At 41.5% G+C, this 72,089-nt stretch overlaps 1 non-coding gene across 1 annotated transcript; it reads left to right on the top strand.

Moving 5' to 3' along the window:
• The first annotated feature begins 26,854 nt into the window (after positions 1-26,854).
• TRNAQ-UUG (transfer RNA glutamine (anticodon UUG)) lies at positions 26,855-26,926 on the top strand. Its single transcript has one exon. It is a non-coding gene; the product is annotated as a tRNA-Gln (tRNA).
• The last annotated feature ends 45,163 nt before the right edge of the window (positions 26,927-72,089 follow it).

Raw genomic sequence — 72,089 nt, 5'->3', positions numbered from 1 at the left:
GAATGGGGTGTATGCATATGATTATGACTGTTTTTATACAAATAGGATTTATTGCAGGATTTAGTTTTAGATATTACAGAATATTCAACTTCTTATTGCTTGTATCTTTTTGTATTGTATTATATTATTTTGTAATATAATACAATACAATCCCTGAGTCCTTTGGGATTGGACGGCATAGAAGTCAAACCACCCACCCACCCACCCAGCCACCCAACCAACCAATATGAAAAATAGAGCACTCTGCATGTTTTTGAATGTTAAGGTATTTATAAGATGTCACTTTTGTTGACTGAGTATGCTTGACATACCTAGTCTAAGTACTGATTGTATTGGATGTCCATTAATTCAAATGCTACAGTGTAATCCCCCAAATGCCACAAATAGTATGAATTGATATTTTTAAATGTGATCTTTTGCTCTCACTAGCTTTCAGCTTTGTATTATTATGACAAACTCCGGGCTTGTGAGAAGCTGCCATAATGCTCCATGAACAACTCTGAATTGGATTGTAAGAAGGAGATGAATCTCTACCCTTGGAGTGTGTAGTGGTAGGATATAATCCTGATTTTGCTGTGGTAAACATAGGATGACAAAAGTTGGACAAATAACTCCTTGGCTCCTTAGCTTCTTAAGTATGAAAGGAGAAGAACTTTCTTTTCCCCCCTAAAATGTGTCCCATTCCAATGAACCTTCAACTGATTCGTGGATATAATTATTTTAACACAAGGAAATTTATGCTTGGTATGAATGTTCCACCATGCTACAAGGAAGAAGTTGGTGTGCTTTGTTACTAAGTTTCCAGGCATAAATATTTGATGTTGCGGAAGAGACCATGGTATGAATTATGGAAAAATTCTGTAAGGATCACAAGCCATTCCTGCTGATAGGCCACATTGTTACTGATCAGAAGAAAGGATAAAATACACATCCCTGGGCAGCCCTTTTAACTTCAGCAACATTGCAGAAGAGCAGTAGATCATATCTGAACCTGCTGTGTGGTTCTCACAGTGCTGACTTGGGAGGACCAGACTGCTTCATCCACATCCAAAATGAGTAGTGCAATCCTAAGCATATAGATCAGAAATAAATTTGGCAGAAACCAATGGGCCCAATCTCTTTAGGGCTGTTGCCTTAGAAGTGAAATTTGGCTTGTCTCATCGCCTTTCCACACAGTCAGCGCTTTGCACCATAGAAATTGTTTTCCTACAGATCGTATCTCTTTCCCAAAGTGACATTTCTGTTGCGAAGGCATTTCATTTCCCCAGCAATCAAGTTGCAACACTTCCTATCTGGGGAAAATATAGGAATTTCTAAGATAGCGTGTTTACTGGTGATGTTACTAGCAATGGCAAAATTCCCTTCCTGTGCATTTGACCTTGTTTTTGTAACGTTTGTAAAAAACAAAAACAAAACTGATCTAATGTTTTTCTGCATCTTCTCTTCTACCACGGAAAGTTAAATCCAAGAGTATCTTTTTAAAAAGTATAGTGAGGTTAATCCTTTAAAACAAAACAACAACAAATTTAATCTCTAGCTATTTATTTGTAACATTTCCTAATTGCCTTGGCTGTGCTTTGCATCAAAAGAGAACTTTCTCAGCCTTTAAGCTTACTCAATATAATGTTGCTAAAGATGATAGAACGTTTGTTAGTTGACAGAAAACAAGCATGTTGAAAATAATAATGCCAGGTTGGTTGGCTTAGCTATGATTTGCGGAATAAATTACAATTAGCAAGGTTTACAAAACTCAGACTGATCAAATCATATGATGGCTACATGTGATTCATGAGCTGGGCCAGTTACTGAAATTCTGTTTGAATTGGCGTTTGCAGATACAATTGCCTTTGACCTACTCCAGATCTCATGCTGCTTCTGTCATTGATAGCAAGTAGAGGACAAGAAAAACAACTACAATAGCTTCTGACCTTCATTGCTCTCTTTGAGGTGCTGTAGCATATGGAGGTGGTAAAAGAACATTCACCCTTACTTCAGGTCCCTTCTACTTTTTGATTGTGTTGCAGAGCTGTGGTGCCTCTTGGAGTGACCTCTCAGATAGGCTAAATGGCTATTCAGTTTCAATTTCTATCTCTGCCATTTGCATCTGAAAGATGTTTGAAAGAAAGTTTGGAAAACCAGCCCACCAAGATCCCCTGGGAGTCATGACTCATTGGGACTGACAGTTTTTGGTTTGAATAGATCAATGGTCTGTCTTAATCTAATGCATTTTCTTCGCTCCACAGAACCATATTGTGAAATTTATGGCTCCATTACAAAGCAGTTCCTGGGTTTCCAGAACAAGGATTAGCATAGCAGTAGCAGAGACTGTATAGAGCTACGGAATTTGAAGCATATTACAACGCGCATGATTTGCACAAAGAAGAGCCCAGGTTTAATCCCTTGCTGATGAGCTAAATGCATCAGCTGATGTAGAAGATCACTGTGCTGGAAAGCTTCAAGCAGAGTAAATAATATTGAGCTAAACAAACAAACAAACAGTATAGGAAATTTCTCCATGCTCCTAAATATAACAGCTTCCTATGATGCTTTTTTTTTGCTGTTCTATAAAGGCAAGGTAGCAGACATATGGCAAACACCTGAGTAGTTGTGTATACTTGAAAAGTTGCTTGATACTCTTCAAATATTTGCTTTGTTATTGTGTGTAATCAAAATAGATACTTGCAATCTGACCATGAGGCTTTAAGAATGAAACATCCTCGAAATTCCATTCTGATTATTTATTTATTTATTTATTTGTTTGTTTGTTTGTTTGTTTGTCTAGTACATAATGGAGGTATGTGAAGATATAATAGTGTTTATATACATGACATCAGTAAATAGATAAAAGATTAGAAAAACATTAGAAATAATAATATTCACATACATGATGCTAGGAAAAAAATATAAAGAAATAATAAGATGGGGACGGAAGGCACGCTGATGCACTTATGTACGCCCCTTACTGACCTCTTAGGAATCTGGAGAGGTCAAGAGTGGACAGTCTATTGGTAAAATTTTGGGGGTTAGGAGATGACACTACAGAGTCTGGTAGTGAGTTCCATGTATCAACTACTTGATTACTAAAGTCGTATTTCCTGCAGTTGAGATTGGAGTGGTTTACATTTAGTTTGAATCTGTAGTTCTAAGCTTTCTAAACCTAGGATTGTAAGTCTAGTTTCATAAGGTATTCTGTTGCGAGTGGAAGAGTGAAGGGCTCTTCTGGTAAAGTATCTTTGGACATTTTCTAGGGTGTGTATGTCCGAGATGCAGTGTGGATTCCAGACTGATGAGCTGTATTCGAGAATAGAATAGTATTATGATGAAGCTAGTATTATTTACATCTCACTTCTTTATAAGATGGGCGGTTATGTGAATTAGATAAATCAGTACGTATTTCACCAACCAGATCACTAGTCACTAACAGAGTCCACAGGCTTCAGTTAGTGACAGAGAGGCATTGCTAAGCCCAAATGTTTCCAGCAATCCTATATGCATGAGAGCAATTCCATAAATGGTCAAGTAACAGAAAAAAGCTGCTGGAGACCAGGGAAATGAGTTGTACCCACTCTGTCTTTTTTGTGCCAATGTGGTTTACAGCTGCGGAGAAAATAAGGTCAAGGTAATTTCAACATATTTTTTTTCACACATGTGTTGCCAGTTGGTAGGTAGATGATTCTAGTGGTCAAGGCCATTATAGAGAGATAAGTGAAAGTGATGGATCTTCAGGTAACAGTAGAAGAATTATACAGTTGCTTTGGAAACATTTAAGCTGTTAATTGCACTTCAGGATGGCAACAGGCCATTAGATGAGACAGGAGGGCATTAGAGGGAGGATCATAATGTTCCCTGTATCTAACCATAAATAATCTGTGAATGAAGAAGTGCAGTATGAAGAGTCCGAGGACCGACTCCACTATTTTTCAATGCTTGAAAAATACGAGATTTATAGTTAAAATACATGAAAACAAATAATAATAATAATAGAAGTATTAATTGCTTGTTAAGACCATGATACACTTTTTAGAGCTTTTTATTGAACAGGTTTAAATTTTGATCTTCAAATACCTACTCTAATGGCTCGTGTTCAAGTATATCACTGTGGTTTTTGATTCAATCTTTCAAGAGGTCCATATCACCTATTTTGTGTGATTGCATATGTGTGTGTATTTGTGTGTATGTACAATATGAGGATAGTGATGAAGAAAATCAGGATTAGAAAAGTTTAAACCAGTGATGGGCAACCTTTTGAGCTTGGTGTGTCAAAATTCGCCAAAAACCCGAGCATAATTCGGGTGGTGTGTCACCTTGAGAAAAAAACACTCTCACTCTCTCTCACTCTCTTCCTTCCCTTCTCCTCTCTCACTCTTTCTTTCTTGCTCTCTCTCACTCTCTCTCTTCCTTCCTATCTTCTCTCTCTCTTTCTCTCTCTCTCCCTTCCTTTCTTTCCTTCTCTCTTCCTTCCACTTTTTTCTCTTTCTCTCTCTCTTTTCCTTCCATCCCCTCTTCCCCTCCCTCTCCCTCTCTTTCTCCCTCTCTCCCTTTATATTTATCTCTTCCTTCCTTCCTCTCTTCCTCCCTTTTTCTCTCCCTCTCATTCACTTTTCTCTCCCTTCCTTCCCCCCCTCCCTCCTTCTTTCCTCTCCTCTTTCCCTCCCTCACTTTCCCTTCTTTCTCTCCATGTCTCCGGCAGGCAGCCGGCTTTGCTGACCAGCACAAGGCTCAAGCCAGCTGCCCGGGAAAGCCCTGTGCCGGCCAGGAAAGCCAGCTTTCCGGGAAAGCAGCGCGCTTTTCATATCCGCTGCTTTCCTGCTGCAACTCTTTCCTGGGGGGGGGCACCCCCCAAACTGGTCAGATTCAAGAAAAAGCTTATCAAGGGGGGCAGGGGGTTGTAAAAATCTAGTTACGAGCCGCCAAAGGAGGAAGCAAACAGCGCGACGTCCACACAGTTCTTTTTTCGGACTCTCTTTTTTGCGAGCCCGGCATGATTTTTTAAATTACAAATTAATAACCCCTCTTGCTCTCCCTCTCTTTTTCTCACTTTCCCTCTCTTGTTTTCTTTCTCTCTCTCTCTTGCTTTCTCTCTCACACTCTTTCTCTTGTTTTGTTTCTCTCACTCTTTCTCTCTCTCGTTCTCTCTCTCTTGCTATCTCTTTCTCTCCCCCTCTCTCTCTTTCTCACTTTCTCTCTATCTTGCTCTGTCGCTCTCACTCTCTTTCATTCTCCGGAGGCTGTCGAAAGTGATTTTCAGTGTCGGGCTTCTTGAATTCTCACAGCGGGTGCTGGCGAAGGCGATTTTCAGTGTTGGGTGCGCGGCCCGGTGCGCGCTCTCCCCATCGCCCTGCCAGCCCGCCAGGAACATTCAAAGTAAGAGCGAAAGTTTTTCTTACTTTGAATGTTCCTGGCGGGCTGGCAGGGCGATGGGGAGAGCGCGCGCCGGGCCGCGCGCCCGACACTGAAAATCACCTTCGCCAGCCCCCGCTGTGAGAATACCTGCCGCGCCTCTCTTGCAGCGGAGGAGAAAGAGAGGCGAAGCGGGCGGGCGGACGGGCAGGGGGAAGCGGCAAGTAGCCAGGGGCGCGAGGGGGCTAGAGGCGCGGGGGGGCGGGGTTGGTTCGTGCACGCCCTTGGAAAAGGGTGCGCAGGGCGGGTGGCGTTTTGGGGTGCGCTGGCGCAGGCGTGCGCAAGCTACAGCGAACGGTGCGGCACAATGACTGCTGCGGGCGCCAGGGGGCCGGCACATGGTGGCGGGCCAAAACCGGGGCAGGTGGCCCCCCCAATTTTACGTTTGGCAGGGCCCCTGACGCCAGTCCCGGTAGTACCGGCCTATCGGCTGCCCTGCTGTACAAGCTTGCAGTCGGTGGGAAATTGGAAAGCGGGGAGATTTGCATCTTGGCCACTCTCTAAAGCTCCCCTTTTCTCGGCGGCTGCGTGTCACTGAAAATGGCTACGCGTGTCAGTGCTGACACGTGTGTCATAGGTTCACCATCACTTGTTTAAACATTCCAAAAAAGAAGAAAAAAGAACTATTTGATAACTATCAAATTACACCAAAGTTTCCAAGCACTGATATAGATATTGGGGCCATCTCAAAGCCAGAATGAAAATTAATCAGGTCTCATGAAAGCCCAATTTCATAAGAAACATTGCTAATTAGTGCACAGTATTAATATCATATTTTGCCCATATTGAAAGTCCTGACTAGCTGCCAATTGCTTTTTATTTCCAAAGCAGAGCTTAATTTCGTTATCTGAATGTCCACCTGTTCTATTATAAATTTGCCAGGGTATTAAAACCCGTATGATAAACTTTATTTTGAAGGGGTTTGTTAGAAAGTTCTCTTAAATATTGGACTTATCCTTTTTCTTTCTACCTTTAGCAAAGAAGTCAACACCATCCTCCTCCACTAAAATCTTTTTCAGGTATATTTATTCCCAACTACTGTTTTTATATTGGGGTGTCTTTCTCTCTCTTGTCTATCATTTGCATCAATTCCCTTGAGCAAAGCTGGATGCATTGTATACAATTTGAAATTGAACTGTAAAGTATGATTTTGGGATGACCTGGTTTAGAAATTGGAATTATTGCTTTTAGCCACTCTGAATGTAACCTTCAGTGGGGAGAGGTCAGGTTGACTTTGGCTAAAAATTATGAGAAAGAGAGTCAGGGTCTTTGGTGGGAGAATGAGATTGTAAGAAAAGAAAAGAAAAGAAAAGAAAAGAAAAGAAAAGAAAAGAAAAGACAATGAACAGCTATACAATTGAGGCCATGCCTTTGCAATGCTTATTAAAAAAAACTTGTAGCCACCATTATTTCCTTAATTCCTCCGTCCATGCTGCTCAGAGTCACCTTGAACCAGGAAATGGGTGGCAAATAAATGTGATAAATAATAATAATAATAATAATAATAATAATAATAATAATATCCTTATAGAGAAACTGAGGCATTGGAACACAAGCTTCTAAGGACCAAGTTGGCATACTAATTCTATCAAATATACAAACAATTTCCTCTAACAAACATACCAGGAGTAAAGGAAACGTGAATATTAATTCTCACCATTTCTCTTCCAAGCATTTTTCCTGAAAGAGTTGAAAAATAGGAAGAACTTACTAATAACCTATGATTGGTGTAATAGAAATAGTCTATACATTTCAAAATGGAATACAATTCCTTTCCCTCCTCTTGTAGAAATCTTCATGTTTGGTATTATATAATACTATATCATATAATAATTAGTAGTATAATATAATACTAATAATACTAACACATGGATACCCGTGCTTCACTACAAAACTATGTGACTGGGCTTGAATATTAATGAGTAGTTACAGTTGGGCTTGATATATTGACACTTAAAGCTTGATAATTTATGTAAAATGTGTAAACCCTTAGCATTAGAGTGTTTTAATATAAGGCAATTGGCAGTTGGAACAGAGTTCTTTTCAGGTGGGGAGGGGGAGTAGAGTGTCTAAACTCCCAGCCCACAGGCCGGATGAGTCACTCACTGGCCATGCCCATGCCCTATTTAGTGAAGGGGTAGCATTAGAGTGTGTTAATATAAGGTAACTGACATTTGCAACATGATGGCCATTTTGAAAAATCCTTTCTTAGCAAGCACCTAGAAGCCAAGAGGAATATATGTGCCAAGTTTCATGTTTGTAGGCTTTACAGTTCTGGAGATTTTATGATGAGTGAGTGATATTTGGCTCTGCTCCACATGCGAGTATTCCAAGTTACGAGCCACGACGCGAGCGAAATTTCTGTTCGACACCTGAGCTCAAATTCGGGATACGAGCCGAGCTTCCACTAGGTGGCGCAAGAATCCTTGCTTCTGGTTATCTCGGCGCGAAAAACAATGTCTAAAGGCATTCGTTCGACATACGAGCTCGGGTCTGGAACGAATTAAACTCGTATGTTGAGGTACCACTGTATTTGGAAATATAGAAAGTATCAGTGGAACCATTGTACACGTATTCTTTAAGTTTCCCCTCCAGCTACATGTAGTATAGATGATGAGGCTGCAGCAAAAAGCACACACAAAAAGGGTATTTTCTGGTTATGTAATTTTCTCCTTTATACATAGACATATGGGCATTGAAAAATATATAAAGGACTTCAGAGCTTCATTTAGTCTAATTCAAAGGATCCACAAAGAAGTTTTATAATGTGGGATATAAATCATTCTCTGAACTCTATTTTACAGACCAGTTATTCCTTGATTCATCCCAAATTATACGAAATGCAAAGGAGTTGCAACAAGTTAATTTCAGGTCCCAGAGCCAGTGATTTTGTAAGCCTTCTCCTTGGAATAACTTAATTGCAGAGAATCAGTTGCAGGGCTGTAATATAATTAGAGTGTTTTAATATAACAGAGTTTTAATATACAATGTCGGCTGGTGGGACCTAGGGGAAGAGCCTTCTATGTGGCGGCCCTGGCCCTCTGGAATCAGCTCCCCCCAGAGATTCGCACTGCCCCCACCCTCCTTGCCTTCCGCAAGAGTTTAAAAACACATCTTTGCCGCCAGGCCTGGGGACATTAGATCTTCCCCTGTCCAGCAAATGTTGTTAGTGTGATTGTTGAATGAATGAAAATGAATGTTTTTAAAGTTAGAATTTTAAGAACTTTTTAGTATATTAATTGGATAACTGTACTGTTGTTTTTCGCTATATGTTGTGAGCCGCCCCGAGTCCACAGAGAGGGGTGGCATACAAGTCCAATAAATATACAATTAGGCCATCCTGGTTTGTGCAAACCTATTTGTGCAAACCTATCCTCCCTGCCCCTGAAATTCTATGCAGTGATTTTGTGTCTTTCATAACTGTGAATATAGAACTATAGCTGCGATTCAGTTTTGGTCTCCCTGTACTTACCATTCACACTTCAGAAGGATGTGATGGACTGTGATTGAAGAAGGACAAAAGAATAATGGCCAGGTTAGTTTGGAGTTACAGGAACTAAGGATGTGGACTTGTCCTCTATCATTCAGAGTCAAGCAAAGCTGGGTGTATCTTGCTGGCAAGTGTTCTTCTCCCTTTACTTGCTTGGGAACTAGTTGTTGCCTAATTTAAATAATGAAGCAAGAACTAAATGTTTTCTTTTGGTTGAGGGCTCTCAAAAGACTATTATTCTATAAACATACCATTTAATGACTTTCAGTTACTGTGGAGCAGTCGCTAACTATACCCTCCCACTGTAGAATAAAATTTCATCTTCCCAATATTATTATTTAACTTAATTGTCCATCCAGTTGAGATCTTTCTAAAAAAACAAAGCACTGAATACTTTATTATCTTCTAATAAGACATAAAATATTTTTTAAAAAAACCTTCGTTAATATCAAAAGGTCAGTAATGGTTCTCTGGATTTTCCCCAGCTCAAATGTGCAAATATTAAAACTATTAGTTTTCTTAAAAGCATTTCACAATACTTAAACTTTTCATTTTTTATCAGAACAGGCTCAATTAGTCTTCTTAAACCTGTTTATATTTTTCCTGGTAAAATCGTACATGATATGGTCAAGTGAGCCTCATTGCTGATTTGGAAATGGCACAAGATTCTAAGTCACTCAAAGGAATCAGCATGAAACTGGAAATATACTGGCCTCTTCCATTCTACAAATATTCTAAGTATGCTTTATACAGATAATTCACTTTGGCACAGAATTTGTCATGCACTGCACTGCATCAAGTCCTTCTTTCTATTTTTGTGCCGGAAGTGGCACACAGGTATAAAGTAAACAATTGCTTTTGCCTTAGTGTAATGAATTCAAATGTTCAGGCTGCCTGAAATTCAATAAATATCTTCTTCAACGGAGAAAATACGAATGCATAGACTTGAAATTATCACGACACAATACTCTGAAAGGCAAAAGTACTGGGAATAGAAAAGGAATCTGAAATAAAGAAATTTGTGCAAACCACGATGTATTAGGTAAACACAAACAATCTCTGAATGATGAATAGTCCTTGGTTAATGACCATTTGAAATTATGGTGATGCTGAATGAATGGTTCTTGAAGTTTCAGCCCCAGCATCTTTGCTGTTATGTGATCACAACCTGGGCGCTTGACGATTGGATCGTATTTACAATGGTTGGAGTGTTCTTCAGTCATTCAAGTGGTATTTGTGACTTTCCTTGTTTGTTATGAGGCAGGAGGCAGGCAGGCAAGCAAAGTCAATAGTGAAGCAGGCAGGAAAGTCGTTCCTGTAAGTTGTTCCCACTCCCATCACTTTTTCTCCCAAGGAGCCAGACTAGAGTATGAATCCTTGGGGATCTTGTACTCTATCGCATATGCCTGTCAGAGATGGGTTCTAAATTAGATCATCACTGGTTCATGCACACATGCACAATGCTTCTGTGCATGAACAGAAGCATCCTGGATAGGTGGGTGGAGCCTCCTGCCGCCGCCACTACTGGTTCTAAGAACCAGTCTGAAATGGGAACCACCCACCGCTGATACTCACCCACCCATCCTCAAACAGCACTCCGATAGCCATTTTTGTGCCGTTATGCCCCTAGTAGCGGCCACCTCTACCCATAGCATCAAATATTTAATAAGTGACAACTGATCACATAACCGTAATTGGTTATTAAAAATGATTTTTGCCCATCCTTTCTTTCATCTGAAGTTGTGCACTGGACTATTCATGTACTCCTCTATCTAAAAGGTCCTACTGTCCATTTGTCTGTTTGCATGTACACCATACTGTGCACAGGGGTGGGCATCAGGCAGGACGGGGTGGAACGCAGTTGCACTGGCAAAAATGAAGCTGTGTGCTTAGCTCTAGCTGACCATGCCTTCCTCCCACCCTCCTCCTCCTCGGAAAGCAGCAGGGAGACCAGCACCAACAGGTGTTGCAGGGGGCCCATTTCCTCCCCTCTTTTTTCTCAAAGCGGATTGACACCCGTTCGCTTAGCTACCGAGCCTGAGGCAGGGGCAACCCAGGAAGGAGACCGCGGGAAACATGAAGCAAATTGTCACCCCAGAGAGTGACACTGGTCATGTTGTAAGTCGAGGACTTAACAGTTCACCTGGTCACATGGCCGACAAGCCACTCCTACCCAGTAACATGACCATCAAGCCACACCCACAAAATAAGCCACACCCACAGTGTGGCAGCAAAAATTTTGGCTGCCCATTACTGGCTGTGCAGGAGCCTCTTTGAGAGAACAGCTTAACTGCTTTTGTAATTTTAGGAACCAGGAGGTCTCACAGATTATTTTAAAAATTAAGATCAAGAGAAATGCCCCAGGTGACAGCTGCAGCCATGTTCTAATTTGGGATTAAAGCAGATTTTGCTTTGTACAATATTTAGCCTATAACAAATGGCACCATTATTAATGACATTAATATGGCCAACGTTCTCTGCTTAGTAGGCAACTCTGTGAGTTGGGCAGTGTAAAGAATCTTTACAATGGAAGGATTCCTTCCAGAGCTTAATAAGCCTTTTACTGCCCTAATGTTACTGTAGCAACTTAGCTCTTTCAGCCTCAAGTACAAAAATGATTCCAAACTCAGCAATAAGTTGACACAAACAAGCTTATTTAATTTGCTTTACATTTGGTTCTGTGTGTGACCTCGGGCAAATCACTTACTTTCATTGGTTCTTCATTCATCTTTAAGATGGGATGATTATACTTCCTTGACCTGTCTTATATAGACTTTTTTTTAGTAAAGCTTTGAGGGTAAAGACTGCTTCTTAGAGGAGCTAACTAAGCATTCATAGCATGATTCATATCCATCAACATCAGCAGTTTATATCTGCGACTATCTTCTTCCATTTGAAAAACCTGTCAGCAAAGTTCTGTTGTTTAATGAACTAAAAGCAAGCTGAATAGAATTTTTTATTGGCTCAGTGTGATTGGACACACAAGGAATTTTTTATTTATTTATTTTTATTTATTTATTTAGTCCAATACATAATGCGCATTGAAGAGAATAGATATGTAGTAATATAAATAAAGAAAAGAATAGAAGAAAAGATATAAAAGTATAGGTGAACATATTTGAAAGGAAGAAAAGATACATGATATAAGGAGAGACAATTGGACAGGGGATGGAAGGCACACTGGTGCACTTATGCACGCCCCTTACTGACCTCTAAGGAACCTGGAGAGGTCAATCGTGGATAGTCTAAGGGAAAAATGTTGGGGGTTAGGGGTTGACACTACTGAGTCAGGTAATGAGTTCCATGCTTCGACAACTCAGTTGCTGAAGTCATATTTTTTACAGTAAAGTTTGGAGCAGTTAATATTAAGTTTAAATCTGTTGCGTGCTCTTGTGTTGTTGCGGTTGAAGCTGAAGTAGTCATTGACAGATAGAACGTTGCAGCATATGATCTCATGGGCAATACTTAAGATCGTGTTTTAGGTGTCGTAGTTCTAAGTTTTCAAGACCTAGGATTGATAGTCTGCTATCTTTGCCTTTGGTGCATATGCTCTCAGCATATATAAAAGAAAAGATACATTTGTCCAGAATCATGAGGGACAACACTTAATGATTGTCATAGAGGACAAATAAGTAATTAGGAAACAATCAGTATTACTATAAATCTTAAGGATACAAGCAACAAGTTACAGTCATTCAGTCATAAGTGGGAGGAGATGGGTGATAGGAATGATGAGAAGGCTAATAGTAATAGTAATGCAAACTTAGTGAATAGTTTGACAGTAGTGAGGGAATTATTTGTTTAGCAGAGTGACGGTGTTCAGGAAAAAAAACTGTTCTTGTGTCTAGTTGTCTTGGTGCACAGTGCTCTCTAACATCATTTTGAAGGTAGGAGTTGAAACAATTTATGTCCGGGATGTGAGTGGTCAGTAAATATTTTCACCTCCCTCTTTTTGACTTGTGCAGTATTCAGGTCCTCAATTGAAGGCAGGTTGGCAGTAATTGCTTTTTCTGCAGTTCAGAAGAGACTGAACATGTTGAGTTGCACACGAAATCAAACAAAAGCAGCAAAAGGTGACTATGGATTGTTGCTTTGCCGTCAGAACAAATGTTTTACATGCAAAACAATAATATAGATCATTAATGAAGGTCAGTGTAAGAAAATTGTACCTTAGACTGATCTATTGGAGAGAATGATAAAATTGTCTCTTCCTTCTGCTTTATGTGCTAAACAAGAAAATCTCATTTATTTTTTCGAATTGCACACTGAAGACTCAGTTTGTCTGGGTGGATTTTTTTTTTAAAAAAAAATCAGTTTCACATTGGTAACTAATAAGAGGAATAAGCAATTTTTTTGGTTAGAATATATGAATGTTTATTCAACATCATATGACTTCATTTACAAAATGAATACAATGGGTTGCTTACTGAAACATACAAAATATATTTCTCTCTCTCTCTCTCTCTCCTCTCTCTCCTCCCTCCCTCCTTTCCTCCCTCCTATTTCCTTGTGAGAATCAAATCACGAAGATTTGTGCTGTCACTTAGCTGATTAAGTTACAAATTGGGAAACCTGAGCAGAAAAACTATGGTAGTCTTAATAAAATAGCACGAGCTCAAATGTTATTTTGATTCTTTACTGCCAGGATATGGCTCCTTCTTTCTCTGCTAGATTACATAATGCATTTAGCTTTTGTCTCTATTAAGAACTAGATTTCTGCCTAATGTATGAATTGCATTCCTGATTCTAAGGGCACCATCTAAGGGCCAGATTAAATAGGAAATAAATTACATGATTGCAATCAATATTTTCAAAAAGTTAATAGCATCCAGTCTGGGGGAGGGGGGGGGGAGGGACCAACAATTTATTAGGATGGTGGAAGGTCTTAAGCATAAAACTTATCAGGAAAGACTTAATGAACTCAATCTGTATAGTCTGGAGGACAGAAGGAAAAGGGGGGACATGATCGAGACATTTAAATATGTTAAAGGGTTAAATAAGGTTCATGAAGGAAGTGTTTTTAATAGGAAAGTAAACACAAGGACAAGGGGGCACAATCTGAGGTTAGTTGGGGGAAAGATCAGAAGCAATGTGAGGAAATACTATTTTACTGAAAGAGTAGTAGATGCTTGGAACAAACTTCCAGCAGACGTGGTTGGTAAATCCACAGTAACTGAATTTAAACATGCCTGGGATAAACATATATCCATCCCTAAGATAAAATACAGGAAATAGTACAAGGGCAGACTAGATGGACCATGAGGTCTTCTTCTGCCATCAATCTTCTATGTTTCTAGGATAGGGATTATGAAGGTAGGTGAGAAGTTTTTATCTCCTTTCATCAGATAAATATCTCTATGAAGATTCACTACTACTCTGAAGGCTGTCTTCAGCATAAGAGAAAAACTTTATAGGAGGTTTTGGAGCAGTGGTGGTGAGTTCTACTTACCTTTGTTACTGGTTTCGGTAGCATGCGCAAAAGCTCTATGGTGACATCCTGCCCAGTGGGCGGAGCCTCCTGCCACTGCTGCTACTCATTCGCCCAAATCAGGTTGAACTGGTAGGAACCCACCACCGGTTTGGAGGGAGGAGTCACAAAATTTTAGATCTCCATCTTGACTGGAAAACAGCAAGTGGTATAGGGAAATTTTAAAAGTGTGAGGTATTATTCAATTGACCTAAATACAGTATACTATATAACTTCTTCTCTGACCTCATTTGTCATCATTCCCTTATACAAATCTTAACCTGAGGAAAAGGAACAATAGAATGAGGATTTTCTAAATTCCCTACTGAAGAAGTACAGCCCACCAAATACCTCATGGCAGAGCCATATTTCATTCTATAGCTCTAAACTGCGAATATTGTACCGTCAAATCCATCAGTGCACAGGCAATGAGGCTGGTTTGAATGACAGAGATGGAGAAGTAATATCTACTGCCAGGGCAACCTATTATAGATAAACAAAGTACAAACCACACACTCATTAGCACTGATGATACTACCTAGTCAGGTAATGAAATCTTTGCAAGCAAACAACCAAGCTCAGGGCGCACTAAGAATTCCACAGACAAATAAGTGCCAGAATTCCTTAACTCCATAATGGTCTGCTTGGGAGTCAATTGATTCTTCATTACCATATACCTCTGTATGCTGCTGCAGATTAATTAGCACTGGCTAGGCTTGAATGGGAACCTTGATTTTGCCCCCAGATGTGAACATAGCATCAAACACCATTAACAGTTGATCTTTGCTATTGTTCAGAGGAAGGATGGACAATGTTGGAGACTTCTGAACTTCTAGAGTACGGCAGGAAGCTGTCCGGCAAGTGGGTGATATTACTAAACAAAATGGAGGTTAAATCCACTAAATCCCAAAGGCTTTGCAAATGGCTCTAAATCAACAAATTCCAGGCTAGTTTGGGGAGGTGAAGAAATGGAGAAGAGAATGATTTATTCTACCAAGTAATATTGTATATGAAATTGGAAAACATCAGATAGATAAAGTGGTATCTGCTTTACCTGCAGTAGTATATGCTTAGAAGTTTGTAAACATAAAAATGGACAAATGGGGAGGGGGATGGAATCTATGCAACATCTATGTGAACTATGAGGACTAGGGGTGGATTCCTGCCAGTTCGGACTGGATCACCTGAGCCTGTAATGACTCACTTGTGACATGGCGATGACATCACGAACCCAATCACAGTTCTGGTCTGTGGACGCCACCATCTTTTTTGGGGGGAGGAGGATTTTATTTCTGAATTTTTTACTGGAAGTTTTTTCCTCTGCTGCTGCTGCTTGAAAAAGGGCCCTCCCTCCTGCCCTCTCCCGGTTTATACTTACCTTTATTCCTTCACTGGAAGCACAGCTGATCAGCTCCTCAGCTGTGTTTAGGGCTGATTATACCTACTGAGCATGAGCACAAGTAGAATTGCACAAGGGGACACACATGCGCTAGCTTAGGGATCGCGTGTGAAATGTCGCAATGTGAACCGGTGCCGAAGGTAAGTGGAACCCACCCCTGATGGGGACTGTCCAAAAGGAGCTCACTATGTTAGAGGAGAGTTAAGAGGAAAATGAGACATTTCTGGCTGGGAAGATTGAGTTTCCTGTTGTTCTATATGCATTATAAATAATGGACATTTTCATTTCCTTGCAAATGACGCTAAAGAATAATCAGCAGTAGTTCCTAGTTTGCAACAGCTCACCTGAATAACAGGACATAAAACAATCAAATACTTTTATTTATTTTGTATGGTGGAGCAAAATGCATCATAGTGCATAAAATTCACCAAAGCAACATATGTGTATCAAAATATAAACACCCCAGCAATTAATTATTTTAAAAACAGCATGAGTGATGAATAAAATTATGAATAAAATTGAATTATGGCTGCTGGACCTCACATGCACTTCCCAGTAAGAAGCAGCGGCATGAATACCAATTGCATACTGCCCCATAGTAATTACGCAGAAACTTTGATTAAATATTTGCAGGCATAAAATTAGCAAGTATTATTTATTCAAGACTTCTGGATCAATGAGATTTCTGTCACTCCTGCTTACCTCTAGAGCCACTTTGAAATTCCTTGGTGAGGCCAGAGTGATAGAGGGCTCTTTCTGCCAATATGAATTGGAGCCATTTCCCTTTATTATGGAGCCTTGGAAGAGCATGTTGTTCTTTGAACATGACACCAGATTCAAGAACAGAATTGAAAAATTGTTATACAGTGATCCCTCGATTTTCGCGATCTCGATCTTCGCGAAACGCTATATCGCAATTTTTCCCACCCCATGACGTCACTCTCTTCCTTTCTCATCTTTCTTTCTCTCTCTCTTTCTCTATCTTGCTTCTTCCTCTCTCACACTCTCTTCCTCCCTCTCTCATCTCTTTCTTTCCTTCTCTCTCTTTCTCTATCTCTCCCCCTCTTGCTCTCGAGCGGCGGGCAGCGGGCGAGCGGTTGAGCGGCGGGCGGGCAGCAGCGAGGAGCCAAAGATCGGGGTTTCCCCTTTGCGTGGGTGGCGGGGAAGACCCAGGGAAGGTTTCTTCGGCCGCCCAGCAGCTGATCTGCTCGGCAGCGCCGCAGCAGCGAGGAGCCGAAGATCGGGGTTTCCCCTTTGCATGGGCGGCGGGGAAACCTCGATCTTCGGCTCCTCGCTGCTGCGGCGCTGCCGAGCAGATCAGCTGCTGGGCGGCCGAAGAAACCTTCCCTGGGTCTTCCCCGCCGCCCACGCAAACTTGACCATCTGCGCATGCGCGGCCATGGAAAAAGGGCGCGCATGCGCAGATGGTGTTTTTACTTCCCCACCACTATATCGCGAAAAATCGAGTATAGCGAGGGGTCTTGGAACGTAACCCTCGCGATACTCGAGGGATCACTGTACTTCTTGAGACTGGCTTTCCTGATCTATCCTAGTGTTTGTTTATCTCCCATTTCTCTTGCTGGGAAGGGTAATAAAACAGAACATCCCTTCTTTTGATTTTCCAGTCTGGATTCAGTAGTTTCACAAAAGCTTCAGTAGTGGAAACCAGGAAGACTCTCCAATCTTATCTTAACCACTGTCATATGCTTCCCTTCCCCATTGTTCTTTACTGGTTTGAGATGGACAGATAAGCGCAATATTACTCTCTTCAATTTGGTGCAAGCTGGGGATCCATAAAAGATGTATTTCCTTTTTCTTCTTCCCAAAAGAAAGCCCACACCACTGAGCTATTTGGAGCTGCAGTGAAATGGTAAGAAGGGCTGCTCTGGACCACTCAAACACTGAGCAGAAGGCATCATTGTGCAGAATGAAGACTGCATGATCAATGACAATTTTGCTAACAAGAGCTTACAAAACATTTGTCAGACAAATCCTAGAATACAGCTCACCTGTATGGAACCCACATTGCATATCTGACATCAACACAATTGAGAGAGTCCAGAAATATTTCACAAGAAAAGTCCTTCACTCCTCTTCTCACAACAAAATACCTTACTCCACCAGACTTGAAATTCTTGGTTTAGACAACTTACAACTCCATCATCTCCGTTCCGACTTAATTATAGTTCATAAAATCATATACCAAAATGTCCTACCTGTTAACGACTACTTCACCTTCAACCGCAACAACACACGAGCATGAAATCGATTTAAACTAAATGTCAACCGCTCCAAACTTGACTGCAAAAAATAAGACTTCAGCAACAGAGTAATCAACGTCTGGAATGCACTACCTGATTCTGTGGTTTCTACTCCTAATCCCAAAACCTTTAGCCTTAGACTATCTACAATTGACCTCTCCCCCTTTCTAAGAGGTCTGTAAGGAGTGTGCATAAGCACACCACTGTGCCTACTGTCCCTGTCCTATTGTCTTCTTTTGTTACTTTTTATCATTACTTATCTAATGTTTTATTTGTACAAATTACCACCTTATAATTAGAAACATAGAAACATAGAAGACTGACGGCAGAAAAAGACCTCATGATCCATCTAGTCTGCCCTTATACTATTTTTTGTATTTTATCTTAGGATGGATCTATGTTTATCCCAGGCATGTTTAAATTCAGTTACTGTGGATTTACCAACCACGTCTGCTGGAAGTTTGTTCCAAGGATCTACTACTCTTTCAGTAAAATAATATTTTTGAGAAAATATTATTTTACTGAAAGAGTCCTTGGAACAAACTTCCAGCAGACGTGGTTGGTAAATCCACAGTCACTGAATTTAAATTTGTTTGTTTTGTCAAACTGAATTGTTTGACAAAACAAACAAACAAACAAACAAACAAACAAACAAACAAACAAACAAAACCCTGCTTAGGCAGGAAACCCTATACAACTTCAGACAAATGGTTATCTAACATCTTAAAAACTTTCAGTGTTGGAACATTTATAAATTCCATTCCATTCCATTCCATTCTATTCTATTCTTCTCTACTGTACTGTACTGTACTCTATTCTACTCTATTTGAATGGGGACATAATAAAGGGCTCTGCTGCTCTGTGTAGAGTTAAATAATTCAGGAGGGAATAGAAAATACAATTACAATGCTATCTCTTTCCTTGGGTGACAAACTTTGCTTTGCTTTTCCTTTGAACAGACATTTTCAGCACCTCATGGAAGCCCTTGCATACTGCAATCCTATTTTTTTTTGCTCAGCACCACTCTGGTGATTAAGGACCTACTAGTTAGTGGTGGAAACAAAAGCCCTGCCATCTGTTCCTTGCTGGTGGACTCTGGCTTTGTTGTCATTGCAGCTGATACTTTTGGCTACCCCTATTCCACGTCCCTGGAGCCAGACAATTTAGTCCCAATGTTGAGTTGGCCTCAGCTCAAGCCCAGACAGGAGAGCCTCTAATCCATAGTCTGTGATATGAACTAGGGCTTTCAGACTACATTGGGAGGTCTAAATTAGCAATTCATATAATCCCCCTAAATTTAACAAGGTGTTTACATGATTTCTCAAGCCCTTCTCCTGCACGTAAGTTGCCAATGGCTGGGCTATGAAGTGAAAAAAAGGAACCTATAAAAAATCAGCGGCAAACCATTACCAAGAAAACAACATAGGTGAAAATGAAAAAGCTCCTTCCACAAATTGTGCTATGATTATTGTTGTGGTTCAGCCTGAGGCTGCTCAGGGACCGGCTGTGTCTCTGCTGGCTCCATGCCCGGAGGAGGATGATAGCGAAGAGGAGGGGGCTGAACAGTCGGACGGGGGAGAGGAAAATCAGGAATGGGATGAAGGAGAACAGCATGAGAACCCCGGGGGGGGGGTTCTCCCCAGCCAGTAGTTTGGAGTCATTAGGTGATGAAGCTCAAGCCGTCATTGACATGCGACAGAGACGGTCAGATCAAAGAAAGGAGCAATTAAATGTATTATCAGCACTGAATTAGGAACAGCTGGGTTTGGGTGTGGTCCTCCTTAGCAGGGTTTAAAAGGCAGGCAAGCCCTTGAAGCCATGTGGAGTGTTATCAGTTTGGAGTTGCGTTATCCTGTCTTGTTTCTCGGCGTCTCTGTTCCTGGCTTGTGGCCCAGCAGCTTTGGTAGACCCGTGGGAGGTGTAGGTCTGCTATCTACAGCCTCGGCTTAGCAGCAAGAATTTTGTATTGCTGCATGGACTTTTGCCTTCGTGGATATATCTGAAGATACAGCATTTTCCTGTTTGTAAGGACATTTTCTGTTACCTGTGTTTTTCTTGAATTTTATAAAACTGCCTTTGCCTTTTACCAGTGTGTCTGGCTTCTCTTTTTGGGTTGGTATTGGCTTCTGGAGTGACCCAGACAGAACAATTATTAGGAAAAAAAAGCAGATTAGTCCCCTCCCTCCTGCCCCACATGTTATTAGCTCATAGATACAATTTCACATCATACAATATATAATAAAAGGTACCATCTACAACAGTGATGGTGAACCTATGGCACGCATGCCATAGGTGGCACGCAGAGCCATATTTGAGGGCATGTGAGGCGTTGCCTTAAGTTAGCTACATGTGCGTGCTGGCCAGCTGATTTTTGCCCTTGGGGAAGGCTGTTTTTGCCCTCCGCAGGCTTTAGGAGGCTTCCCTCAATCCTCCGGAGTGTGAAAAACAGCCCAAAGGGGAAAATGGAAGTTTGAGAAAGCTGTGGGGCCATTTTTCATACCGCAGAGGCATTAGAGCAAAAAAATGGCCCAACAGGCAAACTGGAAATCCATTTTACTGAACTTTTAGTTGGTCTCCTGAAGCCTCTGGCGAACGAAAAATGGCGCAATGGGCAAACAAGAAGTCCAGAACTTCTGGTTTTTCCGTTGGAATGTTTTTCATACTCTGAAGATTAAAAACAACCCAATCGTGTGTGTTTGTGTGTGCATGCATGAGGATAAATACATACACAGTGTTGTTCATGTGGGAGTTGTGTACTCACACACATGTATTAAGAATGCGCATGCACTACCATTTTTGACATGCAAGAAGAAAAAGCTTCACCATCACTGATCTACAACATTCAGTGCAAGGACTACACTATGTAGGACAGATAGGCAGAACCCTAGCTAAAGGACATCTGTGAATATCAACCAGCATTTGACATGGTAAAAACTCCTTAATTTCACAGCACATGGAGAGGCGTAACCATAATTTCAACTGTAAAACTGTGAGCATCCTAGACTAAAGTAAATAATAAAAAAACCCCTATAGAATTCTTGGAAGCTTGGCACTCAGACAAATCAGCTGTCAATAGGTACATAGAGAATAACAATAAAAAGCAAAAAGGGAAAAAGATCAAAACACCTCCTTGCCAGCAGTAAATACCCAGATAAGGCAGGGATTAACACCAGGATTACTGCAATACAAACAAGCAGTAAACCAGAGCGTAATCAAGGAATTACCAAAGACAAAACTACGTCCCAGCAGCTCTGACTGAGCAAATTGCCATACAAAATCACAACAAATATTTATTTATTTATTAGATTTGCATGCTGCCTTTCTCTGAAAACTCGGGGCGGCTCACAGGGTAATAGCAAATAGATAATCCTCAATATATACCAGAAAGTAGAAATAAATGCTGAAAACTGGCAAAAAATGTGGAATACTGTGACTGCGTGAGATTTGCAAAGAGCAATAAAGGCGAATGTTTGCCAAATGCCCAAACTGTGACCGTGGAGGGGTGTGTTGGAAGCCATTTGAAAATGTTCGGAAACTCCAGATCGTGCAGAATGCAGCTTCGAGAGCAATCATGGGCTTTTCCAAATATGCCCATATTACTCCAACACTCCGCAGTCTGCATTGGTTGCCGATCAGTTTCCGGTCACAATTCAAAGTGTTGGTTATGACCTATAAAGCCCTTCATGGCACTGGACCAGAATATCTCCAGGACCGCCTTCTGCCGCACGAATCCCAGTGACCGGTTAGGTCCCACAGAGTTGGCCTTCTCCGGGTCCCGTCGACTAAACAATGTCGTCTGGCGGGACCCAGGGGAAGAGCCTTCTCTGTGGTGGCTCCGACCCTCTGGAACCAGCTCCCCCCAGAGATTAGAATTGCCCCCACCCTCCTTGCCTTTCGTAAACTCCTTAAAACCCACCTCTGCCGTCAGGCATAGGGGAATTGAAACATCTCCCCCTTGCCCATGTTGTTTTGGTGTATGATTGATTGTGTGCTTGTTTTTTATATATATTGGAGTTGCTTTTATGAATTTTTTAACCTAAAACTGCCATTGTCATTGTTGTGAGCTGCCCCGAGTCTGAGGAGAGGGGCGGCATATAAATCTAATAAATCTAATCTAAATCTAATAAATCATTGTAAAATTAGGTCATAAGTACCTTTTTGGGGGAAGGAGTCTGTCAAACTTCAAATGGTTGCCAAGCAACCAGCCGTAAGTACTCACCCCATATATTTTCTTTTATATTCACTGAGAGCATATGCACCAAAGACAAATTCCTTGTGTGTCCAATCAGACTTGGCCAATAAAGAATCTATATGACATTCCTAAGAGGTTTTTAAGGGGCGTGCATAAGTGCACCAGCGTGACTACTGTCCCTATCCTAATGTTTCCTTTTATTCATATTGATTTCATGTATTTATGAACTTCAAATACAAACTGAATAAGCAAATGATCACAGATAATCCCCACTCGGTCAAGGACCTTGGAATACTAATAACTAAAGATCTACGTGCCAAAGTACACTGCAACAACATCGCCAAGAAGGCCTCAAGAGTTGTTAATCTAATCCTACGTAGCTTCTGCTCTGGAAATCTCACACTACTTACCAGAGCTTACAAAACTTTCGCCAGATCCATCCTAGAATACAGCTCATCTGTTTGGAACCCATACAACATTTCTGACATTAACACCCTCAAAAATGTCCAAAGATACTTCACCAGAAGAGCCCTTCACTCCTCTACCTGAAACAGAATTCCCTATGAAACTAGACTTACAATCCTGGGTCTTGAAAGCTTAGAACTACGACGCCTTAAATATGATCTAAGTATTGCCCACAAGATCATATGCTGCAATGTCCTGCCTATCAAAGACTACTTCAGCTTCAACCACAACAACACAAGAGCACACAACAGATTCAAGCTTAATATTAACCACTCCAAACTTAACTGTAAAAAATACGACTTTAGTAATCGAGTTGTTGAAGCGTGGAACTCATTACCGGACTCTGTAGTATCATCCCCTAACCCCCAACACTTTACCCTTAGTCTATCCAAGGTTGACCTTTCCAGATTCCTAAGAGGTCAGTAAGGGGCATACATAAGCGCACTAGAGTGCCTTCTGTCCCCTGTCCTATAGTCTCTCCTATATTTCCTATATCTTCTCTACTATATCTCTATAAGCTTCATTGTATATTATTGTGTATTGGACAAAATAAATAAATAAAATAAAATAAAATAAATGTTTATATTTATATCTGTTATTTAATACATGCTTGAAAAAAATAAATACATAAATAAAATAAATAGACTACCCATATAATTTTCAATGAAAGGAACAGAGTTCTTAAAGGTTATCAGAGTTCTTCAAGGTTAGCTGCCCCAGTTCTCGGAGAGGGGTGGCATATAAATCCAATTAATAAATAATAATAAATATCAGACTACCATAAATACTAGATTGAACCACTAGAGGGAGACAAGAGTCCACCTATCCACACGTTGCCTAGACATACAGTATAAGAAATCCAATAGGAAAAACAAACAAACTGATTTGCTTGTATGTTCTCATTGGTTGTCATGATATTAGATTAACTTTTCTGCCCAGATGATGGCTTCCTATATATTACAATTTGAGGAATGCTGTGCCAGGCTAATGTATTTATTTTGAAATATTTCCACCAAATAATACCAAAGACAATATTAACACGGTTTATAATGAATGTTGTTTCAGGAGCATTTTAATAAAAGGAAATGGGTAGAAATGTGTTAAATAAAATATATCTGAAATTTAAAAATGACAGCCCACCCCTGCTTCTTAAACAAAAAATGCCAAAGTAATCAAAGGAACAGAAAAGCTAGGTAGCCTCATTCCATGTGATAAAAGGTTTCATAGTATTGAAATGGCTCATAAATCATAAATGGCTGGGAAAAAAAGTAGAGAAGTATGCAAGTTATACAAACCGTATTAGTGTAAATCGTCGTTATGAATTGTCAAAAGAGAACCCTATATTGTATAGTTGTTACTGTGTTGTTTAATGTTTTTATATGTGTGTTTTCTTTTTCTGGGTTTGTTTTTGGTGTATTGTATTTTCCCCCCCAATGTACATAACTTAATAAAAATATATATATTTTTAAAAAAGAAAATGGCTCATAAAAGGCTCATTCGCTCAGATGGTTATTAAAGTCTCTTAAGATCTTTAATGTAAGTTATTTCAGAGGAGAGGGAATAGAGTGATTACGATAAGCCATTACAAACTGGGAGAGCAAAGCAATTTGGCCTGAGTGCTAAACAAGGGGCTTGAAGGATGAAGATAAGTAGCAATATAAAGACCAAGGTTAGACTAGTTTGTGATTTAAGCTGCAATTCATGAAGCTGGAACCCAGAAAGGGAGTCTTGGTCTATATGGGGAGGGAGGAGGGAGGAACAAAGCAAGGAATGTCGCTTGGCTGCCTCTTTAATGTTCTCATTTTGCTAACTGCATCATGGTTTTCCCACCAGAAAGTTTGGTAGAAGATCAGCCATTTTTTTCTTTAATTTGTGCACCCTACCCAGTGTGAAACTGGAGCAAAAGTATATCACTGAAAGGGTAATAGAGGGTCAACCAGGATAAAATGTGGGTGGGAATCGGGGTGGATGGGTACCAGTGGAAATGAAGATGCGTGCACAGCTCCAGCTGATTGGCAGCTGTCACTTCCTGAATTACTGGGCTCGGCTCGGCTCTCTCTTTTTCCCCTGCTGCTGCTGCTGCGTCTGCACTCCTTGCTTTTTTCCTCTTTCCTTCTTCCTGGCCTTGGACGAGCTTCCCTCTCTCCAGCTCGGCTTCCCTCCAGCCTCACACGGCCACCTCCCGTCTGAGGTGCAAGCAGAAGGCGTGAGTGGAAGCAGCGCTGGCAGCATTTATGCTTCTGGCAGCACCCGTTCATCTAGCTACCCAGCCTGAGGCAGGGGGAGTGACCTAGGAAGGGGGGAAAACGCGAAGCAAATTGTCACCCCAGAGAGCGACACTGGTAAGGTTGTAAGTCGAGGACTTAACAGTTCGCTTGAACGATGATGATCGTTCAAGGCACTCCCACTTGGTCACATGGCCAGCAAGCCACTCCTATCCAGTCATATGACCATTAAGCCACACCCACAAAATAAGCCACACCCACAGTGTGCCAGTTAAAAGTTGGCTGCCCATGACTGGTGGGAATATAAAGTCACGGTATGGCTATTAAAAACAACAACCCTGAAATTGGATAGCACCGTACTCCCCTTTCAGTATGGACTCTCTAACCAAATTCTCCAGGTAGTAGAGGGAATTTGTAGGTTTACCACTTATAAAAGAATAAAAATGGGATAAAAATCAAATCAAACAAATAAACTCAATGCATCCTAATCGGCTTAATGAGGACAGTGGCCCTGCACTGGATCCATTTTGCTAGATACAATAATAACAATAGCACTTAGACTTATATACGGCTTCTCAGTGCTTTACAGACCTCTCTAAGCGGTTTACAGAGTCAGCATATTACCCTCAACAATATGGGTCCTCATTTTACCCACCTCAGAAAGATGGAAGGCTGAGTCAACCTTGAGCCTGATGAGATTTGAACTGGTGAACAACAGCCAGCAGTCAGCAGAAGCGTTACTGCACTCTAACCACTGCGCCACCAAGGCTCATAATGTGCTACACACTGATATTTCCTGCAGGTGAGGAATAACTGAGAGGCATATGGTTACAGATAATAATAACTAGCATAATGAGAGTTAGAAGAACCCATTGAGAATATTTCATTCATTCAGATCTAGGATATGTTCTTTGAGTGTTCCCTTAATTTTTTTGTGCAGTATATATTTATCTGCCATTCAAATGGTACCTAATGCTGTCTGGGCTTTGACAACCATGGTCAAAATGTCCTTCGGGAGTCCCTTCCCTGCCCATGTCCATGTTGTCTAGTTTCTCTGCAATTCTCACAGATCCCTACCAGCCAGACATCAATTGTATCAATTGATTTTTCCTTCACTCAATTTAAAAACGAGCAAGAATTTAACAAAAATATTGGCACGATGAAGAAAATGAAGTGCTCCGATAACATAAATGGTGGCACTGCAGCTCCAGGAAATTTAGCCTTTCTCAACCTTTTAGCAATTTTAAGATGTGCGGACTTCAATTCCCAGAATTCATAGTGTTGTAAAGTTTCTGAGAAACATTGATGGAAGCCCTTTGCAAACTAGATGGTCACTCTGATGGTTGAGCTATGGAGCCCCCCCCCCTGCAGGTTAGTCATAGGATCTTTTAGGAGTACAGTATTTGCATGAGCTGTATGTTGGAGTGCTGTTTTGCAGTAGCTTTGTTCTAATATTTTAGGTCTTAGCAAAATACGGTGATAATAGAAGTATAAAGTTCACTTGGCCTTGAAGGTCATCTAGTTCAACCTCCTGTGTTGTTCAGGAACTGCTAAAATCTATTTGAGTGGACTGAGAGCCTGATACCAGTTGCTGTGCTTCATTAGCTTCCTGGAGTGTCTCCAGATCCTGAGAAATTAACCTGTCCTATCAGGAGCTTTTCTCCTGTATATGTTGCAGTATGGAAACTCTTTCCTGAAGTTCTTTTATCATCTCTTTCAACAAAGACAAAAACATCTACTCTTGGTTCTCTTCAGCCATTGCACATACCTTGCAATGGTACTAGAATGCTTTATCTGCTCCAAGTTGTTTAGAGTCTTTTACTATCACTATCCCCCCACCCCCATCAAAATAAGTAACCACTCTTTCCTGCAGTTTGCTCTCTAGGAATTGGCTTTGCTATATGTCACCTGAAGTTGACGCACAGAGGCCAGAAATGGGCATTAGCGTAATCATTGGTTTTATAGTATAATGGTTAGCACTCTGGACTTTGAATCCAGCGATCCGGGTTCAAATCTCGGTGGAACCTTCTTTTAAGGGGCGTACATGTGCACTAGTGTGCCTTTTGTCCCCTGTCCAATTGTCTTTCCTTATCTCATATATCATATATCTTTTCTTCCTTTCATATATATTCTCTTCTACTTTTATATCATAAGTAGAGGTACCACTGTAATTGTAATTTTTCATTGCCAATAGCCTTATAAGTTAACCACCATTTAATAGGCCCGTATGGAGCGTGAGAGTGACCAGATCCACCTTTCTCTGACTGCAAATCTCACCTTTTCATTTCGTTAAGTAGAAATGCTGCTGCCCTACTAGGAATTAAACAATGTCCAGAAATACTCCTGGACATCCTGACTGACTTTTCAGAGGCAGTTTTATCCCATTCTGGACAGGCTGGCTTAGAACCTGAAAATAAGATGCTCAAAATGTTTGACTGGCTTTCTTTCTGAACAAAAGGCTTTTTGAATTGTGCGGATTAAGCATCAGCTTGTTAGCCTGGGTTCAGCCCATTAAAGACAGCAAACATATTTTGCTGATTTTCCACTGCCTCTACCTTGTGAGCGAAAGAGATGAGTAGCATCTGCATATTGATGGCATTTAATTTTAAAACTCTGGAGGAATAGTGAGAACTCTGAATTTTAAAACCTCCATCAGTCTTTTTCTTTCTAACTTCACATGAAGCATGTGGGCAAAGCAAAGTTATGACAGGCCCCCACGGCATAGAGATGACTACTTACGACAGTGGAATGTGTTTTAAGAAGGAAGCTTTGTATATTACAGCTTGCTGCAATTTTGGCAACATTTGTTTCATCTAAGAGCTCCTTTGGATGAATATTGATGGATTGACATATTTCCACAGTCGGTTCTTAACTTTTTGTTCAGATCAGCTCATTTACACTGTGTGCAATGCCCAAGAATGTATGGGTGATGGCTAATATATCTGTGTTCACATCCATTCATGGATATAAAGACACACAAAGAACATACAGTACAGTGTTCCCTTGACTTTCGCGGGGGATACGTTCCAAGACCGCCCGTGAAAGTCAAATTTCCGCGAAGTAGAGATGCTCCCTTTCTTTCCTTCCTTCCTCCCACTCCCTCCTCCATTCCTGGTTTTACTTACCCCCAGAACCCACGGGGGCAACGGGGCAGCAAGCAGGGGGCTTTGCAGCACTCGCTGCGGCGGTAGTAAGGCTCGGCTTCAATTGGAGCATACAATCACTCCGAGAATTAAAGGGGTGGGATCGGAAGGCTAGGGCAGAAACAGAGCTTTTATTTAAAGAAGCAGGACGGCTGAGGTGGAATGGGGGAAGGAGGAGAGTTAAAACACACAGTATTGTACATCGGGCAGCCCCATTAAACCCTTGGTGTGCAAAAAAACCACAGAGTATTTTTTTAATAATATTTTTTGAAAAACTGTGGTATAGATTTTTGTGAAGTTCGGACCCGTGAAAATCGAGGGAACACTGTAGTGCCATGATAGGGCACATGTACCACAGGTGGCACGCAGAGCCCTCTCTGTGGGCACATGAGCCATCGGCCAGTTCAGCCTCACCGTGCATGTGCTCACACCTCCCACTGGCCAGCTGATTTTCGGCTTCTTTCTGGACTTCTGGGAGACCTGTTTTTTGCCTCCCCAAGCTTTCCTTGAGCCACTAGGATGGTGAAAACAGCTTCCCCTGGGCTCTGGACCTCTCCAGAGGGTGCAGGGGCAGGAGTGGGCTACTGCCTGGATAGGGGGAGGGAATGCAGTGGGGTAGCGAAAATGGAGCTCCACCCCAGAGCACCCAATTTGCGCTGAAAGATGTTGAAAGAAAATGCACAATCCACGGCCACAGTGTCGTAGTAAAAATTTTGGTAGCCCATCACTGGCCCAGGGGGGAGCATGGGATTGTGTACAGATGATTTGGAGCAGGGTGTGTAGGGGGTATCACACGTGCATTGCATAATGGGTGCCGGCAGGTGCATGAGAACATAAGAACATAAGAACATAAGAAGAGCCATGCTGAATCGGGCCAAAGCCCATTGAGTCCAGCATTCTGTGTCACACACTGACCCACCAATTGTACAAGGGGATCTTGAGCAGAAAGAGAAGGCAAAACCCTCCCTTTCCCTTGACCTCCAACAAATGGTACTCAAGGGAATCCTGCCTGCCTCAACCAACATAGAGGTGGCACATGTGTGTGCTGTTGTGCATGCTTTCGGCACACGATGAGAAAAAAGGTTAGCCATCACTGAAGTACTGCTTTCAAGGCAGAACCAAACATTTGTTAAGATTTGTTTTTTGTTTTGTTTGAATGCCGATTTGTATTCTTCTGGGGACTAATACAAAAATTACCAAGAGCGTGTACCAATTTCTACATTGAGAAAACAACTGTTTTCCAAATGCTGCTAGTGAGATGGTTTTACATTTACAGGAATTTTTATAGTATAGAATCACAGGAAGATTTATAACATAAGCTTCTAAGCATGCAGTAAAACTGACATACCAACATCATTCACAATTTGTCCCTAGAATAGAACAGAACAGAATAGAATAGAATAACAGGGTTGGAAGGGACCTTGGAGATCTTCTAGTCCAACCCCCTGTGTAGGCAAGAAACCTTCACTGCTTCAGACAAATGGTTATCCAACATCATTTTAAAACTTCCAGTGTTGGAGCATTAAAATTTCTGGAGGCAAGTTGTTCCACTGATCAATTGTTCTAACTGTCAGGAATTTTCTCCTTAGTTTTAAGTAGTTTTTCTCCTTGATTAGTTTCTACCCATTGCTTCTTGTCCTACCTGAGTCCCTCTTCTTTCTGGCAACTCCTGAGATATTTGGACATTGTTATCATGTCTTCCCTATTCCTTTTTTTCATTAAACTAGACATGCCCAGTTCCTGCAACGGTTCTTCATATGTTTTAGCCTTCAGTCTCCTAATCATCTTTGTTGCTCTTTGCACATTTTCCAGAGTCTCAACCTCCTTTTCTCCTTGTGGCGACCAAAATTGAATGCAGCATTCCAAGTGTGGCCTTACCAAGGCATTATAAAGTGGTTTAAACATGTTACATCATGTGATCTTGATTCACGTGATCTTAATAAGAAACAGCACTTGCCTGTCTCATAATGCAGCTTCCTGGATTCTGTATCACACTGGATTCTGCAATACTACTGTGCTATTATCTTATAACACTGATACCCATTTCAGAAAAGAGAAAAACCAGGGATTTATGTCAAATAGCATTCCTATATTATTTATTCTCTGTTTGTTTCCCAGTCTAACAAATGTTTCGTATTTCTTTCTCTCTCCTCTATTCTCCTGAAGTTAAGATAGCACTTTTGTCTGAGGTTATTAATGTATTATTCATCTGCCTGAAATGATGGTTACATACAGAGCTGTTCCATTTTTTAAATAACGTGGCACCTGACACGATATGGATTGCATGGGGAAAATGCTAAAAGAATGACACCGCGATGGCAAAGTTTGAAAGCAAGATGCAAGCATCATCCATATAAAATGAGAATTAGCTTACCACCCAAGTTTCATAAGGGGAAGATGTTTAGAGAGGTCCTGATCTGGCTGCTATTGCTCAAGAAAGCAATAGATGATGGCTTCTGCATAGCAATCTTTTATCAGACCACACTCAAAGCAAATATCCACCAGCATCTCTTTCAGAAGGCACAATAGTAATAGAATAGAATAGAATTTTATTGGCCAAGTGTGTTTGGCCACACAAGGAATTTGTCTTGGTGCATATGCTCTCAGCGTACATAAAAGAAAAAGATACATTTGTCAAGAATCAATATATGCTATTTAGTTTCCCCAAAAATGCCTTTCATGTGGAACATTTACTTCTCCATGGGTCTGATGGACTTATTGTTTTAAAAAGATCCTGGTTTACTGAAGCTTACTCTGGTAACTGTGCTGTTTATGTACTGGTATTTATTAAATTTATATGATTCCATTTCACTATTGACCCACATACAGACTGGGAGGAACTTCACTTAGCAGTAGTGACTTTGAAAGAGATCTTGGAGTCTTGGTGGATAACCAATTAAATATGAGCCAGCAATGTGTAGCAGCGGCTAAAAAAGCCAACATAATCTTAAACTGCATCAACAGGGGGATACACTCCAAGACTAGGGAGGTATTAATACCACTCTACAACCCCCTGGTCAGACCACACCTGGAGTATTGCATTCAGTTCTAGTCATCACACTTCAAAAGAGACATAGAAACTCTGGAAAGGGTACAGGACGGAGCAACCAAAATGATAAGGGGACTAGAGGCCAAGACATATGAAGAAAGGTTGCTGGAACTGGGCATGGATAGTCTAGTGAAAGGAGGAAGGACATAATAGCAGTATGCAGGTTCTTGAGGGGTTGCCACAGAGAAGAGGGGGTCACACTATTTTCCAGACTACCACAGGGCCAGACAAGGAACAACGGATGGAAGCTGACCAAGGAGAGATTCGACCTGGAAATAAGGAAGAACTTCCTGACAGTCAGAGCGATCAACCAGTGGAACGGCCAGCCAGTGGAGGTTGTGAAAGCGCCAACTCTGGACATTTTCAAGAGGAGATTGGACTGCCATCTGGCTGGGGAGGTGTAGGGTTTCCTGCTTGAGCAGGGGGTTGGACTTGATGACCTGCAGGGTCCCTTTCAACTCTAATAAAATAAATAAATAAGGGTTGTGATGTTGCGCTGGTGCCTCGCTTCTCTCGACAGCTCCAAGGAAGCTTTGGCTTTTGAAAGTTTTCGGCTGCCTATGCGGGCGATCGTGGACCCGTAGAGCCTATGATCTGATAGGGGAATCTTCAGCGCACCTGGGGGTGGACGGCGGGCCCCTCAGACAGCAGGGAAATCCTCCTTTGCCGACTTTCAAAGAGATCGGCTTGCTAGACCGATCCAGAAGTGCGACGTTCCTGACTCTTTTATGGAAGCCACAAGGACGACTAAAGCATTGTTTCCCTTCCCTCGAACTTTACATCGCCTGTTTTTCTTTTTTTCTTTCACTTTGCCCTTTTTTTTGACGGTGTGAATTTTTCCCCCCTGGTCCCGTGAAAGCTCTTTTGGGAGGCTAGGAGGCTGGAACCTCTAGTGAGAGAATAATGCAGAGGACATGGGCCAGAGCAGAAAAGAGTCTTTTCCTAGACCCTGCCAGCTGAAATTCTCTGACAGGTGGGATCTGAAGAAGGCCTCTTCTGCTGGAATGAATAGGATGGGCCAATCCCTTTGGGGTGAAATGTCTAAGATACTCAGAGTTGTTGGTCTTCTTCTGGTGTCATACTAATCCAGCAGGGCAATTAAAGATGGTCCTAGAGGGAGGATTGAGAAGGAAGGAACTGCCAATAAGAGCTAGATGGATCATCATCTAGCTCACATCATCACCACGGCTGATACTATAGCAACACAAATTTATTGGGAGACAATTGAAAACAGTTGTTAGCCTTGGCTGTGGGTTACAGAAGACAGGAAGGTCGTGTCATTCATGTATGCTCATAAAAGATGATAAGCAAGGCACCTCTGAATCAAAATTGGGGGATGTATCCTATGAAACTCCCCCATCCCAGTAAGGACTGAAGTTCATAAGGCATAATCCAATAATTCTCAGACTAGGCTAAGTCATTATATAAACACTTAATGGTATTCCTCAGTCTCAAGACTGAGGAATGAATGACTAACTTTCTATTGATTCAAAAGGTAAAAGGAGAAGGCCCAGAATATAAAATTGTGTATGTATGTGCGTATTTATAGATTTTATCTTGTCTGCAAAAAGCAACTGACATAGCTTTGTCTGTGAGTTTCTGCTGTAAAATAATTCCTGAATACGGATTACAGTAAATGTCTGGAGAGTTGAGATTTATTGCTGGCTTGACAAGAAGTCTTCTAGCAATCTGCAGATATGTTTGACATTCTGAACGTTGTAATCCCTACACATCTAGGCTTGTCAAACATTTGATTTGGGTCCATATTTGAAATGTTGTGAGCTTCTGATAGGACCATTCATACAATTAGCTGGCATAATAGTGAAACATGGTTTGACTGCATTACTATTTATATATTTCTTTTAACCAAAACCCCCCCATTTGCTTCATCAATAGCTAAAAATGAACAGGGCTACTTTTCTTATTTCTGTTCTAATAATGTATATATTCGATTTCAGCACCAACTGCACAGGGAGAATTCATATTAGCAAAATAACTGATGGACCATTACAATACGACTCTGGGTGGCATACAAAATAGATTTTAAAATATCATAAAAAGATCATAAAAGATTAAGAAAAAACAGTTTAAAAAAATCACATGCATACATATCATTCAAGGTCAGAACAGCCAGGTCTTCAATACATCCTGAAAGGTCAATAGAGTGGGGACAATCTGGGTCTCAGCGGGTAGTTGGTTCCAGATAACAGGGACAGTCACAGAGAAGGCCCTTCCCTGTTGTTCTGGTTTCTGGTAGAATTTTAGCTGTTACAAATAACTTTTACTAAATGCAGTATTTCATAAACAAAGAAACTCCATCTTTATTCTCTTCCTTCCGTATTCAAAATACATTTCATACTAGCACATTTCTTCTTCTCCCGTTATCTCTCTTAATTACATTCCTTTTGCATTCCTCCCAGCCTCCTCCGTTCACCAAGATTTATGTATTCACAGCATGATTCAAAAACAGCAGAAATGACTAGAAAATAACACAGAATGAGTTTGCTTGCTTGGAAGCTGAACGGGAACACCTTCCATTTTTGTTCTACAACATTGAAACTCCACTCTTCTTCCCCACTGACCCCCTGACGTACCAAATACATCACTCCAGTATTTAAACCATTCCTCCCCTTAATATCTTCTTCCAAACACTTGTTCCTTACGTTTTTGGACCCTTCTGAATTTAGGATCGACCCAGAAAACGTCTGATTCTTCCTCACTAGATTCTGGACTCATAGGCAACATCCTGTGGCTGGCCTCCCACCTGTTCTACTACCTGTAACCCCGGGCCCACCACTAATTCATAAACACTATCTGTATCAGAGTCCTGAAATTCTTCATAATCCTCCAACTGACCAGGAGTTTGTACAACACCTGTGGGCCCAGCAGTCAACACTGTTTAGCTGATGGGACCTGGAGAAGACCAGCTCTGTGGGATCATACCAGTCACTGGGAAATATGAGGTAAAAGGTGGCCTTGCTGACTTGGACTTCCTTGAGAATTCTGCTGCCTGCTTGAGATGAGCAACCAAAATGATAAGGAGACTGGAAACCAAGACATACAAAGAGAGATTGCTGTAACTGGGCATGGATAGTCTAGTGTAGGGATAAGCAAAGTTGGCTCTTCTAAGATATGTGGACCAACTCACAGAATTGACCAAGGAGAGATTCAACTTGTAAATAAGGAAGAACTTTCTGATGGTGAGAGCGATCAACCAGTGAAATGGCTTACTGGCGGAAATTGTGAACGCCCCATGACTCGACACATTCAAAAAGAGATTGGACTGCCATCTGACTGGAGGGTGGGTGTAGGGTCTCCTGCTTGAGCAGGGGAGTGGACTAGATGACCTGCAAACTCTCTTTCAACACAAACAGACAGACAGACAGACAAACAAACAAACAAATAAACAAACAGACAGACAGACAAACGCGTTTCTCCAACACTAAATATTAAGACATTGTTATTCTGTGTTTCTCTCACACACAGAAAGGTGTTTATCTTTGACTACTGCAATATTTTTCCACCCTTTCTATTAGAAATAAGATTTAACATCACATACAGAAGAAGTACCGCTTTTTGTTGCAAGAATGAAGGGAAAATAACCCTTATATGCGTTTGTGCTGTTCTCAAGTTGACTTAGTACCTTCTCCTAACCAGTGTTCCCTCTAATTTTTTTGGGGGGGGTGGGCGGAAAAGTATAGTGTCTGAGCGGCAGTCCCTTTGGGACTGGGCAGCACAGAAATAATAAATAAATAAATAAACAAACAAACAAACAAAAAACCCACCCTGTTTTGCCTCAGAGAATTTCAAAATAAAATACTGTACTGTGCGTCTATAACAGTGAGCTCATAATAGGGCAACTCTATCAATATCAAAATGCCACTTAAATAGTTGAGCTAGTTTCAAACTAGATTTTGATTTTCTTTCTCTCTTCCTTACTCCCATTCTTTTTCTTTCTCTTTTCCTTCCTCTCTTTTTTCTATCTGTTTCTCTCTCTTCCTCTCTTCCTCTCTCTCTCCTTCCCTCTCACTCTTTCCCTCTCGGCTTCTGGGCAGGTTTGGAAAACTCTGAGTTGATGATGATTTTTAAGTGAGCGATTGCTCACTGCTCAGCTTAGAGGGAACTATGCTCCTAACTCATTTTATTGTCAGTTCAGAGGAGAATAGCATATTCCGTCTCTTAGATGGCAGCTCTCTGGATACTAAATAATAATTTATTAGATTTGTATGCCGCCCCTCTCTGAAGACTCGGGGCGGCTCACAACAACATAAACAGTGTACAAATCCAATTATTAAAAATACAGTTTAAAACCCTTACGATAAAATAATCACACAATCCAATCAAACCATACACCAACCTTGACAATTGGGTGGATCCTGGATCTGATTCAAAACAAAAACCTTGACTTTGTTTCAGATTGGTCTAACACCTGGCAACTTCAAATATCAACCAACAAATGCTCTACCCTCCACATCGGCAAAAAGAATCCAAACCTCACATATGAACTGAATAAACAAATTCTTGCAGCCAACCCACACTCAGTAAAAGACCTTGGAATACTAATATCAAACGACCTAAGTGCTAAAGCCCACTGCAACAATATCGCCAAAAAGGCTTCCAGAGTTGTTAACCTGATTCTACGTAGCTTCTGTTCTGGCAATCTCACACTACTGACTAGAGCCTACAAAACCTATGCCAGACCCATTCTCGAATACAGCTCATCTGTCTGTAACCCACACCACATCTCAGACATCAACACTCTCGAAAATGTCCAAAGATATTTCACCAGAAGAGCCCTTCCCTTCTCCACTTGAAACAGAATACCCTACGAAAATAGACTAACTATCCTGGGTCTAGAAAGCTTAGAACTGCGGCGCCTAAAACACGATTTAAGTATTGCCCACAAGATCATATGCTGCAACGTCCTGCCTGTCGATGACTACTTCACCTTCAACTGCAACAACACAAGAGCACTCAACAGATTCAAACTTAATATTAACCGCTCCAAACTTGACTGTAAAAAATATGACTTTAACAATCGAGTTGTCGAAGCGTGGAACTCATTACCGGACTCAATAGTGTCAACTCCCAACCCCCAACATTTCTCCCTTAGACTCTCCACGATTGACCTCTCCAGGTTCCTAAGAGGCCAGTAAGGGGCGTATATAAGTGCACTGATGTACCTATCGTCCCCTGTCCAATTGTCTTCCCTTATCTTAAATATCATACATATTCTCTCCTTGTCTGTCCGTCCGTCCGTCCGTCTGTCCGTCCGTCCGTCCGTCCGTCCGTCCGTCCATCCATCCATCCATCCATCCATCCATCCATCTATCTATCTATCTATCTATCTATCTATCTATCTATCTATATATCATATATATTCTCTCCTTATCTCTTATATCATGCCTGGCAGTGGAATCTGAACTGCCAACTAATTACCATCTCTGTCGGGGCCATGTGGAGGCTGCTCAGAAGAGGTTTGAGAGCCGTACGGAGCAACGGAAGCTGTGGGGATTCAGAGATGTCGCCCAAAAGAACTAAGAACTCTTGGGGGGAGACTGGGGTGACCAGCGATTATTGGGACTGCTACAGGGAGAGAACTTGGAACAATCCCAAACAAGATAAGAGTCAGACCCTGGGGTGCCGGTTAATGGCAGTTGCCAACACTGAGAAGTCCACTCTTTTATTGCACTTTAAGATTAAGACATTGGCTTTAAGACACTTTAAGACACTTTGAGACCAAGACATCAGTTAGCCTGGAGTTTGGTTCCCTCTTGCTGCTGTTCTTTGCCTTCATTTCTATTTAATAATTAATTTATAGTTCCTAATTGAGGTTTATATTAATGTTTTTATACTTACTGTTTTTAATCAATTGATTTTAAGGGTAGTGTTTTTAATAATTTATTTTTTAAATTAAATTAATTATTAGGGTTTTAGAAATGGATTTTTATGGGAATGAATTTAATGGGGGTGGGTGGGAGGGGGATAGTAAATGGAATGGGTTTGGGGGGTGGGATTATAGTATGTATGAATTGAATGGTTATGTTTTAAATAATACCCTTGGCACACCTGACGCTGGAGAGGCAGGAGGGGAGGGGGCACCTATCTCTGGGGTGGCGGAGGGTCAAAATATCCCGGTCTTGCTGGGGAGAGGCAGATATGGTGGGAGCCTTGGAGCTAGCCGTTCCAGGGGAAGGAGAGATCGCTGCTTAGTAGCGATCCCTCCTTCCGGCTCCTTGAGCTCAACCCAAGATACTGGTGACGAGTGTAATCCTGGCCCTGGGCTCAAGCTGCTGCTGCTCAATGCCAGGTCGGTGGTAAATAAAGCTCTCCTCATCCGGGATTTGATCCTGGATGAGGAGGCCGACCTGGCTTGTGTGACCGAAACCTGGCTGGGCCCAGAGGGAGGAGTTCCTCTCTCGGAAATCTGTCCAGCTGGGTTTCGGGTGTGGCATCAACCTCGACCCCAGGGAAGGGGGGGAGGAGTGGCTATTATAGCCAGGGAGAGTCTTTGCCTGCGTAGGCTCATTGCTCCAGAGGTTGCGGGTTGCGAGTCCCTTCTGGTGAAGTTGGACTTAGGGGTTCAGGTGGGCTTGTTACTCACGTACCTGCCTCCCAGCTGCGTGTCAACAGCCCTGCCTGTGCTGCTCGAGGAGGTGGCCGGGTTGGCGGTGGAGTTCCCCGGACTTATTGTCCTGGGGGACTTCAATCTGCCGTCACTCGGCGGTTCCTCTGGACTGGCACAGGAGTTCATGGCCACCATGACAGCCATGGACCTGACTCAAGTAGTTCAGGGTCCAACCCACGAGGGTGGGCACGCACCCGATATGATATTCCTCTCTGAGCAATTGAGTAATGGTCTGAGACTAAGGGGCTTAGAAGTGTTGCCTTTGTCATGGTCAGACCATTTCCTACTGCGGCTTAACTTCCTGGCTCCAATCCTTCCCCGCAGGGAGGCGGAACCAATTAAGTTGTTCCGCCCCAGACGCCTGATGGATCCAGAAGGTTTTCAGAGGGCGCTTGGGGTTATTCCAGATACACTCGTTCACAGTTCGGCAGAGACCCTTGCTGAGGCCTGGAACAAGGCTGCAGTAGGGGCTCTTGACCGGATTGCGCCGTTGCGACCTCTCCGCGGCACTAGACCCCGTAGAGCCCCATGGTACAACGAGGAGCTCCGGGAGTTGAAGCGCCAGAAGAGACGTCTGGAGAAGCGATGGAGGAAGAGTAAGTCTGAATCCGATCGAACACTTGTAAGAGCTCATATTAAGACTTACAAAGTGGCGCTCAAGGCGGCAAGATGCGCGTACCATGCCGCCTTGATTGCATCAGCGGAATCCCGCCCAGCCGCTCTGTTCAGGGTGACCCGCTCCCTTCTTAATCAGGGGGGAGTTGGGGAGCCCTTGCAGAGCAGTGCTGAGGACTTTAACACGTTTTTCGCTGATAAAATCGCTCGGATCCGGGCGGACCTCGACTCCAATTGTAAAACAGAGTCGACTGACAACGAGTCAGTTGAGGCGACTGGGGCTAAACGTCTTTGTCCACCTGTCTGGGCGGAGTTTGACTTGGTGTCACCTGATGAAGTGGACAAGGCCATTGGAGCTGTGAGTTCCGCCACCTGTTTACTGGATCCGTGTCCCTCTTGGCTGGTTTCGGCCAGTCGGGAGGTGACACGGAGCTGGGTCCAGGAGATTGTCAACGCCTCCTTGGGGAGGGGGTCCTTCCCGGCCCTTTATAAGGAGGCACTTGTGCGCCCCCTCCTCAAGAAGCCTTCCCTGGACCCAGCCGTGCTTAATAACTACCGTCCAGTCTCCAACCTTCCCTTTATGGGGAAGGTTGTCGAGAAGGTGGTGGCACTTCAACTCCAGCGGTCCTTGGAAGAAGCCGATTATCTAGGTCCTCGGCAGTCTGGATTCAGGCCCGGCTACAGCACGGAAACTGCTTTGGTCGCGTTGATGGATGATCTCTGGCGGGCCCGGGACAGGGGCTTGTCCTCTGTCCTGGTGCTCCTTGACCTCTCAGCGGCTTTCGATACCATCGACCATGGTATCCTTCTGCGCCGGCTGGAGGGGTTGGGAGTGGGAGGCACTGTTCTCCAGTGGTTCTCCTCCTACCTCTCTGGTCGGTCGCAGTCGGTGTTAGTGGGGGGTCAGAGGTCGACCTCGAGGTCTCTCCCTTGTGGGGTGCCTCAGGGGTCGGTCCTCTCCCCCCTGCTATTTAATATCTACATGAAACCGCTGGGCGAGATTATCCAAGGACATGGGGTGAGGTATCATCAATATGCCGATGATACCCAGCTGTACATCTCCACCCCATGCCCAGTCAACGAAGCAGTGGAAGTGATGTGCCGGTGCCTGGAGGCTGTTGGGGCCTGGATGGGTGTCAACAAACTCAAACTCAATCCAGACAAGACGGAGTGGCTGTGGGTCTTGCCTCCCAAGGACAACTCGATCTGTCCATCCATTACCCTGGGGGGGGAATTATTGACCCCTTCAGAGAGGGTCCGCAACTTGGGCGTCCTCCTCGATCCACAGCTCACACTAGAGAAACATCTTTCAGCTGTGGCGAGGGGGGCGTTTGCCCAGGTTCGCCTGGTGCGCCAGTTGCGGCCCTACTTGGACCGGGAGTCATTGCTCACAGTCACTCATGCCCTAATCACCTCGAGGTTCGACTACTGTAACGCTCTCTACATGGGGCTACCTTTGAAAAGTGTTCGGAAACTTCAGATCGTGCAGAATGCAGCTGCGAGAGCAATTATGGGCTTCTCTAAGTATGCCCATATCACTCCAACACTCCGCAGCCTGCATTGGTTGCCGATCAGTTTCCGGTCACAATTCAAAGTGTTGGTTATGACCTATAAAGCCCTTCATGGCACTGGACCAGAATACCTTCGGGACCGCCTTCTGCCGCACGAATCCCAGCGACCGGTTCGGTCCCACAGAGTTGGCCTTCTCCGGGTCCCGTCGACTAAACAATGTCGTCTGGCGGGACCCAGGGGAAGAGCCTTCTCTGTGGTGGCTCCAACCCTCTGGAACCAACTCCCCCCTGAGATTAGGATTGCCCCCACCCTCCTTGCCTTTCGCAAACTTCTTAAAACCCACCTCTGCCGTCAGGCATGGGGGAACTGAAACATCTCCCCCTTGCCCATGTTGTTTTGGTATTAGATTGATTGTATGTGTGTTTTGTTTATTTGTTTTAATACTTGGGGTTGTTTTTGTGAATTTTTAGCTTAAAACTGAAATTGGATTGGTGGGTATTGGATTGTCATTATATATTGTTTTTTGTCTTGCTGTGAGCCGCCCCGAGTTTTCGGAGAGGGGCGGCATATAAATCCAATAAATCTAATCTAATCTAATCTAATCATATATATCCTCTCTCTCCCATCCACTTCTCTTCTTTTTTACTTTCTATCTTCATATATATTACTTAATGTCTATTCTCTTCCATATGTATTGTATATTGGACAAAGAATAAATAAAAAAATAATAATATTTTTTTCCCTTTCAATATATAATTTTGTCACTAGAGGGGAGTGTTGGAAAATGGAAGTTCTTTCTGCTCCTTCAGAAAAAATGGAAAGGGGCAACAAACACTGCAATTTTTCTCTCTTTTACAATAAATACAAAAAACTGGGAAATGCAGAAACTACCTGTTCTAATGAATGGAAATCAGCAAGAGGAAATTTGTGAGTAAATGTAGAGAGTATTGGAGATGGTGAGTGTTGGTTCAGCGATGATGAGTTGAGCTGGACTTGATGGCGCCCAACTAATGATCTCTGAATACAACCTGTCTTCCCAGGAAGAAGATGTGACACATGCAATCATTAACAAAATGAATGTCACTTTAACTGGGATGTAACTGGTGTTAAGGGAGACTTTAGTTGCTGGAACTCTCCTTGAGGGTGACACAATCACAATGCCATTTCTGTCTCTATATGCCCTGCCCTAGGGCTCGTTCACCTGCTCTTATAATAGGTCAATGACAGCTTTGCCCTCACCACAAGGTTCCAAAACAACACAGCAATTTGATGAGGATCTCTCACTGCATGCTGAATAGGTATATATTTAGTAATTTTATTAAGGCAGACAATCACTTTTAATTTTTACTTACGTCAGTCTTCGCACATGGAGTCTTTTCGTGGCTGCGTTGTTGCCTCCACCATGGCAACATGCCACAACGCATTCTGGTTCCTGATCATGTCAGCAGCATTCAAAAAAGGGTGAGCACATTTGCCCTCTGGTAGCATAAGCCACAAAGTGCCTTGGGTCATCTTAAAGGTTAATTAACCATTAAAAAGAATCATTCAGAAAACTCCCCATTCTTTTTTCATTGCAAATGCTTTCCAAGCAAATGTGCCTCCGTTATTTATCTATCTATCTATCTATCTATCTATCTATCTATCTATCTATCTATCTATCTATCTATCTATCTATCTATCTCTATCTATCTATCTATCTATCTATCTATCTATCTATCTATCTATCTATCTATCTATCTATCTATCTATCTGATTTGTATGCCGCCTCTTTCCGTAGACTCGGGGCGGCTAACAACAATAATAAAACAGCGTATGACAAATCTAATATTTAAAATAACTAAAATGGTGTATATAATTCTTAATCTTTGCCATTTCACCCCAGTGAAGGGATTGAGCTGGTTTGATTTCATGGGTATGCCTCATTGTCCTTTATCCTTTACCTAACAGCTAAAGAGCATGTGTGAAAGTCACATGAGCTCAAATGAATAAATGTGCTAAGGATTATTCACCAGGTGCTGTTGCAACTTTCATGTTTTTTAAAAAAATCACACAACCCTATGGCTTTTGTTTCTCTCTATCTTTTGAGAGTGGGATGCAGTGGCTCAGTGTCTAAGACACAGCTTGTCGATCAGTAAGGTTGGCAGTTCAGCAGTTCAAATCCCTAGCGCTGCGTAACGGAGTGAGCTCCGGTTACTTGTTCCAGCTTCTGCCAACCTAGCAGTTCGGAAGCACGTAAAAAATGCAAGTAGAAAAATAGGGACCACTTTGATGGGAAGGCAACAGTGTCCCGTGCGCCTTCAGTGTTTAGTCATGCCGGCCACATGACCACAGAGACGTCTTCGGACAATGCTGGCCCTTTGGCTTAGAAATGAAGATGGGCACTGTTCCAGAGCCAGAAATGACTAGCACGTATTTGCAGGGAAACCTTTACATTTACCTTATCTTTTGAGAAGCTATAGCTGTTTGTTCTATTTTTCTCCCAGTTTCTCTAGTTTCCCTTCTCAGAGAAATGAATCACTTCATTGGGCTGCCTGGAAGAAGCATAGATGATGTTCCCGAGTTAGATATTTCCTCTGAACAAAAACTGGGTTAGGATAGGAGGGAAGGGTTGTCTGTCTGCATTGAAAATTTTCCAGAAATCTGCCTGCCATGGGAACGAGCTGTTTAGGAGAAGCAGTTGTCTACCAGCTAAGAGGGCTGTGTCTGAACTGCGTTCGAAAGCTACTGGCTAGGCACAGAGATGATTGACTAGTGACTCAGGAACTGAAGCCTTTGAAGAATGGAGACAATGCAGCAGGAACTGTTTGAAGAAGTTTTGCTCTTCAGTATATCAAAAAGAGATACCTCTTTCTTCTATGTACAACACCACCATTAACTGCAGATTATTAACCACTACAAATTTCCCAACCAACCAAACTAACCACAATGAACCACTACAACCACACCCACTGCAAAGATGCATTGCTATTTATATTGTTCTAGCCCAATCTTTGGCTCTGGGAAACCCTTCAGCTTGTCAAGTAGACCTTGACTTAGCATTCTTTAGTGGGCTTTGGTGACTTCCAGAACTTGCAGAGGAATGTCAACAATGGAGTTGAGGAAAACAGCACCTCTCAAAGGTGTGGCCCCTCTAGCTTAATAGGTCAAATGTGGCAGATAAGTTTATGAGTGGCACCTCTGGAGAGAATAGGGAATAAGAGAGAATAAAGGAGCCTCTCGTGCCAACTCATTATTATTATTATTATTATTATTATTATTATTATTATTATTATTTATTGGATTTGTATGCCGCCCCTCTCCGTAGACCCGGGGTGGCTAACAACAGTGGTAAAACAACATGAACAATCCAATTAATAAAAACAACTAAAAAACCCTTATTATAAAAAACCAAACATACCATGCATAACTTGTAGTAGCCTATGGGGAAAGAATAACTTAACTCCCCCATGCCTGGTGACAAAGGTGGGTCTTAAGTAATTTGCGAAAGACAAGGAGGGTGGGGGCCATTTTAATCTCTGGGGGGAGTTGGTTCCAGAGGGCCAGGGCCGCCACAGAGAAGGCTCTTCCCCTGGGGCCCGCCAAACAACATTGTTTGGTCAACGGGACCCGGAGAAGGCCAACTCTGTGGGACCTTATCGGCCGCTGGGATTTGTGCGGTAGAAGGTGGTTCCGGATGTATTCTGGCCCAATGCCATGTAGGGCTTTAAAGGTCATTACCAACATTTTGAATTGTGACCAGAAACCGATCGGCAGCCAGTGCAGGCTGCGGAGTGTTGCAGAAACGTGGGCGAATCTAGGAAGCCCCACAATGGCTCTCGCGGCCGTATTCTGCACGATCTGAAGTTTCCGAACACTTTTCAAAGGTAGCCCCATGTAGAGAGCATTGCAGTAATTGAACCTCGAGGTGATGAGGGCATGAGTGACTGTGAGCAGTGACTCCCTGTCCAAATAAGGCTGCAACTGGTGCACCAGGCGAACCTGGGCAAACACCCCCCTCGCCACAGCCGAAAGATGATGTTCCAATGTCAGCTGTGGATCGAGAAGGACGCCCAAGTTGCGGACCCTCTCTGAGGGGGTCAATAATCTCCCTCCCAGGGTAATGGACGGACAGATGGAATTGTCCTTGGGAGGCATACTTTCTTACACACATTTTACAGTGCCATTTCACAGAGAACAATTATAGGTGGAAAATATCTAATGAGCATAAGAACACACAATATAAATGAAGTGAAGAATAGCTTCTGACTTCTTCTGGGGAAGCTTCCTTTCCAATTTTGACTTTCTGTTATTGCTAACCAGCTGTTGCTGGACAGTCCATATTTTGGTGTGATGAAGTTCAGCAATTGTGGCTATGCCAAGAGTAGATTTGCAGGAGCAACTGCATGGCTGCTGCTCCATTCCTCTGCACTCCAGATGCTCCTTCATGACTACAGCTGCCATTTTATCTATGGGACTGCCTTCTGCCACACCCCTCCCAGAGACCAATAAGAACACACAGAGTTGGCCTCCTCTGTGTCCCATCGACTAAGCCAGTGTTTCCCGAATGCTGGCTGGGGAATTCTGGGAGTTGAAGTCCAGATATCTTTAGGTTGCCAAGGTTGGGAAACACTGGACTAAGCAATGCAGGTTGGTGGGACTGCGGGGGAGGGCCTTCTCTGTGGCTGCCCCAGCTCTATGGCACCAACTTTCCCCCAACATCCATACTGCTCCCACCCTACTGGCCTTCCATAAGGCCACGAAGACCTGGTTCTGCCGGCAGCCCTGGGGGCCATGAATAGTACATCTTTCGTGGCCAAACTGTATGAATGGTGTGTATGCATGTGATTTGTCTTTTTGTAATAATGGGCTTTATCATGGGGTTAGTTTTAGATATTATATTCAACTTCTCTTATTGCTTTGTATCTTTTGTGTATTATTTTGTAAACCGCCCTGAGTCCTTCGGGATTGGGCGGCATAGAAGTCGAATAAATAAATGAATACATTTTCCCATCTTCTTTCCATTGAATTATTTGTTTCGGAAGCTTCGTCTTTTCTCTCCTGACTGTAAGGGATGTTCTTTAGCCCTGGACCTGTGAAAGTTCACATTAGCCCCATCCTTGTATTGGAGCTTTAACAGAGTAGCAACTCTAGCATCTCAGGGAGATTCATAAAGTAAATGGAAACTGCTGCCTGAATATAAAGGGAGAGAAGGAAATCTTCTCCTCCCAACCCATCCTATAGCGATAAAGCAAGAAGATTATAAACCAAATGATCCCTTTTACAACCCTCAAAGTGAATGGCTAACATTTTACAGCACTGAGTTCTAAAGTCATTATTCCTGGCAAGCCTCTCCCTTTGTCCTTGTTGCAGCTGCTGACTCAATTCAGAGGGATTTCTAGCTTTCAAAGAGGTTTTTCAGGTGGGTCAGGGAGCTGATGAAGGGGAGAAATTAAGGGAAACATATTTCCATTCACCTTCTCTAGAGTATATTTCTTTGACCCAATTGTATTAGGGTTTCCTGTGTCTGTACAGCCTCGCATAAACAAATATAAATACATATATATGCGCACAAATTGTTCTACCGTTTGGATCTGTTATATTAGGCTTCTGTTATTTGCTATCTATATCTGTATTTATCTGCAGCTCGGAACACAGTAATGCACTGAATATTGAATATGCCATGCTAATGCATGCACCTTAAACTGATCAAGCTATGTGTGTTGATGGATGTGGCAGGAGGATTTTGCTAGAGAATGTCAATATATTTTCTAAAGGTAAAAACTGTTGCAGCTTTAATGATTTGCAACAATTGAAGTTCCATTTTCTTATTTTTCCTGTTTAACAGAGAACAGTATAAGGTTTCTTTTTTCTTTTCTTTTCTCAACCTTTTTTGTTCTTTTGCTTTTTTTCCTTTCCTTTTTTCATTCTTTTGTATTTTTTCCTTTCCCTGCTTTGAAGAATTTTCAACTTTAGTTATTTATTGTGTGACATAGGCTTTGAACAAAATAATACCACCGCTTCCTCAATACTTAATTATTGATTTTTTTTGATACCCCAAAGACTGACCCCTTCCTTCCTTAGGTGTTTTGAAGGGAAAGGCTTCAAAAGACAGCTTTCTGAACTTTTTGTGCATTTATCATTCTCCTGTGTTCTTTTCCTTCTCATCCATCTGAACTTTTTATGGGTTTGGTTCTGCAGATGTTGTAGCATATTAAAATTTTGCCAGTACAGTATTTCAAAATGATGAAATGCCTATCCCCAGCATATTTCTTCTAGCAAGGAGGAAATTCAGCTTATATTAAAGCAATTTTGTAAAGTACTTTTTAAAATTTAAAACAGTCCCAAAAAAATTATCTAACTTTGTCTAAAAGTTGGCTTGGCTTTGTGATAGCCCATTCCAGGTCTCCCAATGAATGCATGTGCTTCAGATAATTGAACAATTATTTTTGTTCTAAAAATATGTTTGCAATGTTTGTTTTATTAAAGACATCAATGGTTAATGACTCCTAACTTCAATGTTACAATGACTCAGCTGATGGACAAAATTATTAGAGTTGGTATGATATTAGAATACTGAACTGACTAAGAGGGTGACTAATATATTTATTAAAAAATAAGATTAGAAACATAGAAACATAGAAGACTGACGGCAGAAAAAGACCTCATAGTCCATCTAGTCTGCCCTTATACTATTTCCTGTATTTTATCTTACAATGGATATATGTTTATCCCAGGCATGTTTAAATTCAGTTACTGTGGATTTACCAACCACGTCTGCTGGAAGTTTGTTCCAAGGATCTACTACTCTTTCAGTAAAATAATATTTAGCTAAAAATAAGCCCATGTTAGAGTGCAATCATATCCACAAGAAGGGTTTTGCCTTCTCTTTCTAGTCCAGATCCCCATGGACAATTGGTGGGCCACTGTGTGACACAGAATGCTGGACTTGATGGGCTTTGGCCTGATTCAGCATGGCTCTTCTTATGTTCTTAAGATACCCTGTGTCATTTCTGATTGAAGCAAGCAACAATGTATGAACAAGACTGCATTTTAGGGAAAGAACCGGCTTGACATTCAGTAAATGGATTTGAATAAAAATCTATTTCTGTTTCCAAAAGATGACTTCTATCAATATATATAGAAAGAAATTTATAGAGAAATTTAAAGATCACTTTGGGGTACATTAAAAAAATATATGGAGAGGCCAGGTAAAGAAACAGATAATGGAGGGAGTTCAGGAATGCTATTTTTTTGTTGTGGTTGTTTAGTAACATATTCTTGAAAGCCTGTTCCAATTTCTCTCTGCCCCATCTTATACAATGAGTATAAGTGCTCTAGAGTGCCTTCCGTCCCCTGTCCTATTGCTCTCCTATATCTCCTATACCTTTCTTCTATTCCTATATCTCTTCCTCTATTCTTTCATTGATATGTTCTATTACTATATCTTCTTTTCTATTATTTCTTAGATATATTTTACTATGAGTATCTCCTCTATAACCTTCATCATGTATTTTACTATGTGTATATAGATATGTACCCATTAAAACTCTCATTGTGTATTGGACAAAATAAATAAATAGATAAAAATAAATAAAATAACAACCAAAATGAAGGTGGTTGTTATTGTTGTTTAGTTTATTTCTCATGCTTGTTTCAGTTTCTGGATTGTGTTGATGCTTTCACAAGTCACTCCATAGCAGTTCTTTTCTCAAGGTCACTTCTGAATTCTTTTACAAACTCTTTACATTTTCATAATAGAACCCTTGCATAAAGCTAATAATTTTGGGAGATTTCTGCAAAATAGAAACTCAGTTTCAGTGAGGCATCTAGCCAAGTCTGTGGAGCGACTGATTCTTGTTCTGCTAGACTTGAACTGAAAGTGTGGGCATTAACTCATTAATTAATTAATAATAATTAATTTATCCACTCCTCTATCCTTCAGCTTCACATTTCAGGGGGGGGGGGGAAGAAAATCCAAAATGGCAATGACATCAACTAACATTTCTAGGCTCCTCAGGTTTTACATAGCAAGTAATTCATTATAGAACGAAAAATAGACTAGCTATATAATACTGCTTGACTGAACTATAACTGTTCAGCAATTTTTGATTTATTACAATTCACCATTTGTTCAGCAAGCTGAGGCAAAAAGGCAGTCCCGGAACCAGTGAAATCCAGAAGCCGGACAGGGGACAGAATGGATCTCCCCTCAATGTGGAAGGGATTGCCACTCTTGGACTGGCCTTTTCAGCCACACTAGATCCTGTTCTAGGTACTCAACAAACTCAAACTCAACCCAGACAAGACGGAGTGGCTGTGGGTTTTGCCTCCCAAGGACAATTCTATCTGTCCATCCATTACCCTGGGGGGGGAATTATTGACCCCCTCAGAGAGGGTCCGCAACTTGGGCGTCCTCCTCGATCCACAGCTCACATTAGAAAAACACCTTTCAGCTGTGGCGAGGGGGGCGTTTGCCCAGGTTCGCCTGGTGCGCCAGTTGCGGCCCTATTTGGACCGGGAGTCATTGCTCACAGTCACTCATGCCCTCATCACCTCGAGGCTCGACTACTGTAACGCTCTCTACATGGGGCTACCTTTGAAAAGTGTTCGGAAACTTCAGATCATGCAGAATGCAGCTGCGAGAGCAATTATGGGCTTCTCCAAGTATGCCCATATCACTCCAACACTCCGCAGTCTGCATTGGCTGCCGATCAGTTTCCGGTCACAATTCAAAGTGTTGGTTATGACCTATAAAGCCCTTCATGGCACCGGACCAGAATATCTTCAGGACCGCCTCCTGCCGCACGAATCCCAGCGACCGGTTATGTCCCACAGAGTTGGCCTTCTCCGGGTCCCGTCGACTAAACAATGTTGTCTGGCGGGCCCCAGGGGAAGAGCCTTCTCTGTGGGGGCCACAACCCTCTGGAACCAGCTCCCCCCTGAGATTAGGATTGCCCCCACCCTCCCTGCCTTTCGTAAACTCCTTAAGACCCACCTTTGCCGTCAGGCATGGGGGAACTAAAACACCTCCCCCTTGCCCATGTTGTTTTGTTGATTGATTGACTGTGTGCCTGTTTTTTATATATACTGTTTTTTATAAGATTATTAATTTAAATTGGAACTGGATGGGTGGGCATTGGATTTGGTATTGTGTACTGTACTGTTTTTTATTATTGTTGTGAGCCGCCCCGAGTTTGCGGAGAGGGGCGGCATATAAATCCAATAAACCTAACCTGACCTAACCTAACCTAAACCTCTTTCCAGAGTATGATACCATAGTCTCTCGAGACTGAAGGTTGCCAAAGATAATTCACCAGTGATTAGAATGTTCTTCTAGCATCTTATAAGGAAGGTATAAAGACGATGCCCCTCCTTTTCTCGTTTGTAGCATAGACTTAGACAACCTTGACTTTGTTTCAGATTGGTCTAACACCTGGCAACTTCAAATATCAACCAACAAATGCTCTACCCTCCACATCGGCAAAAAGAATCCAAACCACACTTATGAACTAAATAAACAAATTCTCGCAGCCAACCCACACTCAGTAAAAGACCTTGGAATACTAATATCAAATGACCTAAGTGCTAAAGCCCACTGCAACTATATCGCCAAAAAGGCTTCCAGAGTTGTTAACCTGATCCTACGTAGCTTCTGCTCTGGCAATCTCACACTACTGACTAGAGCCTACAAAACTTATGCCACACCCATCCTCGAATACAGCTCATCTGTCTGGAACCCACACCACATTTCAGACATCAACACTATCAAAAACGTCCAAAGATATTTCACCAGAAGAGCCCTTCACTCCTCCACTCGAAACAGAATACCTTACGAAAACAGACTATCTATCCTAGGTCTTGAAAGCTTAGAATTGCGGCGCCTAAAACATGATTTAAGTATTGCCCACAAGATCATATGCTGCAATGTCCTTCCGGTCAATGACTACTTCACCTTCAACCGCAACAACACAAGAGCATGCAACAGATTCAAACTTAATATTAACCGTTCCAAACTTGACTGTAAAAAATATGACTTTAACAATCGAGTCGTCGACGCGTGGAACTCATTACCGGACTCTATAGTGTCTACTCCCAACCCCCAACATTTCTCCCTTAGACTCTCCACGATTGACCTCTCCAGGTTCCTAAGAGGCCAGTAAGGGGCGTACATAAGTGCACTGATGTGCCTACCGTCCCCTGTCCAATTACCTTTCCTTTTCTCATATATCCTATATATTCTCTCCCTCTCATCCACTCCTCTTCTTTTTTACTTACTATTCCTATATATACTACTTAATGTCTATTTCATTCCATATGTATTGTATATTGGAGAAAGAATAAATAAATAAATAAAATAAACATGATGCTCTCCAGATCTGTGAACTTCAGTTCCCAGAGTTCCCTGGGAGTTGTCACAAACTTTGGGAAGTAAAGTTCTGCCCTGGCCTCTGCGAGGTGGAGGCTTGCTGCTTCTTGACTGCATTGAGAGATGGATGCCCATGCAGCTTTCTTTTAACTGAGAAAATATATAACATAAAATCCTTACATTTTAGCCAATAGCACAAGGTTGCTATGGATGTTATAGCATTTTCAGCTGTGGAGGCTTTCATAAAAAGCTTAGCATTCCGATTAAATGTAATTTTCTGGAATCACGAAACAAATTTTCTACCCAGAGGAAACTGACATTGCTCTGTTGCTGGATGTTACTTTGATATTGTATTCAGCAGCTGTTTACTCGTTTACAGCCCCACCCGTATCATCTTTTTCTTCCTATGCCTGCTCCCGTCCTTCAAGCGATGAGGCCAAGAGGTGATTTGTTCAAATCCTTCTTGTTTGTCCATGATGAAACTGTATTGATTTCTGTGAATGATAAATATTGCATTATGTGCTGCTTATGGCAAGCCATTTGTTGATGGGACTGAATTATCTTTGAATATTTCTCTCTCCCCACTTCCTTTCATTCCTCTACCTCAGCCATGATTGGCTGTCTAAGAAATCAGATTCTCCACAGCCGACTTCAGCAAGCCTTTTTGCATTATTTGATAAATGTCTGCAGTTTGCTGCAAACATTGGAGGAGACAAAAACAGCCTGCAGAGCAAAGGACAAATGTGATTTTAAGGCATCTCACTCAGATTGCTAGAGTGGGCTTTAATGAAGCAAATGCACTCTATTGTACAACCAATCTCGCCTTTCTTCCCCCTGCCAGTTACTTTGGAAGCTCAACACAATCCCCTCTTTGATTGTCACACCCAGGTCTCTGATGGGGAAGCACAATGCCATTCAAACTACTGCGTTGGCTGGATTGAGCTGGGTTTTTAAATGTTAATTGTATTTTGACAGTTCTGGATGTGACACACATTTTGATAATATCTGGTTCCTGGTTGACAGTGAGAGGCACATGAAAAGAAGGATAACCCAGAGCTATTCTACTGACTGACCAGGAGTCAGGGAAAAAACAACAGAAGAGGGCCAATATATTTAGCTAAAGATTTACCAAGGTCTTTTAATTATGAACAACTTTATTTCTAGGCAGCTAAGAGACTAAATTGATATCAAAGTGGTTCTATGGTTCTGAGCAATGATGCAACACCTTGATGTTCTCCAAAGGTCAATTCCAAAGAGTCTTGAAATGGAACTTGAATTTAGAGACTATATATTAATGTCATCTTTTTGTGCTAGATGCACAAGTGACAGACTTTGGGTGTGTGTGAAGAGAGGATTAGATGGATGATGAATGGAATGCCGGTGAAATTAAAGCTGGAAATTGCAATATTCTGCAAAAGTCTTGATGAAACTGGTAGTAGGGTTTAAGTATATGCATTCATAAAAAGCCCTCCAGCCACAGAAAATGACTTCATCATTTTGGGTACTTTTTTATGCATTTACAATTTCATTAGCCAGAAACCTAGCTGCAAATAAATAAAATATTTTTGTTATGGTTGATAACTTGAACCTATAGTGCTCTATTTCTGGTATGAAATGACATGTTTCATTGAGAAAAGTGACTCTTTTCCAAGGCTGTTTTGTTTGCTTGCTTTTACTGGTTTCAGTGAATTGAAATGGATTGCCTTTTGGAGTTATTGCTCAGGCTCTTATAGTCATCTACATTTATTTTGATGGGAAGGGAGGCATTTACATATATAGGCCTTAAAATATTCATAATGATTGCCTGCATTTTGACACTGCTCTAGGAGTTAGACCTCCTCCATAATGATGGGTTAACTTTGTCGGTTCATTTCCTAAAAATAGGAAAACAAAACAGAACAAAAAATTTACTTGTACAGTCACAAGTCAACTGATATTTAGTATGATAATTCCTCCCCCCCCAATGCTACATGAACAATACATCTAAAAACATTATCAGATTTCTGACCAAAGGATTTTTTGCTAACTGTGATTTTCCTGGGTCACAAAGTCCCAGTGTCAGGCCTGGAAGCCATCTTTTGTATTGGGCCTTTGCATTGGCATCCTTCAGTCTCGAAAGATCATGGTATCATGCTCTGGATTCCCCAGAGCTTAAAGCCTGGGTAGGTTAGTATGGAGGATAAACTGTTACCCAAGCAGCAGATCCCCCCTCTCCACATCTCTGAAATAATACAATGGAATGGCAAAGGTCAATACAATTGGTTCCAGATATGTCGCAGGAGTTATCAGAACGTGGCTGTACACATAGGACAAATAGGTTTTCTGAAGACTGGAACCAAGATTCAAGCCATGATGCAAACTGGAAACACATATTCATGAACAACGATACAGGATTTAAGAGCCATGATGCAAACTGGAAACTGTAGTCAAGATTCAGGATTGGACTTGTTCCCTGCAATCTGGCTCAGTGTGGTTAGAACTTATGTAGTCTCAGGGTGTGGCCAATTAGCCTGCAACTCTACTCTTGAATAGACCTCCACCAGAGTAAACCTTCATGTTTTTTCAGTAGTTACTGCTTCTCAGCAACCCTGCGTGCACTTGCATTCAAGAAAGGTGTAGCCCTTCCTTTCTCAGCACTGCTTCTAAGCAGCCAAGAGGCACTGCAAGTTCCAAAGGCTCTGGCTGCACAGACTACTAGGCAGGCCACAACAATACTAATCATTAGATTAGAAATACCTGCAAGCTGGAGATACCAATTAGGCAGGTTGCCAGAACATCTTGAGGAATTAAAATAGTTAAAATGCAATTGCTAAGTATCAGTAGCCGACTTTGCTCACAAAATGAAAACCTTGAGCAGAAAGGTTATTTAAGCTCTCCAGAAAGAGCACACCCACAAGAAGCAATTCTTAGATCCACTGGCACCATTTAAAGATATCAGCTGGTCTCACACACCTCATAAGATATTCTAAGGAAATCATCCAGATTTAAGAAAGGATCACATGCCCCCCAGAAAGGCAGTAAAAATCAGTGCCAAGCTTGCTACTGCCTCTTGGAAGTACACCCCAAAATGGCAGTGCCAAGAACCTCTAAAGCAGTGAAGGGAGACCCCCTTTCCAGATAGAAAAAACACTTGAGATAAACCTAAGTAGAATGAAGAAAAGGAGCAAACACAGTAGCTGTTGTTTGTTAAACCAATTACCAGAACAAATAGACACAGGAACTAGCCATATTTCTGAAGCTGCTTCTTTTCAGGAACAGAGATTAACATTTTTTCCTTCCAAACAAAGCTGAATAGGGAAAAGTATCCCATTAATAAACACAGGAATAAAAATCACCAAGCACAGAATTAAACTTCACCAACCCCCCCACCCCACAAACAGTTTTAGACCAAAAGTCAGAAAGGGTTTGTAAACTCACGTTTTAATGTCAATCTTTCCAGAGAGCCAAGAAGCCTTGTTGAATGTCACTCATCTTGGTTCCTTGTCACTAAAAGCATCTTTCTGGCAGCTCTGTGCTGGAAGACCTCCAACAGGGGAGTATTTCCTCCCAACAGTAGTGTAAAAAGCTTAAAACAACCCTTCCCCTCTAAAAAAATCAAGCAAAGGGAAAAAAAATAAATTTTCCTTATACTCTCCAGTACATTCTTCATCTCTTGCACATCTACTTGTAATTCACTTTGCCACCATCTAGTCAATCCTTGGATCACACACCCATCTGCTTGCAATAACATCTTATATATATTACTTGCCTGTGCCTTGGTGCCATCACTTTTTTTCTCTTATTATTTTCTCTAACTCTATCTCCTCCCTTAGTAGTGCTTCTTTATTCTCCCTTTCATTCAAATATTTACATATCACCTTTATTTGTAGCCATCTTCCCTGGCTCAACCACCATTCTATACGATTTCTACTAACCCTCCCATCCTTCTCGTATAACTGTTCTATCCTGGTTATCTCTTTTTCCTTGAACTCTCCTATTACCCTATTTAAATTCATTTCATTATCTCTGTTTATTACTTATAATGATGACAATTTTGATTTGTATAATCGTAGTTTCCCCTGCCATTTTTCCCTAATTTTCACAGTTCCTTTCAAGGGATTAAATTAATTAATCAAAATTGTAATTAAATCCATAAGATAAAGTTCTTCTTAACTGAAATGACTCAAACATTTAGGCCCAAACATAAATGCGAAAATTCCATATCTGGGATAGGAACACCCTTTCTTCTCTCTACAACAGAGGTCCAAGGAGGCTGGAGAATTCTGGGAGTTGAAGTCCACAAGTCTTAAAGTTGTCAAGTTTGGCAACCCCTGCTCTACAAGGTAAACAATCAAATAGTGAATAAGAGAACATCCTAACAACTTCATTTGAAGTTCACGTTTCAATTTCTTGGTTTTGGAATTAATACTAAAGATATGATCATTTGTACTTTGTATCCATCCATCCATCCATCCATCCATCCATCCATCCCTCCATCCACATATCATTTCAATGTAATCCTGCTTGCTGTTTTTTATAACTTGAGAAATAATGGGAATGGTCAAAGAATTTAGAAGTTCTGCATTTTTCTCAGTTGAGTGTTGATCATGACTTCACTGTGTAAGAATACTCAGAAATCTAAATTTGCCTCAGTAAAAAGCGCTTGGGTAAGAAAGTTTAAGTTTAAATATGAAAGTACTTATACTTAAGCGCTTGGGTTTGAAAGTTTAAACTTGGGTTTAAGCTTGGGTATTAAAGTATTTTAAGAATTCTTAAAATAAAAGCATTAGTATTTTAGCATAACGCTTCTTTCACAGAAGACATTTCACTGTGCATTTTACAGAAAAAAAATGATTTTGACACCTGGAACTAAAACACTCTTGTTTTTGAGACCTGGAACTAAAAAACTCTTGTTCTCTCATTAATTCAAATAGTAATTACTAGCATTTTTAAAAATTATGATCTATTGTTTAGGGTCTTATCCAGACCTCAACATATTTAGTTGGCCCATAGCTTAGCAAATTCACCCAATAGTATTCTATTTCTGGGTCATATGATGATCTAGCCCAGGGGTCCCCAAACTTTTTACACAGGGGGCCAGTTTACTGTCCCTCCGACTGTTGGAGGGCCGGACTATAAAAAAACCCCTATGAACAAATCCCTATGCACACTGCACATATCTTATTTAAAGTAAAAAACAAAATGGGAACAAAAACAATATTTAAAATAAGAAGTAATTAAGTAATAAAGTAATTTATACATTTTTATTAACAAGTAAATTTAAACTTAAATCAAGAAACTCCCTCCATTTCTCCTTCCTTCCCTCCCTCCCTCCTTCCTCTCTACTTCTCTCTTCCCTCTCTTTTCTCTCTCATTTGTTTCATTTTCCTCTCCCTCGTTTTCTGTCCATAATTTACTCATTTTTCTCTTTTTCTCTCTCTCTCTCTTTCCATCTATCCCCCTTTCTCTCTTCCTCTCTATCTCTCCCTCTTTCTCTCTCTCTTCTCTTTCTTTCTGTCTCTTTCACTCACTCTTTCTCTCTCCCTCTTTGTATCTTCCTTTCTCTCTCCCTCTTTCACCCTCTTTCTCTTGCTTTCTCTCTCACTCTATTTCTATCTCTCCCTCTTTCTCTCTCCCTCTCTATCTCTCCCTCTTTCTTTCTCACTCTATTTCTATCTCTCCCTCTCTCTCCCCCTCTTTGTATCTCTCCCTCTTCCTTTCTCTCTCCCTCTTTCACCCTCCCTCTCCCTCTTTCTTTCTCTCTCACTCTATTTCTATCTCTCCCTCTTTCTTTCTCACTATTTCTATCTCTCCCTCTTTCTCTCTCACTTTCTATCTTTCTTTCTTTCTCTCTCCCCTCCTTTTTTTCTCTCTCTCTCATACACCATGCTGGCAACAGAGAGAGAAAGAGAGAGCGAAGGGCGGCTTGCCAGTCCACGGCCCCCTGGATGAGCAGCACTGCATGGCCCCAGCACTGGACTTCGCCGTCGCCTCCACCCCCGCCTCCACCCCCGTCCGGCTCTCCAGCTAACCCCCTGAATTCACCCGAACAGAGGCGGCGGTTTCAAAGGACCAACATACAGTCCTTCTTGGTGCTGCATTGCTGCAGCCTCCAAATTCCGCTGCTGTCCTTGGGCATTGTTACTTCTAAGCTGCGCTGAGAGAGAGAGAGAGAGAACGGAAAGTACCGGACTTCACTGTCGCCTCCGCCCCTTTGGATTCTTTGCTGGAGAGCCGGACCGGGGCAGGGGCGACGGCAAAGTCCGGTGCTGGGGCCATGCGGGGCTGCTCTCCAGCTAAGAGGCAGCAGTCACGTCCACCCCTTCGCCCTCTACGGTGCCCAGCGCCCAGCCCCATGCTGCCTCCGCCTCCTGGTAGCGCGCCCGACCTCTTCCTGCAGGAACGGGTGGTGGGGTGGAAGTGGTTGGACTTATCTACATGCGCGCCTGCTGATTGGGAAGAAGGGAAAAAAAATCTGCGCCTCCAAAGAGGGGAGGGGGGGGGGAAAAGAAAGAAAAAAAGAGCTCCAACTTGGCGGAAGGCAGGACAGGAGAACCGAGCATGCTGCGGCAAGTTTGCTTGGCTTTCTGGGGCTTTTTTTTTTCTCCCCCTCCACCACCCCCGTCTCAATGTCGTTTGCCGCTTAGGAGTGACACTCTCTCGGGCTTGTTTTGGATGCGGCGCAGATGAGGGGAAAAGCCCGGCTGCCTGGAAAAGCACATTTGAAAAGTCTCTGTGGAGAGCCAAAATCCCAACGAAGCTTCTTTTTTCTTCAGTAGTCCGTAAGGAGGCGAAGAAGAGGTTGAACTGGTTTTGCTAATTCGCGCTTACGGCTTTTCCCCTCATCCGTGCCACATCCACAACAAGCCTGAGAGAGGGTCACTCCTAAGCGGCAAACAACATTCGGAAAGGGGTGGTGGAGCGGGAGAAAAAAAAGCCCCAGAAAGGAGTAGCCGCCTATTCGCCAAGCAAACTTGCTGCAGCACGCTCGGTTCTCCCCTCCTGCCTTCCGCCAAGTTGGAGCTCTTTTTTTTCTTTCTCCCCCCCGCCCTACTCTCTTTGGAGGCGCAGATTTTTTTTCTTTCCCCTCTTCCAAATCAGCAGGCGCGCGTGTAGATAAGTCCAACCACTTCCACTCCACCACCCGTTCCTGCACGAAGAGGTTGGGCGCACTACCAGGAGGAGGAGGTGGCAGTGGCCTGGGGCCAGGCGCTGGGCGCCGTGGTGGGCAAAGGGGCTCTTTGCTGGAGAGCCGGACGGGGGCAGAGACGACGGCGAAGTCCGGTGCTGGGGCCATGCGGGGCCGCTCATCCAGGGGGGCGTGGACCGGCAAGCCGCCCTCCGCTCTCTCTTTCTCTCTCAGCACAGCTGAGGTAACAGTGCCCGGCGGAGTTCGGAGGCTGCAGCAACGCAGCGCCGAGAAGGACCAGCTGTTGGTCCCTTGAAGCCGCCGCCGCCTCCGTTCGGGCAAATTCAGGGGGGTTCCTGAATCTCCCGTCCATTCACCGCGGAGGATGAGGTGAGGAGGAGACGGTGCAGAGGCAAGGGGCGGGGAGAAAAGCGGGCCTGCAAGGGGCCAATTGCAGGCCCGCTTTCCTCCCCACCCCGTGCCTCTGCACCGCCTCCTTGCTCAGCAGCAGCCCGCGGTGAATGGACAGGAGATTCGGGAGCTTATTATATCTATTGATAAAATCTCGTGTGCTCCCTGCGGGCCGGATAAATCGCCTCGGCGGGCCGCATCCGGCCCGCGGGCCGCAGTTTGGGGACCGCTGATCTAGCCTATAGGAATCCAAATAGGAACTCAGTTTTTCACCTTCAAATATAAAGTGACATCAACCTTGAATCAGTCAAAATCGAACTCTTGTCAGTGAGCAATATTACATTCTAACCACTGGTCCACCATGGCTCTTGGAGGATAGGCCATGTAAAGTGCTATATATTCAGTGAAGGGCTACTGAAATTTTTACTACCACACTGTGGGTGTGGCTTAGGCAGGACACCCTGCATTTTCTTTCAACATCTTTCAGTGCAAATTGGGTGCTCTGGGGTGGAGCTCCATTTTCACTATCCCACTGCATATCCCCCATACGGGCAGTAGCCCACCCCTGTATATATGTAAAATAGTAATGACATCATAAAAATAATATTGTATGCTAATATGAGGTTGATGGCATTACTATTTTACATGTATCAAGGTTGACTCAGTTTTCCATCCTTCCGAAGTTGGTAAAATGAGAACCCAGTTGGAGGCACTATGTTGATTCTGTAAGTTGCTTAAAGAGGGCCATAAAGCACTATGAAACAGTTATATAAGTCTAAGTCCTATTGCTATTACTATTAAGGGAAGAGATGGAATAGACCCCTAGTGGGCAAAATCTAGCATTTGACAACTCATGATTTGATAGCTGTTTGATAAAGCACTGCTTGGCAAATCAACACCTAACATTTGGTAATTCTCCTTGGGCATCAATAAAATGCTGGAATCTGCTGGCATTCCTCATTTGCTGGATTTTTTTAAAAAAAGAAACAATATTTCTTCGTGAAGATAAAATACAAAACAGCATGGAATATATAGTCACGAAAGTTGTACATGACATCAAGCTACATAGGAGAAAGTTGCATATGAAAAAAAGTAAATTGGAGTAGATATATTTCAGTAAAGTACACATTAGGAAGAGTTGTATAGAAACAAATCTTGGCGCACTTGAATACAAAAAGCATCTACATAAGCAGAATATAAAAATGCATCTATAACACTGTGTGTGGAAGAAAGAAAATCATTCAATTGTGAAGGTTTCGGTAGTTCTTAAAAATTGATTTGATGGAAACAACATGTGCCATTGAAACAAAATAGATTTATAGTCATATGCATACTCCTGACTAGAGTTAGCATGACAAGCTGCTTAGCATGATTGATCCCAGAGGCTTTAAACTCATTTCAAAATCATCTAGGAGGAAGAACAATCCCTGTTTTAGCTCTTGGAGGGGTGGGGGGACAAATTCCAATCACCATTCTACAACTTGATGTCTTCTATATATTTTTAATTGTCCAAGACAGGATGCATTCTAAATCATCTAGAGGACATCAGACTAAGGAACATTTTAAGGCATCTATGTTGACAAGGTATTTCAATCGTGCCTCATTTCCTACTGGCATTCCCATTAGCACCCTGGTAATAGGTAAAAGGCTGATAGTCTTTTCCCCCCTTGGCTTCATTTGCTTCCATAGAACCACGAAAAGGCTGCAACAATCAGAAAAATCACTGAAGAGGAAACATATTTTTTCCTCTCTCTACTGCATAAAATAGAATATGGGGATGGGAAAATATTTTTCATCTAAAGCAGCAAAATAGCTTCAGTTATATCTGATGCAGATAAGTACACTAATAATGTTGATGATGCAAAATGTATCTCACACATCTGTTTCTATTCCTTGCACACAGCTAGTTGTTAATTCCCAGGGAATTCCTTATCTTTCAATCATGGCTTGAAATAACCAGACTTGATGATGTACCATATTTTGCATTACAGGAGAGCTATAATATGAACAGGTGAGAGAAATCCAGAAGGGACAATCAATGCCATTAATATATGGGCTGTGTCAGCACGGATTCAGTGGAGGAGGAATGTGATTACTTCAGGCTTTTTAAGAGCAGAAACTATTTTGTTCTATAGATTAATAATCATTTAACAATTATTGGGAATCAGCCCTGCTTCCTCCTCCTTGCCTTCTAATTGCTTTTCAGTAGCTACTGATATCTTGTTGGACATATGTTTCTCTCTTGTTCCATGTCTTGTAGATGCAGCCCTGTTTCCTCAAGCAATGTTCTGCTATTGATTTGAGAGATAAATGTTTTGCTCCCAAAGTCAGAATCGCCTTCACTTGACATGTCTTACCAATGTCATTTAGAATGACTGAGTTCAAATATTCAGCTGCCTTTCAATGCAAACAAGACGGAAGCTGGTTGTTGTTGCTGTTTTGTGTCTGTGCAAAATGCACGCTGCATTTGTTGCTGGCCTAACTGCATCTCACCCCTTGATCAGGTGGCGGTGTTGAACATGCTGCAGATAGATTTTTCACGACAAATTTATGTATCAGTCATTATGTTGATAGATTAGAGTAGTTAATTCTGTCAATGATGATTTCTAAAGGGTCCTGTTTTGGATTAATTAATAGGTCAGAGTGACTATTTTACAGCCATTGGGGCCTGCCAGTGAATTTTCTCATTACCATAAGATGTGTTACAATTGAGAGCTCTGTTGACCCTGCTGTTGTGTGTAGCACAGCAGAGTTTCTTGCTATATGCAGTGAAATACAAAAAAATTGATGGTATAAGGTTTACAACCTTATAATCACAGTAAGGTAAGACAGTATTGTGGACAAACGGATATATGGGTCGCTGAAACTATTTTCCGTGTGTGCTTCAGAAGGAACAACAAAGTTGCCTTTGTGATTCCCTAAAGAACAGGGTATTTTTTCCCTTAGTTTTCTTCCATCTGGTCCCTTATAGAAATATTAGTATTTGTTATTTATTTATTATTTATATTTGTATGCCGCCCACTCCAATAGGACTCACAGCAGCTATAAATATTACTCTCAATTGGTACATAGTAAACAGAATGGGAAAGTCTATTTATGTATGTCTATTTTATGATTGGTAAAACAAAGCTATGGAGATTATTTTTAGTGTGGTCATGTTCCATAATGTCTAAATCCTAAGCAGACTCCAGGATTAATATTTTTAATGAGCCTCAACAACTGACCATACTGTACAATTCTAAATTGGTAAAGAGAGTTAAAGGTTGCATCATAGTTATCATAGTAAAACCCTCCAAAACCTTTTAGTCTATGTGTACATTACTGAATCTAATATAATCATTCTTTTATTTGTAGTATCATCTGTGCAGTAACCATGCCTTCACGTAATTCATTCATAATGCTTATTCTACAAATCTAAGTTTTGAAATTTAAATGAGGAGAGTTTTGAGTACTGAAAGGCTGTGTTTTTATTTTTTAAAAATTGCATTCCAATGCAGGCAACAAAGAGTCTTGTGATACCTTAGACCAGTGATGGAGACCCTTTTTTCCCTTGGATGCCAAAAGTGTGTGTGCATGTGCTATCGCACATGTGAGACCACCCACACCCACACCCACAATTCACTGCCTGGGGACAGTGAAAACGGCCTCCCCCCCACAGAGGCTCTCTGGAGGCCTCAAACAGTCTATTTCCCAATCTCTGGTGTATCAGGTCGGCCTGTTTTTGCCCTCCCCAGTCTCCAGATGCTTCTCTGGAACCTGGGGAAGGCAAAAATGCCCTCTCTGCAAGCCAAAAATGCCCTCCTAGAGTCTTTGGTGAGCCAAAAATCAGCTGGCCAGCATGCACATTGGAGCTGAGCTAGGGTAATAGCTCGTGTGCCAGCAGATATGGCTCTGCGTGCCACCTGTGGCACCCATGCCTTCGGTTCGCCACCACTGCCTTAGACAAACACATTCATCATTACATATGCTTATACAGAGTTGAGTGTGCACACACAAACTTTCTAATCTGTGGAATAGAAAAATAACTATGTGGAATTACATGACTTCAAAAAGGATCTTGGAGGACTTTGTTTGCTGTAATATCAAAGTGTACTAGTTCTTTAAAAGGCTGGCAGAAATCAAAGCCTTTTGCTTAGCAGCAGATCCAACTGCAAAACTTACATACCTCCCTCCTTCCTGGCTGCTGTGCATGCTGTTCAGCAGATGTTATCAGACTGAATTTAGTTTTGTGTGATGGTAGATTCCCCTCCCTCCCGCCCCATCATTCATTTTCTCCCAGTGTCTATCTTTTCATCCAGGACCAATCTCCTTTTGCTGCCATCCCTGAATGCTGAGAGGAGGAACCGTTTGAAGGCTTTCACCCATGAGAGACGAGGAAGATTGAGATTCATCCGACACTACAAATTTCAATCCCTGCTGGCAAGAGTTCTGCTACTTTATGTGTTAAATTTTAGGATTTCCTTGAAACTGGGAAAGGCAACTGGATCTGGAAGGTGTATCACGGCAAACAAATCCTGCCTCAGCATTGCTGGCTTTGGAATACAGATTTTTCTTCAGCGGGATTCATAGAGTATAAGAAGAGTCTCTCTCTCTCTCTCTCTCTCTCTCTCTCTCTCTCTCTCTCTCTCTCTCTCTCTCTCTCTCTCCTTCTTAACGACTGGCTCTAGAACGGAAGATTCTTTTTTCAGAACCATATGCTGTGGACAGCTCCTCGGGGCTAGCCTAAGCGAGGCACTTCGGAGAGGGGGAAAAGCTTGCGTGTGCTGTATGTTGCGGGTGTGTGCGTGTTTCGGGGGTTCAGGAAATCAAGCCCATTCATTATCAAGTGGTGTAAGAGGAAATCCGGAGACCTTGCAACAGCCACAGGAAAAGCTCGCTGAGTTCCACACAGAAGGACGGGCATTCTGCTACGTTCAGGTGAACGAACGAAACGTTATACACCTGTAATGTATAATCACCACCCCGAACTGCTTCTTAAAGTATGCAAGACCCCCGCCCGTCCTGATTTTGGACAGGAGGAAGAAGCGAAAGTCAGCTTTTTGGTTTTTAGGCTGAAAGAAAAGGAGAGGGAGTTTTAAAGAACACCGAAACCTTAAGGAATTGAGCAGCACGAGAACTGCAAATCGCCAAGCTTCTCCGAAAAAAGTGAAGCTTTTGTGAACTGGGGTAATGTGGATTTTTTTTCTTTTTTAATAAAAAAGAGGAACACCAGGAGGAGAGAATTTTGCAGAGCTTCGTCTAATCCTTTAAGGGTGAGTTCTTCAATTTCCCTTTGTATTAGTGAATGGACAAATCCCTTGAGATTGCCCGAGAAATCGCGTTCTTATCCCAGCAGTATCTGTGTGTAGATCTGTCTGTCGGTGTACCTGTCTGTCTTTCTGTCTGTCTCCTTTAAATTTGAACTGCTGGCGATTTCCTTGTATTGTAGGATTAGTGATGCTCCACTCTTTGAGAAAATACCAGGCTTGCCGTTAGCAAGAGGTGTGCAGTTCTGCATTTGTGCATCTTTCTAATGAGCTATTGTCGTTCCCCCCTCCCACCGTTGCTTTCTGTCCTGACTTTAGTGACAGAAGAACTCACCACATGTGAAGAACTTTGCTGGGTTTGAGGGCTTTGATGTTTGCAGATATGCTAATGAACATATCAGCACTGCCAGTGGGATTGGTCAGGCAATGAAATATGAGCACAAGGGTCCTGGAAATCACTCGCACTGAATCACACGGAGATTGCAGGGTTGAGTGGAAAGGAGAGGTGGGAAAACATTCCCTTTATAAGGTGGTCAATCTAATAATACTTAAAAGAGAGGTGGGCAGACTGAAGGAGTGCTGCAGAAAAGGAACCCTTGTTCCATCAAATAAGAAAGCAGGGTTGCATTTTGCCCCTTCAATATTATTATTATTATTATTATTATTATTATTATTATTATTATTATTATTATTTTAAAAATTATACTGAATGGGCAAAATGCAACACTGCTTCCTTATACATATACATTGAATTGCTTTTTTTAAAAATAAAAAAAATCATTTTCTTAAACCCTGGTGCTTTAAAAGGGTCCAAGGAGAAAAAAGTCTGCCTCCATTTGGGCTGCAGCAGGAAAACACTTAAACAAAACTGCTTTCCAAGCAAATAAATAAATGAAACCAGCATAATGGAGAAGGCTGCTTTTCACTGTTTGGTAAATACATGTTTACATGGTTTTTTTTAAAAAAACGTCAGAGGAAGAGGAGAGAGGGAGTAGGAAGAGGATAAGATTCAGACAGTGTTTGGATGTGACAGTACTTTGAGATGGTTATACAGTATGGTGGAGAGCTATTTCGACTGTTCTCCCAACCTCTCTTCTAAGTTAATTGCATTAATAATTTGCATTTGCTACCCTATTCCCCCCCCCACCAGCACTGTGGATGGCTTTTCCCTTGATGCTTTATGCTAATCTGTCCTCAGACTAGATTTCCGCCCCCTCCACCGCTTTTACTATCTATTGTATCTGGAATTGAAAATAATGGTTCTGATGTTTTGTTGCCTCAAAGATATTGCTCTGAAACACCTCTAAGCTATGATAAACCTTTGGCCGTTTTGCTTCAGTGACTAAATAGCAACATCATCTATTTAACTTTTGTCCAGAAGCATGGAATTATTTAATTTTTATGGAAAGAAGATGAATTTGGATACTTTTCGCAGCAGGCAATGATACGCTAAGGTGAAGGATACCATTTAAGCAAATAATTACACTGTTAGTCAATGGGCAGAGATGTCTAACTTAGATGCCTATTTATTTCCAGCACCACTTTTGAGAGATAGATTTTTCTAGATCTCTTTGTGGCTTATCCAGAAGAAAGTATGAATAACTTCTATTTGTCACTATCTGCTACTCAAGTCCAAAGGTCTGGGTTTTCTCTGAAGGAAATAAGTAACCACAGTCTATAATGGAATAGTTGGCATGACATACATTGATTATAAATTGGTGTTAGAGGGGAAACCAAAAATCTCCACTTGATGGCGTTTTAAGATTAAGGGCACGATATGTAAAACTAAATCGTGCCTTTGAAAAGTGCTGCTGCTTTTAAGGGTTTCTAAGGACAGGAGATCAAAGGTTTCTTTAGGATAAAGAGATAGGGGTCTTCTGCACCTGAGTCGGTCAAAAACATTGTAGCATTTTCCTGGGGCAGGATTGTTTTCTCTGAATTAAATTTTTCATGATAATTTGTTTATTTGTTTTATGATAAGTTGGGCCCATTTTAGCCCACCCAAAAAAAAAAAAAGACTATCAGTAATTTAATGAAATTACTAAAAACTTTTGGTAATCATGAATTTTAAATATGTTGTAAGCTCCTGCTGGTATTGACTCATTTTTGGCATTGAGCTAAAAGAAGCTCGCACAAGGTAGAGCTGAAAGAAATAGCAGAGTGGATCATTTTCTGCATAGCTGATGGATAACGAGCCTCATGTTGTAGTGACGTTCACGTGTGCTATAATTTCTACCTCACTTAAATTCAAAAGGTCTATCTGAACATGTATTATTTAATCAGGTCTACTATTACATTAAATGGAGTGCATATAAGCTAAATGCTGCTTCTCAGAAGGAAGTTTTGATGCCTTGCAATAGAAAGCAGCCCTGAAGACATTCATTAAACTGTGTTAGGATTACAGCTAACTAACAGTCGCAGTATGGGTTGTTATAGAAGAAAAATGCATCAAGGTTATTTTGCTCTTTCAGCGTCTTTACAGAGAGCTTAAAGTTTCAATTCCACCTTTCAATACACATAACATGCATATTTCATTAGAGATGTTACACGGATCTCTGAAAGACCCAAAGGAGGCAAATTGTCGGTTTCAGAACTCTTACCAGCCTTAGAACAAGTCCAATGAAGAACCATTAGACCTTGTGGATTGTAGCACACTGAAAGTTGTTCATGAAGACTTTATGAAAGATGGCAAAGATTTCTAATAAACAAACAAAGAAGGACACAGATATAAACAAAGATAACCAGGACATGGTATGAGAGATATCTTTAAACATTTGAAATGTAAAATATATTGATGCAGACACAAAACAAATGCATTTCGTATGCAAGAAATTTGATTTTGCATGAACACTAAAATTCAATAATGGAATAAAGTATTGTAGAATATTTATTTATCACATTCATATGGCTGCCCATCTTACAGGAATGCCTCTGGGCAGCATGCAGCAAATCAATAAAAACAACAAATATATAAAGTTTGATATTAAATATTTATAAAAATATAAAATCATTATTAAAAATGAAAAGACCCTATAAAAATTTAAAATCTACATGCCAAATAGCAAAAGCAAAAGATAACCATCTAAAATTATGGTATATTCATTAGCTTTTTTAAAAGGAAAAGCTGAGCATACTATTTCCCTGTCTCAAGCATGGAATATAAACTCTTTGATTATCTCCTCCTATGATTCTGTACTGGCCACCTGGTCACTCCAGACCACATTCCCATTCCTGGTAGGATCAGCCTCATCAGCATTAGGAGATGAATAGAAAAGCTCAGCAGCATTTGCAGGTGGTATGTCTGTAGGTGTCAAAATCGGCAGGATGGCAGATAAAGTGCTATGTTGCCAGCCAACACAGCCAAAAGCCAAATCATTTGAATGTGTATGAATCATCAGCCCAGGAATAAAAGAAGTGGAGCTTCCATTGCATGGCTCCATCTACCTGCTTGCTAATTTTGCAAGATGCATCCCTCTGCGATGGCTCTAGAAAGCAGAAGAAGTACAGAAGTAAAGTCATTATCCTGAGATGGCTAGAGTATAACATAAATTTAACACGAGACAACCCTGTGCAAAGTGGGTGAGCTACAAATGTCTGTATACATAGCTACCTACATACATTCATGCATATTTACAGATAATTTGTTTACCCTGTTCTTTGGCTGGTTTCTGCTAAGTGATATGCTGAAAGGCAACCAGAGGGTTAATTTCAGGGCCTCTTCCACTGACAGAGGTTTAGAACCATTGTAAGCGGACACTTGAATGTTGCAAACCTTTGTAATATCTTACTGAATAACCTAAGCATTCTTTCAGTTCCTCCTTTCAACATTTTATGGAAAAAAAAGAAAGCTACTGGAGAAAAATGAACCCCTGTTTTATAAATGCCTATACTTTGTTCTACCTGGGCAATCTCTGCTGGTCACTTGAACATGCTCAATGATGCTTATGATTAGCTTATAGCAATAAGAAAGCTTTCTCTCTGAAATGTATGTCTCTGCACCCACAAGCATTACACATCATAGCCAGACAAGAAACTATTCTCTTGACATATTTTCCACAGGAAATTTGCCAGCGCTGAAGCTTGGAAAGAGAGTGCCAGATATTCAACATGTTCTTAACCAGAAGAGAACACACACACACTCTCTCCCTCCCCCCCTCTTGGTGTGTGTGTGTGTGTGTGTGTGTGAGAGATTCATCCATTAAACAAACAAACAAACTTGGTGCTTGAGATTTCATGCTGGTTCTTTGCAAGGTGGGTGTTGCTGTCATTTGAAAATTGTGCTGCTCTAGTTAGCAAGAGGCTATCAAAAATTTATTTCAAGACTTCACTGCATTTGGCAAGAGCAGAAATAAAGGCTGACTTTCACCTTCTTTCTTGTTCCCTCTTCTGACACTGAGATGCATTGGATGGATTTGCTTTATTAGCACATGTTCACTGCCAGAATAACTCTACTCCTCCCCTTGCTTCTCTGCCTGTCATTCTTACCCTGAATTCCTGTGATGTGCTCATCATGATTGCTGAATTATCAGTGCTTTTAATTTTCAATGAAACAGGGGTGCATGAGAAAATAGGGACAGAAGAGTAGGAGGAATACTGCATAGAGCTAAGCAAAGGCAGGTTGAGATCTTTGCTACCAATCAAGATATCCTAATTTTCTTAAAAGACGTGGAATTTTAAGATAAAATCTTGGTAACCATCTGATTTCAGTGGAGTAATCCACTTTAAGAACTGATATTGTAAGGTAATTCATTACACGAATTACATGATTGCACGAATCCCAGCGACCAGTTAGGCCCCGTTAACTAAACAATGTCGTTTGGCGGGACCCAGGGGAAGAGCCTTCTCTGTGGCGGCCCCGGCCCTTTGGAACCAACTCCCCCCAAAGATTAAAATTGCCCCCACCCTCCTTGCCTTTCGTAAGCTTCTTAAAACCCACCTCTGCCATCAGGCATGGGGGAACTTAGATATTCTTTCCCCCTAGGCCTTACAATTTACGCATGGTATGTTTGTATGTATGTTTGGTTTTATAATAAGGTTTTTTTTAGTTGTTTAGTATTGGATTGTTACATGCTGTTTTTTATCACTGTTGTTAGCCGCCCCGAGTCTGCGGAGAGGGGCAGCTTACAAATCCAATAAATAATAATAATAATAATAATAATAATAATAATAATAATAATAATACCAGTCTCAACTGGCAACAAGTTCTCTCTTTAGTCCTTGAATTTTCACAATGAATATTAGCAGGAGGATCAACAGGCCAGATTCACAAGATGTTGATCAAATGATCAACGGGACTTATATATTACATTCAGTGGTGATAACTGGCTTTTAAGGGGTTACGATTATATGAATCGTTTTTCCAATTGCCCACGCCTTTTGAACTAGGTGTCAAGAAAGCATATCTGTTTTATACGCTTGTTTAAGCCTATGGGATAATTAATTTGATACTAAAAAAAAATCTCAGAATGATTGGTCCTTTCCCCTCTCCCCATTCTGTTGGAGCCAAGCAAGTTTTATAATAAAGTTTAGCTAAAGGAGTGCTTTGGTGGTGATGGGGGTTGAAACTAACAATGTAAACAAATTGGAATATTCTGCAGTGATAAGACTATCCTAGCTCTCTCAAGGATTAGTGCAGCTGGAGAATGGTTATCGATCTAAAGGAGAAAAACAAACCCTGACACAACTCACAATTTGCAGCCACATAAATGAGGTAGTAGCTCCATCCATTTGTACTATCAGCATGGGAAATCAGGTTATTTAAGATTAATAGATTTTAATCACATTATTGGCAAGTTTTATTTCTGAGAGGAAATAAAACACACACAGAGAAAGTGCAGTTGGTCGGTTACAACACGGCCACCAAAAAGTAGGATTTCTAGCATTTATTCCATATTAGATGTGAGAGAAGCATGTTATAGGAGGATTGTAGTGGACTCTGAGCTGATTCTACACAAAATATTTCCTAGTAAACAACTGGTTTGTTTCCATCTACCTTGTGTTGCTGCTACTGCATGTATCACACAAAAGCAAATTTGTAGAAATCTGCAACATGTTCAAAGGCTGAAACATTGATGTACATGCATTCATATTTCAGAAACATAGTGATGTTGGTGGGGGATACATGAATTTTCCCTCCTAATGAAATGTCTGTGTAAATTATCTGGCATGTGTGACAGCAGTTCTGAGGGTGACTAATAAATATCACCACAATATCTATATCCTCACTGACACAAATATAAAATAGACAACCATGTATTTCTACTTCATATGCATTGATAGTTTCTGTGAGTAAAGTGTTTGCCATATAGTTCTTTATTTCAGTCTATTCACGCTGAGAACCACACTTGTAACATTTGGGATTTTGATCTTAGGGTTAGTGCATTAACTTCAATAAAATCTATGTGTGGAACAGCAGAAACAAGGCCTCACAATTTATAGTACATCTTGTGTGATAAAATGTTCAAAGTCTCCAAATCAAAGCAGAGGCAAAACGTGTTGTTTCTTCATATAAATAGAACGTTTTGGCCTCTTTTGTCCCCATAATTCAAATAGCCTTCATGACGCTTGTAAATAATTTCATTTCATATTGACATCAAAACAGTATGGTTTAATTGGAGTTATTAACATATTTTTGGGAGTGTAAGATGCACCCTTTTCCCTCAAAAAAGATGGTGAAAGTCTGGGTGCATCTTATATTCCGAATGTAGCTGAAAAAAGCCGCTGAAATAGAGCTTCAGAAAAAAAAGCCTCTGAATTGGAGTTTAAGGGGAAAAAAAGCCTCTGAAATGGAGGTTTCAAAGACAGAGAAAAAAGCAAGGGGCAGAGTTCACAACTAACGAGCCCGTTGCTAAAAGTCACCTCTGGGAACAGCTGATTGAGGATATTCCAGGAGGCTGATCCACCCGCCAATCAGTTTTCCCCCCTATTTTCCTCCCCCAAAACTAAGATGTATCTTATACTTCGGTGCATTTTACAGTCTAAAAAAATATGGGTATTTATTTGCACCAAAAAGCTAGGTTTTCCATTGCCATGCATGAACATCCATGAAGTACAATTATAACAACAGCTATATGCAACCTATCTCTAATAGATTTTTAATTGGGATACATATGTTGAATGATGGATACATCGCTTCAGCTGCCATTTTCCCATAGGGATTTATAAGTGCCTGACAAAATAAATAGAAATGGCCTTTGATTTTGTATAAGAAGGGGCGAAGTGCTATGTTTACAGCTATAGAGATCCTATCTAGCAACTGTTTGATGTTGCTGAATTCTGTGCTGGATAATGTCCATTTATTCTAGTAATGCTTGGACCCTGCGATGGGCCATTTTACTCAGATAATTTTATTGGGAGATACGGGAATGAAGCACTACTTATCATTGTCCAATACCAGTCATGTAGGCCTTGTCCATAGTAATGCTAAGAAATAGCTATGTAGTGTGTATGCAACATAATTGGAACTTAAGTCAAATAATAGTCTTCTATAATAGCTGGAGAAGACACTTTAAACAATACCAGGTTAATATTATGCTCTTTGATGCTCAGTGGGAGGTACTCTAGCTGGAAAAGGCAAAATCCTTGGAGCGATCTACACTTACAACAACAACAACAACAACAATAATTTATTGGACTTGTATGCCACCCCTCTCCAAAGACTCGGGCCGGCTCACAACAATATATAATTTGTGCGCTGAAAAGCAGTGTTGTTATCTAGTCACCATGGCATAATGTTTCTTCCCCTTCTTAGATCATTCCATTAACATGTCAGGATGTGTCACTACTCCACCTGATACCTGAAAAACCCACCAGAGAATTTCCAGACTAATATATAAACACCAGGATAAAAGATGCTCCAGTCTGAATGTGCCTATTGCTTGATCGATAACTCTCTTTTCCTGTGAAAACAGCAATCCAAATTATTTTCTTTCATGGCTGGATTGCTGAGCGCAGCTAATGAATAATATATGAAAATATTCAGGTAGTATATAAAAATATACAATAGAGGTTAAGCCAAATCATTTTACAGTATCATATTCCATGCTACAGGTATTCATAAAATGCTGTAGTTACTTAGAAGCTTAAAGAGCCACCATAATTTGGCCGATTTCAGAAAACTGTGCTTTTCTGCTAGCTACTACAGCACTGATACACTCTTTCAATTTAGTTCTGCAAGAAAGTTAAATGAGTCAAACTTTATGAAAATATATTGAGAAATCAAGGCTGAGCATTTGAATATATGGTTGAGTCTGAAAAGGCTATTTACAGCTCTCCATCTGTATCTGTACTAGCAGCCTTGTTCCGTTTCATTTAACTTTTAGTTTCTCGCTGGTCTGAAATCATCTTTGGCATGTTTCCCATTTCTTCAGTGGCATGGTTTTTAAAAAGAATTAATACATGCTGCATTTGCATAATTATATCAGTGCACAGATACCTCTCCAAAGATTTGTCAAAGAAGCTAGAAAAAGAAAAAAAAATATTAGTGAGGTATTAGTTAGAGATAATCAAGCAATATTTCTAGGATTGTGGAATGTTATCTGATATTAAGATTCTTAAATAGATGCTCTTTGTTGCATTTGTTTTGGCTGGACTTGGCTATTTATTCTCCAGAGGACATCTTTTTTGTGGCTTGGCAATTCTGTGTCTATGGCACATCCCGAATTGGATTGTCTCCATGTTTGGAATATAACAGCAAGTTTAAGCATACCCGAGGGTGTGTGTGGGAGAGAGAGAGAGAGGGAGGGAGGGAGATGTTTAAAAGTAGATGCTCTAGAGCAGTGTTTTTCAGTCTGGCTAGGAAATTTTGGGAATGGAATTCTGGAAATTCTGGGAATTCTGGAGTTGAAGTCCTCCTCCAGTTAATGCTGATTTTATGCTCAACATTTTTTTCATGGAAATGACCTTTAGACTATTCTTTACATTAAATTAAATAATAATGTGCAACTAGTAGTGGTTAGGTTTACATATCTTTCTTACTGTATCTTTTCAAAGTTATGGATGTTATGAATTAGGATTTGAGACCAAAGATGCAACTCCCAGGCCAATTCATGCAACATTATTAATATTTATTTATTAATCTATTAATCTATTAAATCTATCTATCTTTCTACTTACCCACCTTGGAAGGATGGAA

This window comes from Erythrolamprus reginae, chromosome 3 (genome assembly GCF_031021105.1).
Source record: "Erythrolamprus reginae isolate rEryReg1 chromosome 3, rEryReg1.hap1, whole genome shotgun sequence".
Lineage (NCBI taxonomy): Eukaryota > Metazoa > Chordata > Lepidosauria > Squamata > Dipsadidae > Erythrolamprus > Erythrolamprus reginae.
The sequence above is the reverse complement of the archived record's forward strand: the minus strand, read 5'-3'. Positions and strand labels throughout refer to the sequence as shown.